The sequence below is a fragment of the Callithrix jacchus genome, chromosome 3 (genome assembly GCF_049354715.1).
Source record: "Callithrix jacchus isolate 240 chromosome 3, calJac240_pri, whole genome shotgun sequence".
Lineage (NCBI taxonomy): Eukaryota > Metazoa > Chordata > Mammalia > Primates > Cebidae > Callithrix > Callithrix jacchus.
In genome coordinates, this window is record NC_133504.1 from 188,838,762 (window position 1) to 188,908,404 (window position 69,643).

Sequence of the window (69,643 nt, forward strand, 5' to 3'; positions counted from 1 at the left end):
GATCACAGGCACGAGCCACTGCACCTGGCAGCTCATGCCTCCTAATCCTCATACCAACCCTGTGGGGAAGCTCCTGTGTTCCCATGCTGTAGATGTGGAAACTGGGGCTCAGAGGGGCTGAGGCCGTACTGTGCAGAAGAGCAGGTGCAGAATCCGAACCCAGGCCGGAACGGCTCCTTGGTTCCCAGGAAGGAACCCACCCTTCCTAGCGCTGGAGAGTTCTTCCAGGAATAAGGAGACACTCTCACCCTGGCTGCAGAATTTTTCCATCCTCATGTGCTCCATCTGGCTGAGGCTCCAGCCTCCCTCCTCAGCCTCCTGTGGCAGGATGGGCCACCCCTGTGGCCATAGCAGCCCAAGGGGCCTGGGTGTCTCCCTGCACTGGGGCTGCCTCTGGGAACAGCTTTTCAGAGCTGCAGGTGCTTCAGGGGGAGAGGAGGTGGGGTGGGGGCAACCCGGAATCACGCCCTGGTTTCAGGTTGTCTCTGAGGATGAATAGAGCTGGTACGGGTGGTCAGGGAGGCAGGGCTCCGGGCTGCTTTGTGACCTTCAGCTGAGCCTCTAGGACCCCCTCACCCCCACCCTTCCTCCTCTGGAGGGTTCTTCACACAGGGTGGGGCCCGTGCTGAGCTGGGCCTTCCCAGCTAAGAGCTGCTGAGCAGCAGGAGGTCAGGCTGCACTGACCAAGACCCCGAAGGCCTCCAGGGCTGCCAGACTGAAGATCAGCACACAGTCCCTGCCAGGAGCCTTTGCTGACCTTCTACAGCCTCTGGGACAAATCCCCACTCACTTAGCCTGACATTCCAGGTTTTTCAAGGGCTGCCCTGGTCCTAGTCCACGACCTTGAATTTCGCTTCCTGCCGGCCCCGTCCTCCTCCTTACCATCTAATTATCGCTTATTCCTCCATTCTTGGTCAAACTCTGCTGTCCTTCAAAATTCCCAAATTTCCCTTCAAAATTCTCCCTCTGGGGAGACCGAGGCTGGGTCGGGTACCACCCCAGGGTCCCCCAGAGCCCGGAGCTTCCCTCTGCCCCAGCCTCAGTTATACCTGGGGGAGTCCTGTGGGGTTTCTGGCCTGCCCTTGGCCTCTGGCCCGTGAGCTCCCCGAAGACAGGGACAGATCTGACGTGCCCTGTAGTTGCAGGTCCCGGCTCCACTGCACTGAGGGACTGTTCTGCGCTGCACTGAGGAATGAGCGGGACTGTGTTGCTGCTGAGGGCATATGTGATCTCTAAGTGTGTGGATAACACTCTCCCCCGTCTCTGCTATTCTAAGGAACTCGTGCACGTGATTGCTCTCTCTCTCTCTCCTTTTCTCTCTCTCTCTTTTTCCCCTCCACTGTTCCTCCCTCTTCCTGGGAAGATAATTTCCAACAGGATCTTACAAAACTAAGAAGCTCCAAGGCAGGAAAACAAAATTCAATCCCGTCATGATGGTGAGGCCTCCAGGATGGAGCGCTGGGCCCAGGCTCTTCTTCCTGAGTGGTTTTCTGACTTTCCAAGCATTTCACGCTTTCACAGAAAATATACAAGTGACAGGAAAGTGTAAAGACACAGAAAAACAACCCAGCACTCCTGACTCTACCAGCTGCTGGTGACCACGGCAGCCTCCGGTCCTTCCACGCCTTGTTCAGAGGGTCAAGGGCACAGTGTTTTCAGGGGTTCCCACTAAACAATCCACAGTGGGACTTGTTCTCGAGCACCTGGTTTTTATTTTATTTATTTATATATATTTTTTGAGACAGCGTCATTCTGTTGCCCAGGCCAGAATACAGTGGCACAATCTCAGTTCACTGCAACCTCCGCCTCCTGGGTTCAAGTGATTCTCCTGCCTCAGCCTCCTGAGTAGCTGGGATTATAGGTGTGCGCCACCATGTCTGGCTAATTTTTTGTGTTTTTAGTAGAGATGGGGTTTCATCATATTGGCCAGGCTGGTCTCGAACTCCTGATCTCATGATCCTCCTGTGTCTGCCTCCCAAAGTGCTGGGATTACAGGCATGAGTCACTATGCCAGGCCTATTTATTTATTTATTTTAGATGGAGTCTCACTTTGTTGCCCAGGCTGGAGTACAGTGGTGCCATCTCATCTCACTGCAATCTCTGCCTCCCAGGTTCAACTGATTCTCCTGTCTCAGCCTCCTGCGTAGCTGGGAATACAGGTGCACACCACCACACCTGGCTAATTTTTGTATATATGTGTTTAATAGAGACGGAGTTTCACCATATTGGTGAGGATGGTCTCGACCTCCTGACCTCAGGTGATCCACCTGCCTTGGCCTCCCAAAGTGCTGGGATTACAGGCATGAGCCTCCACGCCTGGCGGACACCTGCTTTTTAATGGCTGCACAGCACTCTGCTGTAGGGGAATAGAATCACGCACTTGCCGTCTTCCTGATGTTGGGAGTTTCATTCATTTCTGTTTCTTTCCACCTTCCTCCTTTCCCTCTTCTGCCTGTGTGTGAGCAATCATCTCTGCTAACATGCCAGGTCATTCCTTCCAGAAGCTTTCGTGCAGTGGGGCTTGATGGCATTGGTCTCCCCTAGCCCCTCCAAGCCTCAAGTGACCATGTGTGTGCAGCTCTGGGGCGTGGTGGAGGCATCAAGTGGCTTCACAAGGAGACTTTGGTGTAGCCACTCACAGCGGCCCCTGTCACCTCTCAATGACTCCACGGGGAGATGATTCTACTCGCAGGGGAGCAGGGAGCATCTCTTCTGAGACATGAGTGCAGGGAAGCTTCACCAGCCAGCATGACAGAAAGGCGGGCCATTCACTCATCTGCAAGGATATATTGGGCACCCAGCACGTCCAAGAGAATGTGCTGGACACCGCACATGAGGCTTGATTCCTTCACTTTGTTGAGCAGAGAGAAGATGTGGACAAAATGAGATCTGATCAGCACCGCCTCCTGGGCTCCCCAGGAGAAGTAGTGAGCTGATTTTTTGAGGCAAGTGAATAGTATCAATTACATCATCCTGAAGTGCTGTCAGTAGTGACTGGTGCATTTCCACAGACACTGACAGCTTGTTACATGCAGATGGGAGGAAAGTGAGAAGAGAGGGGAAGAATGATGGTTGGCCGAGCACATTTGATTTTAGTTAAATGTATTTTGTTACTAAGCTTATTTATTTTAGACTAATTGAATGCAACCTTATTTAATTCCCACCCCAGCCCTCAGAGATGGGTTTCCTGCCCCTGTTTTTCATATGAGGAAACAAGTAAGCCATTCACTTTGATTAGGTAGCTGAGGCATCATCGTTCCAGACCAGCACTTCTGCTGGGGCTGAGATGACAGTCTTGGCAGGTGCCCGGAGGAGGTGACTCTCCCTGGCTGACAGACAGCTGGAGGCTTGGCAGAGCTTTGTGTTAGAGGATTGAGTACTGACTGAGAAGGAACGAGCAGAGGGGCCATTCAGGCCAAGTCAGCAACAGACAAAGAAGGGACGTGTGGGTTAAGTGCACGGGTGGGGAGTAAGGGAGATATGGCTAAATGGGGTGCGTGTGTGTGCGTGCGTGCATGCATGTGTGTATGTGCGCATGTGTGTGCGTGTGTGTGCATGTGTGTGCCTGTGTGCCCGTGTATATGCACATGTGTGTGCATGTGTACGTGTGTGCATGTGTGCCTATGTGCCTGTGTGTGCATGTGTGTATGTGCACGTGTGTGACTGTGCACATGTGTGTGCATGTGTGTATGCACGTGTGTGCATGTGTACGCGTGTGCATGTGTGCCTATGTGCCTGTGTGTGCATGTGTGTGTGCACGTGTGTGACTGTGCACATGTGTGTGCATGTGTGTATCCACGTGTGTGTGCATGTGTACGTGTGTGCATGTGTGCCTATGTGCCTGTGTGTGCATGTGTGTATGTGCATGTGTGTGACTGTGTGCACATGTGTGTGCATGTGTGTATGCACATGTGTGTGCACGCATGTGTCTGTGCCTGTGTGTGTGTGTGCATGTGTGTGAGTGACAGCAACAGCAAAGGGGCCAGCATGAGTGGCTAAGACCCAATTTAGGTAGGCTTGGAGGGGCCACTAAGGGATTTCCTGGGCGATGGGGAATCGTGATCTAGGCAGGGGAGGGGCCTGGGGAGCCAACCCGGAACTGTGCTGTTGCAGTGCAGCCTCCACAGGAATGAGCAGGATATTAGGAGTACTGCCTTACTTTTCAAAGAAGTGGTGAAAATATTTAATATTTTAATATACTTTTTCTTTTTGGAAGATAAATGGATTAGGCCCAGGATTTCACCCTAGAGAGGATTTCGTCGGGAATAAGATTTGAGTGTAAGAAGATTAAATGACGTTATTCTGATAAGACCACAGAGTTTAAAGCCATCCCCTACAACCCAGGGAAGGGGGCGGCCAGGCTGGCAAGATCTGAGGCCAGAAGTGCTGGGGCTTCAGGGAGATTAGCAAGCAGAATGGAGCTAGATCTATCAAGGTGCCCCTTCAGGGCACAGCCATCTCACCACACACATTCTGTCATACATGCCCGTGCCGGGTACATCCTTGCAGGTGAGCTAATGCCTTTCATAATACAGGCTGGTGCGCTATCCCCATGCTCATGTCTCAGAAGAGATGCTCTCTGCTCCCCTGCAAGGGGAATCCTCTCCACTTGGAGTTGTTAAGAGGCGACAGGGGCTGCTGTGAGAGGCTAGACCAAAGTCTCCCTGTGAAGCTGCCTGATGCCTCTACTACTCCCAGAGCTGCACACAGCCACTCAGAAGCCTCAGGGGTGGGGGCTGGGGGAGCCCGCTGCTATCAAGCCTCCACTGCCACAGTGTCTTTGTCCAAGCTATTCCCCTGTGACCTTGCTTGACCTGCAGAAGCTGCAGAGTGGCCCACTCTTCCTGGGCATGTCAGGAAAACTTTGACATGGCTGCTCTGTTTCAGGCAAGGTCTAATTTGGTGAAAATTTGAAAGCAGGTCAGTGGGGGTGCCAGGGAGAAATGGGGGGAGAGAAAGACGCTGCATTTGATGGATGGCAATGGTTTGGAGCTGGTGTGGTGGCCTCTCTGGATGACAGGACATTGCAGTTAGACCCAGAGGATGGAGGTATGAATCCTGGCATTCCTGGTTTGTAGTTATGGGGCCTTGGCACAGACACTGGAATGAAACTTCCTTTGCCCAGCTATAAGACGGGCCCCTAATAAAGGCTGACTTTGCTCTGATCCTTCGCTGCCTGCTGGGATGGTCTCAGCATTTTGTGCACCTTGGCCAATTTAACCCTAACAGCAACCACAGAGGCAGGGGCTGTTGCTGGCTGTTAGTATTCCCATGTCACAGATGAGAATGTGAGGCCTAAGGGGGTAAAGCCGGGGTGCCGCAGCAGGCCAGGTTGTGCTTCTGTGGCTTTTCCCCTGGCCACTTTGCAGCACTGGCACAAGAGAGACCCACGGGGTGAACTCCCACCCCATTAGCCACCCTTTATCCCTCAAAGAGGGCTGGCAGAGCCTGCAGGTCAGGGTGGGTGTGGGGAGGGGTGGGCAATGGTCTGCCCTTCATTTCTATCAGGTTGTGGCTGCCACTGGGGAGAAAATGCCAAAAAGCTTCCTGGAAGAAGCAGCTTCCAGAAGGCTTCACCGTATCTTTGTCCTGCCAAGTGGCCACGAATGGATCGGAAGATTCCCACTGGGTGAGAAGACTCAGAAACCACCAGAGGGGATGGCAGAGTGGGGAGAGACATGTATCTCTCACGTGGGGCTCTAGGAGTCAGGTGAAGGCAGTTGGGGCCCCACAGGCATTTGAATAAGGCGCCCCACTCTGGGTATGTCCTCCTAAGAGGCCCCCTTATTTCTCTCTCCCTCTGTTGCTTTTCTCTCCTCCTCCCTTTTTACTTTTTCTTCTTCCCCTCTCTCCTTCCCCCATTCCTCTCTCAACCTTGTTTCCACTTCTTGCTGCCCTTCTTGCTTCAACAAAGGTTGATGTAGTCCCAGTTCCTGGGCGGAGGCTGGGGGATGGGAGTGAAGTCCTGAGGGCAGGCATTGCTGTGTCTCTCCAGCTCCCGCCCCAGCCAGGTCACTCCCTCTGCCCCGCCTGCACAGATTCTCACCACTTCATTCCTGCCCCCACCGCCCCTACCGCCCCTATAGGCCACCAGGTCACTCCAGTTTGGTACCAGTGCCTGGAGGGAGAGGCACGGCGAGGGCCCTGCAGCCTAGGATCCACCGATTGGCTCTTGCTGGTGTCTCAACTCCGCACGAACCAGCGCTGGGAGGCTCGGCTACAGGTGTGACCAGGGCAAGGACTGACCTGACCCAGAGCAGAAGCGCGCAGAGTCCCATCCTGCCACGCCACAAGGAGGGAAGAAGGAAAGACACAGTGGCAGCAAAGAGCCCTCCCTCACCCCTGCGCCCCGCGCCCGCGCCCGCGCCCCTTGCTTCAGCCTCAGGACGGTGCCACCAGGGCAGAGTGGGTTCAGCACCCTGGACAGCACCAAGGTTGCGCTGCCTTTTGGGGGCCCCCCTGGCTGCTCCAGCTCTGAAGGGCAGCGCCCTCCGCCCGGGCGCCCCGGACCCCGCACTTGCCTCCGCTTTCCTCTCTGGACGTCCCAGAAGCCGTGGCGCGCCGCTCCGCCGCCGCGCTTTCCCAGGTCCGCGCCCGAAGCAGAGCCATGAGCACCGCAGGGTGCCAGGAGAGCCGCTAGCGCCATGGGCACCGGCGAGGCGCTACTGGTGGGGCTGCTGGTGCTGGTGCTGGCCGTGGCGCTGCTATCCAACGCGCTGGTGCTGCTCTGTTGCGCCTGCAGAGCCGAGCTCCGTGCGCGCGCCTCGGGCGTCCTCCTGGTGAACCTGTCTGTGGGACACCTGCTGCTGGCGGCGCTGGACATGCCCTTCACGCTGCTCGGAGTGCTGCACGGGCGGCCACCATCGATGCCTGGCACGTGCCAAGCCATCGGCTTCCTGGACACCTTCCTGGCGTCCAACGCGGCGCTGAGCGTGGCGGCGCTGAGCGCGGACCAGTGGCTGGCTGTGGGCTTCCCGCTGCGCTGCGCCCGACTCCTGCGACCACGCAATGCTGGCTTGCTGCTGGCCTGTGCCTGGGGACAGTCACTGGCCTTTGCTGTCGCTGCCCTCGGCTGCTCCTGGCTTGGATACAGCAGCACCTTCGCATCCTGCTCGCTGCGCCTGCCGCCCGAGCCGGAGCACCTGCGCTTCGCAGCCTTCACCGCTGCGTTCCATGCCGTGGGCTTTGCGCTGCCACTGGCAGTGCTCTGCCTCACCTCGCTCGGGGTGCTCCGGGTAGCGCGCAGCCACTGCCGGCGCATGGACACCGTCACCAAGAAGGCGCTCGTGCTGCTCACCGACCTGCCCAGGTAGTTAGCCAGTGCGTGCCGACCGGCCCAGGCCAGGGACTCGGGTGCCTGTGGGCATCATCACCGTTACTCGCCTAGAGCTCACTGCCGTGGGGCTGCCACTGCATGCTGCTCACGGCTGTTTCCCGTTGATTTATTGGTGCAGACACCGCGGGGGCTTCTGTTTCCTGGAATATGTGCTCACAGTGCACAGGGAGCTTTGTGCAGAGCGGTGGGGTGTGCACCTCCATGAGGGGTTCCCCGGGTCCTGCTGTGGGGACCTGGCCCCACCCCTCCTGTGAGTGGCCTGGGACTGAGGCATCTGCTCATTTCTGCCCACTGCTGACCCAGTGCCCTTGCATGGCCTTGGGCTGTAAGTCTTGGGCAGGGCCCAGTCCCCCATGCTTTCTGCGCATGACTTGGCAGGATTTCTCCCCGGATTCTCTAGCTGGTGTTGCCATGGTTCCAAGTTACCTCTGTAGGGTGTTCACCCTTGGGCCCCCCCCTCCACAGAACCCCCAGGAGGCTCTCCTGCTGGTGGGGAGGGACCGGCCGAGGTGGCTTCTCCCTCCCTGAGAATCCTAGCTTTGCCCCTCCATCAGCAGGCCTGCTTCAGTTCCCTCTGTGTGGAGAAGGATGAGCCGGAGGGAAAGGAGGAGGAGCTGGCCCTTTTTTCCAGGCCTCCTTTATTTCACCTACAAAAAAGCAAGCCCACCTCTTTCCATTGTTCTTCCCCTCTCTGCCATCCCTCTGTCCTCCTCTGGTTCCAGGCTAAACATCCTCCTGAAACCCTCCCGGCTGCCCTCACTCCAGCCCCGGGGCTCTGGGCCTGGGCTCTGTCCCTGCCCTTCCATCATCCTGACCACTGTCCTTTGTCCCCACAGTGTGCGGCAGCGCTGCCTCATCCAGCAGAAGCAGCGCCACCACCGTGCCACCAGGAAGATTGGTGTCTCTATCGTGACCTTCCTCATCTGCTTTGCCCCATACGTGGTGACAAGGTGAGTCCTCCTGTCGTGGGAAACTCTGTGTGGGCTTGGCCTCAGTTGGGCAGGCCTCTGAGTTCTCCCAGCCGGGAGGGCGGCCACCATCACAGGACCCTCCTCTACACCTGACGGACTGTGGGCCCTGCAGTAGCTCCGGGGAAAGACCCTGGGAGGGAGGTGGCACTGGCCCCCATCCTGTCCTCTAAATGAGGAGACTCTCCTGGGTACAGGTGGAGATGGGTTCAGTGAATCAGCACCTGGCTCTTTAAACCCAGGAAGCTTTCGGTGTCAGGGGACCTGGGACCAATCCAGACCTTAAACTCCACATCTCCTGGGCGTGGAGTCAGGAATCTGGGTGGAAGGTCGGGCTGGAGCCTCGGGGCAGTGACACCGCCAGGTGAGTGCTGTCTTTGCTCCTCTTTCCTGGAGTCCTTGGCCTGAGTGTTTGTTGAGTCAGAATTACCTGGAGCCACAGGTAATTGGGAAAGATTGCGTGTAAAGAGCTGCTGGTGCCATTGTCACAGTGCGGTGCTGAGGGTCAGGGGAGTCTGCAGTTTTTGCCTCTGGGGTTCTTGGGTCACCTACTCGGCCACTTGGCCAGTACCTTAGCTCCACTCAAGGAAATGTGTGCACCCTGCCTTGCTGGATGGCACCATGGTTAGACAGAGGCATGTTTATTGGAGATGCTGACTGCTTGCTGTCATGTCTCGCCTTTCTTGGAAGCCCATGGAATTTTTGGCCAGGCCCTTGCAGTACCCAGGCTCTTTGGGAGGTCTCCACCTTGTGTGTTGTGCCACTCAGGAGGACCCTCTGAAGGAAGAAGCTCCTAGGAGGGGTCCATGGCCCTCATCCTCAAGGAACCCAGGTTCCTGCCCCAGGGGAGGGAGCCGGTGGGAGTAGGGTACCAGGATCCTGGTTCTGTTTGTGTAGGGTCCTCCTGGGGTTGCTATCCAGTGCAACCTTGTAGGGTCTGCCAGCCTCTCCAGATGTCTGCCTGTGTTCCCAGGTCACTGGGTTTCTTAGGTGTTGTGTGGGGGCAACAACTGTGTCCCAGGAACCCGGGAGACCCCTGAATGCTCATGCAGAGTGGCGCGGGCTCTCTCCTGCCTGCCAGGCTCCCTCTGAACTCTTCAGAATCAGCACTTGGGACATGAGCTCTTGGCCACTGATCCAATCTGGCTTAGGGACAGGGAGCCGGGTTTCTTGTGGATCACAGGTACCCTCCTTTCTCACATGTGTGTGTTGTGAGGGCACATGCACATGCATGTGTGTGTTCATACACACACATGCATGTATGTACATGTGTGTAGAAGGTGGGTGCTGGAATTTCAAGAGCTCCAGTATTTAGTTTTGAAATTTTAAATGAATGAGGAGTGAGACTGGCTCGCTCAGCCATGCTGTCGTGTTGATCCATGTTTGTAACTGTTATTTTCATGTGTGTGGACAAGGCTCCAAGCATGTGTGTGAGCATGCATAACTATGAGCACACACATGAGTGTAAGAGGGAGAATCCCACACAAAGCCATTAAGCCTGCCTCTCAACGTTGTTTCTCCATGGCTCCAGCTCTGGGATCTGGGCAGCTCAGTCTCCCTTCTCTGTGAAAAATGTGGATACAATATAGCATTAATGAGGTTCTATATTCCTTCATGCACTCACTAAGCTTCTCACGAACTCCTACTCTGTGCTAGGCTATGCCTGCTCCTGCAGTTACAAAAGCAAATGGAACACAGGCTCCTCTTGGTTCTGATGGCGGGAGATGCAGGTCAGCAAGACTAGGCAGGTGTTTCAGCAAGGTAGGGGCCTTGAGGGATGGCGCTGGGAGCAGCACAGCTGGGTCAGAGTTTGGACAGACCCGCCTGACCGGCGCCTCTCATGTCACAGGAGGGAACCGACACAGAACCTCGCTCCCGAATGCATGCACGAGGTTCTAATGTGGTCGGTGGCTTAACGCATAGAAGTCAGAGGCCCAGGAGTGCGCGGTTCCTGCTGCCCCTTAGAAGGTAGTGCGCTCATTCCAATCATTCTTCAATTGCTAAAAATATTTCAGAGTGCCTCTCCTGGGACTTGTTTTCAGAACTGGATGCACTGTTAGGCTCTTCTGTGGACATCTCGAAGGTGAATTTAACCTGGTTAGAAATAGCTCAGAGTCGCCTTGAGCCAGCTCACTTGGGTAAAGTGGGTAAGAGCGCTGGGGACATGGGGACATGGCATTGTCCTTTGATTTCTTGTTTGTCACCCTTGAGTTTTATTGACTTAATTAATGGTGTGGATTAAGTCCCAGAGGTGTGCAGCACCGAGACCAGGAGGGCGGGGATACAGAGCCTCCCTTGTAGAGTCTGTGGTCTACTCGGGGACGGCAGATGGACACTCACCAGGGGCTGAGCATCAGTGGACACATGAGTGAGCCCCCTTCTCCACAGCGTTGTGGCCGGTTGGAATCCTGGTAGTTGACACATGACTTCTGCTTCCAGCGTGGCTCTAGACACAGCCTCAGCTCAGTGTTTCTGATGACTTCCACCTGCACTGTGGCTTAACCAGGGGACGTGTACATGCTGGCATGCCTGTGGCTTTCTTACTCAACCGCAGCTCAGTCCCCTAGTGGCTGAAAGAAATGCCATGCTTCTCAGAACTGTTGATATGACCCTCCTTCCCACTTGCCTGATGGCTGGTTGTGACCAGTCTCCAGTCCATGCTTGATGGTGGGCTCCCTGGAGGTGGGGGGTGACAGTGTACCTGAAGTGAATGTGCTGGCCAGTGGCAAAGCCCTTTCTGGACTATCACTTACTGTAATTGGACCCTCACTGCAGCCTAGGGTGGGCGGTTAGTGCCATGACGGCCTTGGACCTGTGTCCCTGCCCTGGTTTTTGGCTTCTGGATGCCTCTCCTCTGGCCCTGCCCCTTGCCTTCTCCCTGTCCTCACACTCTGGCCCTGCCCTTCAGCTTCTCCGTGTCCTCACACTCTGGCCCTGCCCCTTGCCTTCTCCCTGTCCTCACACTCTGGCCCTGCCCCTCCCCTTCTCCCTGTCCTCACACTCTGGCCCTGCCCCTCCCCTTCTCCCTGTCCTCACACTCTGGCCCTGCCCCTCCCCTTCTCCCTGTCCTCACACTCTGGCCCTGCCCCTCCCCTTCTCCCTGTCCTCACACTCTGGCCCTGCCCCTCGCCTTCTCCCTGTCCTCACACTCTGGCCCTTCCCCTCCCCTTCTCCCTGTCCTCACACTCTGGCCCTGCCCCTCCCCTTCTCCCTGTCCTCACACTCTGGCCCTGCCCCTCGCCTTCTCCCTGTCCTCACACTCTGGCCCTGCCCCTCGCCTTCTCCCTGTCCTCACAGCCCCTCAGCTTGGCTGCCTGCCTCCCCACCCCCATCCTGCTGGACTGGCCTCCTTGTAAGGGAGGGAGTCAGTCTGATCTGTGGCTGCACCCCAGCAGCTGCTATGTTTGTGGGTGGTCAGCAGGTGGTCTCCAAGCTAACAAGTGACCCAGCCAACCTTGTAAGTCACAGGCATGCAGTCCTTCTGAGTAGGGGTGGGACATCCTGGGACAGAAATTCACTGCCTAGGGGGTCATCAGACTGATAGGGAAGGCCCTGGCCTTTGGGCCAGGAATTGGGAGGTGAAACAGCTGCCACTGGTCAGCAAGTACGCTGGTGACAGTTGTTAGAAGCTTTGTCCTACTCCAGTCTCTACCCCAGGCTGTGCTGAAAGCAGAGGGGTCTGTCAGAGTCCCCAGAGGCCCACCCCCTGCTGCGTTCCCGTACGGGGAGCCCAGCCCCTTCCACTCTGAGTTCTAAGCTGGTTTCAGATTAGAAATCAGGGATGCCCTTGAGCCTCTCTGAGTGATGCTTCGAGATGGTGGGTAGGGAAGTACCCTGTGTGTTGTGCGGTGCCCCTGGGCACCCGGAGAGCAACTGCTGTTCCTGTGGGTGAGGTGCTCACACTTGCTCAGGGTCTGTTCTGCAGCCCAGGTTGACACCTGTTCCTCCAACGTGGTTAGTAGCCTTGTTCCGATTTGTTCTCAGCATTGCCCGGGTTTGGGAGATAAATGCCAGGGGGAGTCTGGTTGGGGCTCCCAGAGCTCACATCCGGAGTGTCTTGGTCTGCAGCATGGAAGTGGGAGTGGCCCCCTCGGTAGCTGGTTCTGTGGGCAGGTGTCTGTGGCAGGTGTGCGGGCAGGTGGGTGGACTGAGCAGGAGTGTGTCTTGTCACCCCATTTTAGGAAGAGGATCCCGAGGCTCAGGGTGCTGGTGCAGAGCCCCCTCACTAGTGAGCGTCAGGGCTGTGGCGTGTACTCAAGTGTGGTTCTAGCGCCTTCCCCCTCACAGTGTGAGTGCGTGGCGGGTGCTGTCACTGGGGCTGAGTCAGCTGCTCCTCTCCAACAGGCTGGTGGAGCTCATGCCTTCCGTCACCGTGAACCCCCACTGGGGCGTCCTCAGCAAGTGCCTGACCTACAGCAAGGCAGCGGCCGACCCGTTCGTGTGCTTCCTGCTCTGCCGGCCGTTCCGCCAAGTCCTGGCTGGCATGGCGCAGCAGCTGCTGAAGAGGTCCCCGCCCCCAGCGTCTGCCCACCACAGCTCTCTGGACGCAGAGAATGATTCCTGCCTGCAGCAGTCACGCTGAGGGCCTGGCAGTGCATCGGTGCTCCCCGCCCCCCACCCCCATCTAAAGAGCCCTGTGGAAGGGGCACTGTCCCTGCCACAGAAACACTGCTGGGGACCCACAGACACTGGCAGCTTGACTTTGGGCTGAGGCTGAAGCGCAGGAGGGGGGAAGGAGAGGGGCGGATGTGGGTGTGGGCAGTAGGAGCGAGGGAAGAGAGCTCCAGGCTTGGCCCCCTGGCCGCTGGGTGGCCCTGGGACAGTGACTTTTCCTCTCTGAGCCTCAGCTTCCTCACCCTTGTTCTGGGGTTGTGATGCTTCGAGATGGTGGGTAGAGAAGTGCCCTGCGTGGCGTGTGGTGCCCATGGGCGCCTGGTGATGACTGCTGTTCGTGTGGGTGAGGTGCTCACGCTTGCTCAGGGTCTGTGCTGCCGCCCAGGTTGACAACTGTTCCTCCAGCCTGGTTAGTAGCCTTGTTCTGATTTGTTCTCAGCATTGTGCAGGTTTGGGCGATAAATGCCAGGGGGAGTCTGGTTGGGGCTCCCAGCACTGACAGCTGATAGTCTGTGGACAGGGACCAGCAGGCACGGGCAGCCCCTGGGACACGCCATCTCTGGAAGGCTGCAGGTCCCCAGCTCCGTGCCTGTCCGCTGTGACTGCCCGAGCGGGCACACAGATGGAGCCTCCCTCCAGCCTTTCCGTGGTTTGCCAGGGGGTTGGCATCTTGACTGGGGAGGACGTGAAGACTCTGTGCTCTGACCCTCTTCTGGTGAAGATATCATCGGAGCACATGACCTCTGCTTCCTTCCCCCGAAGGCCACTGCTGGGCCTCTGGATCCTAGATATGAGACAGTCAAGAGATAGAAGTAATGGCCAGGTCCCAGGTGTCTGGAGAGTGTGGCAGGATGGGGAGAGCCTCGCTCCTCAATGGCAGTGCTGGGGGAGCAAAGAGAAGCTGGAGTGCCCCTCAGTAGCAGTGTGCATCTCCCCCAGGTTTGTAATCACAGGACGCCATTGCCAGGTGGGGGCACCAGCCATCAGTGTCATCGGATGTCCCCATGGTACAATATTGAGGACTTGTGTGCACATCTGTCCTATTTCACAGCTCAGGGAAAGAATGATGTGCAGTGCATACGGGCCTCGGTGGAGAGGTGTGTGCGTGAATGAGTGAGCGAGTGAATGAATGGACACAGTTCTTTCTCCAGCCCCTGGCATTGCTGTTTTTTTTAAGGCCCAGGGCCCTCCCCTGCAGAAGTAGGAGGGCTGCAAGACCTCCACTCATGGGACTCTCTGATGGGCCTCGCCCACGGGCTCTTGCAGGTGTGCAGCCTGTGTCACAACACCCTACACCAAAGGTCGGCAGTGCAGGGAGAGCGTGGACATCAAGTTCTTTCCTTCCAGGGGTGGAGTTCTGCGGAGACGCGGCACATGCAGCTGCCACTGGCTCTTGGTATTAACAGTGGACAACCCAGCTGAGGCAGCTTCACGGATTCTTCTCCAAAAAATCCAGGTGTTTTTTTTTTGTTTTTTTTTAAAAAAAAAGCTTTTTGAGACAGGATCTGTCTCTATTGCCTAGGCTAGAGTGCAGTGGTTCAATCTAAGCTCACTGCAACCTCCGCCTCCCATGCTCAAGCCGTCCTCCCACCTCAGCCTCCTGAGTAGCTGGGACCCTATGCAGTGCCACCACACCTGGCTAAGTTTGTATCTGTAGAGATGAGGTGTCACTTTTATTGCCCAGGCTGGTCTTGAGTTCCTGAGCATAAGTGATCCACCCACCTCAGCCCCCCAAAGTGCTGGGATTCCAGGCTTGAGCCACCGCGTCTGGCCAAAACCAGGTGTTATTTGCTGACTCACCAATGCCTCCCCAAAAAGCGTGCAGTTTTAAGAGAGTTTGTCAATCATGAGACATAATTCAAACAAAAGCAATTACTGTTTGGAATAATAGCAACTATAGGTATGCGGTCAGGAAACAGTTAAATCATGCGCGCACGCACGCACACAAGCAGATCTGGTCAGTTGCATCCAACCCAGCACTCCAGCCTGGGGGTCCAGGCAGGAGGTGGGGATGCAGGTGTCACGGCATGGTTCATGGAGGGCGCGTGAACTTGAGACCCTGCTGCACCCTAGTGCCCCTGTGCTTGCAAAGGAGAGTGCCTGCACAGAGAAGCAGCTTGGTCCCCGTTGTTTAAAGCTCCAGAGCCCAGGCTGTGAGCTCCTTGACCGAGCCCTCTCCTGTCCCAGGGAGCTCCCCATGTGGGAGGAGCCTGCCAGCCAGCAGGGCTACACTCTGTGTTACTGGGTCTCTGCCAGGCTAAAGCCCGTGGTCACTATTTTAATCCTACTCAAGGAAGTGCGTGCTCCCTGCCCTGCTGAAAGGCACCATGGTTAGAGAGAGGCGCGACGCTTATCAGAGACAGTGACTGCTGGCTCTCACAGTCGCCTTCCTCGGAAGCTCCATGGAATTTTCTAGAGCAGGCATCTTAAGCCATTCCCTCCGCGCTTGTCCACCAACGCGTCTGGCTCCCGCGCTGTCGCTGTCTTTGGCCTTAGGCTTGTGGCCTTTTTTTTTTTTTTCTTTCTAAATTTGAAAAATACTTTTCACTTGCACTTAACCGTGTTGCAAAATGATGTTGGGTCTCAAGAACGTCTCGAATCAATCAACGTTTTATTCCGAGGGTGTCTCATTTCCATGGACAGGGAAAATTCTGCCTTGTATTCACCACAGTTCAATTACCAGGAGAGCAGAGCTTTCTAGAAGTCTGGGCTTGCATGCAGTCCCCTGCCAGGCTTCTAAGACCTCCAGGCTGGGCCCTACACCCTGTGTATGGGGAGCCTTCTCCCATCGTTTTTACGGTAGAGCTGCAAGCTTGGGAGGCTTTCCCCTGGTGGGCGGGAAGCACAGAGCTGGGGGGCTGTGAGGCTGGCAGGGAGCTTGCAGGACATAACTGCTCATTTATTTTTGGGGGGACCAAGGGATTTTTATCGATTCCATCTGTCACAGGGCTGCAGCAGCCCATGATGGGTGGGGCAGAGGGAGGCCCTGTGGGAGCCCAGAGTGACAGGCCTCTTGGCTTGCCTTCTTGTCCTTTCGAGACCACGATCTGGTTCTCTCGAGCCTCCCTCCTGCTCACATGGGCTGAAAACCCAGGCCAGATGTGGTTCTGAGCCAGGATCCCTCTCTTCATCCCCTCTGCGCTTGCTGACTCTGGCCCTCCTCCTGCCTCATGTGGCACCCATCCATGGCCAAGCTTCTGGAGCCTTTCCTGGGCCCTGGTGAACTGGCCCTTCCCTGCACCCACCCTCCATCAAGCAGAGCAGGCTCCTGGAAATGTAGCCGAGAGCAAGTTGTGCTCCTACCAGAAGCCCTGAGGAGTCCCGGGGCTGTGGTCTCTGCTCCTGAGCCTGGCATTGCTGGCCCTTTCTGTCCTCTGCCCCCACTGCTCCCCACTCCCATCCACATGGCCTCAGACTAAAGTGCTGGGTGCCCTGGTCTACTGGCCCCTCCTGGGGGCTGCATCCTTTCTGGACCTTCTCTTAGTTCTTCCTCCTCCTCTGCTTAGCCGAGTCCCTCCACCTGACCGAGGCAGACACAACCCTCCCTCTTCAGCTCTCACAGCCCCAGCGCCCCTCTCAAGAGTCCAGCCATAGGGCGGGTAGGAGTGGGGTCAGACCCATTTTTATCCCCAGAACCTGCTGTGCAGCAAGTGCTGGTGACGGCTGCATGCACACATCATGTCTTGCTGGGGCGCAGGCTTCCATACACTGATGGGCTCCTCCGGTCTGCCACGCTGCCCCACCCCATCCCCACAAGCCCCGAGGTGGGCACTATGTAATTTCTCAGTGGAGAGCCCCAGGCTCAAGGGGCCAGGCCACTGGCTCAAGACCCTTTGAGCGGTGAGTCTGTGCTCTTTTTTTTTTGAGAGGGAGTTTCGCTCTTGTTACCCAGACTGGAGTGCAATGGCGCGATCTTGGCTCACGGCAACCTCTGCCTCCTGGGTTCAAGCAATTCTCCTGCCTCAGCCTCCCAAGTAGCTGGGATTACAGGCACGCGCCACCATGCCCAGCTAATTTTTTTGTATTTTTAGTAGAGATGGGGTTTCACCATGTTGACCAGGATGGTCTCAATCTCTTGACCTCGTGATCCACCCACCTTGGCCTCCCAGAGTGCTGGGATTACAGGCATGAGCCACTGCGCCCGGCCGAGTCTGTGCTCTTTTGATGACACAAGGTGGTTTCTCTCCTAGAAGCTTGTCCTGCAGCCCACCACCCCCCTGACCGTGGGCCTACCCACCTGGCAGCACCGTGGGGGCTGTGCTGTCTGACCACACCTGCTGCTTCACTGACTGCCCAGGCATGGCTGCATCCTGGCCCCATGGCCCACTGCCCGCTGGGCTGGCTGGACAGTGTCTGGGATTTGTGGGAAGGGGAGGACTTGTTTTCCTCTTCACTCCCGGGCATGATTAACCCCGTCCTGTGATTTGCCCCTGAAGAACCATTTAATTGTAGAGGAGAGAAGCTGGTTCCAGGAAAGATGACCAAATTCTTCTCCCCGAGTCTTAAAAAGTGACATGAGCTAGCACTCACTCAATTTCCTCAAATCTCAAATGCCATTGATTTGAAGCTGTCTCACTGTTTTAGGGACTGCTGGGAAGGAAGAACCCGAAGTTAGGGCCGTGCTGGGAGATGCCCTCACAGGTGGGCCACTCGTGGCTGGACTAAACCTGCCATAGCAGGGGACAACAGGGAGGCGCTGTGCCCCACCCCAGCGCTCAGGGAGGAGGAGAAAACCCTCCCCACCGGACTGCATACTGCCAGCTGGGGCTCTCGAAAGTATGAGTCTGAATTTGCCCTCAGACTTGGGCTGGAAAGCTCAGACAGGGAAGCCAAAGGACCATGGCCCCGGGGGCTGGCTGGGGCGGTCAGAGGCGCTTCCAGAGGACCCCGCTGTGTCCAGGCAGAGAGGGTAGCGCTGGACGCCAGATGCCCCAGATCCCAGGGGTGTGGAAATGGGCATCCTGGAGCAGATGACCTCAAGGAAGCAGTACACACTGGGTGCCAGTGATGAGTTGGGGCCACAGTGGGTACTGTCTCCATCATCCCAACCTCTGGGCCAAGAGGCTTTTCCTGAGTTTCAGGGCTGAGGGGAAGCTGGCTCTGGTGCCTGGTGCTGGTGCGCTGGTACAGCCGGTAGAGGAAGCCACGAGGCATATGGCTCCTAAAGGTTCAGCCGCCCAGCAAAGCCCCCTCCCCTCATCCACAAGGGGGACAAGGGTAGGAAGGCAGGGAAAGGCCTTCGCTTTCCTCACTGGACAGGCCCTGGGCAGGAGGACTTGGCCTGGCTCATGGCCAGCTGGGGTCAGCACTGTGGCCAGAGCCCCCTCCCCCCACAGACACAGCCTGTGCAGGACTGAGTTTTAGGATCACCAGGGAATCAGTAGATGAGCCCCACAGGGTGGCAGATGGGGAAACTGAGGCCCAAGGAGGGGCTGGGGTAGGGGGGGCCCTTCGGAAGGGGCGGAGCCCTCCGCCCGGAGCAGACAGGGATGTTGATCTGCTGTCCTCACCCCTCCCCCAGCGGCATCCTTTCTCTAGCTTCTGGCGCTGCCCACTGTAACCCGACTCCTGCATTTGCGTTTGGGGCGCCCTCCCTGCGCCGGGGGCGGGAGCCCAGTGAGCGCAGAGCCCCGGCCCGTGCAGCCTGAGTGCCACATCACTGCGCCCGCGGCCCGCCGCCCCACCATGCCGCCCCCGCCGCCGCTGCTGCTCCTCGCCGTCCTGGTCGCCGCCGCTGCCCGGCCGGGGTGCGAGTTTGATGGGAGCCTTGCCGGTAAGGCCGCCCCCTGCCCCCACCCTCCACCCTGCAACTTCCGGGGAGAGTGACCCGTTGCTTCCCAGGGGCCCACGAGCTTTCTCCCCGTAGGTCATCTGCCCATGACCCCGGGGAGAATGTCTCCAAAGTGGGCACCATGTGGCCTGAGACTGGTAGGGTGACCTCGCTCCTGGACGGGGACACCAGGCACGCTCTGTATGGCATCCAGGTGGGGGCCCCAGGCTGCAGAGGGACACCGTGCTTGGGCCAGGGGTGAGGTCCCTCTCCTGTCGGGCACAAGAGCTGGGTGCCCTGCAGGTGGGTCTGAGGGAGCAGGTGCCAGGACTTTGTGAGAGGCCATCCAAGGTCCCGGAGTCCTTCCAGGAACGGGGCGGTCTTTCTGGGCTGTGGCAAACTCTTGACCCCTCCCTTCCAGCTGGGGCTGTGAGGTGGACCACAAGTCTCCGGAAGTGGCCCTGAGGGCTGTGTGGGCTCCCTGGAGGGATCTGGGGCCAGGAGAGGGAAGGGGCACAACGACCGTCTGGGACCTCACCCAAGGTGTGTGCAGCGGCTGTGGGGAGCAGACAGAGGCTGGGGGCTGGATCCTGGGCTCCCACCTGGCCTCACAGCCTCTCCAGGTGTAGGAGTACATCTGGCCAACTGTGCTCAGGGCTGTCATCAGGAGCAGACATCTGGGCTCCTGCAAGGGCGGGGCCCCATGTGGGTCCCAGGGTGCAGGGTGTCAGGTTCAGGATCGCTCGCTCTCAGGGGTTTGTGGATACCTGAGAACCGCCTGTGCCCGGCAAGAGGCTGTGCTAGGAGCGATGCCTCTCCCCCGTCCTATTGATGCCTGGATTTCCCCTCTTGCTCCTTGCCTTATGTCTGACCTCTTCTCCCCACTGTGTGGGCGCACAGGCAGGGGGGTGTGTGTGTGTGTGCACATGCAAGTGTGTGTGTGTAGGCACACATGCAGGTGTATGTGTGTGTGTGGGTGTGTGGATGTGTGCGCACATGCAGGTGTGGGCGCACATGAAATATGAGTGTGGGTGTGGGTGCACATGCAGGTGTGTGTGGGTGTGTGGACACACATGAAGTGTGTGTATGGGTGCACATGTAGGTGTGTGTGGGTGTGTGTGGGTGTATAGGTGTGTGGGTGCACATGTAGGTGTGTGTGGGTGTGTATGGGTGTGTGGGCACACATGAAGTGTGTGTGTGGGTGTGTGGGTGCTGCTGGAGCTTGTGCAGAGTTGTGGATGGGCCTCCCCTCCACTCCTGAAAGCCCAAACAATATCTAGAATCAGACTTGTTGGAGACCACAGCCCCCTCCTCCAGGAAGCTCTCCTGACCTGCCCTTTCCCAGGGAGAGGTGTAGCCTCCTCCTCTGCACGCAGGCAGCACAGACCACCCTGTCCTCACCCAGCTGGATTTGGTGGGGGGCTGGTCTCTGTCCCTGGCAGGTTCTGAGCACAGCTGTGGCCTCAGCAAGTGTTTCTAGGGTAAATCACTCATCCTCCAGTACAGTCTCTCCTCTTACGGGCGAGGGTGGAAGTCAAGGACCTTTCCGGTCCACAGGCAGAAGTGGGCAGAGCCAGGCAGCTGCAGTGTGGGCCGCCCACCCCGGGCTGCTAGCTGCCGTGTCCCTGTCTTGCCATCTGGGGCTCACTCGGAGCAAGCCTGGAGCTCTCCCGCTCTGCCTCTCCCTTTCCCGATAGAGGATTCCCTGTCCTCACCAGACCCTGGGGACTTTCATGTTCTAGGCCTGGGATTCAGATTCTGACTCCTCAGCTCCTCTGTGTGACACTGGGTAGATGGCCTGACCTCTCTGACCTCATGCAGGTCTCATCCCTGACCTGGGCACAACCAGTGGTCAGTTTAGGAGTGGGAGGACTGACTCGATCTCACTCCCCCGTTGAAGAAATGCTGCCACCTCGTGGTTAAGAGGCTTAGAACCATTTCAAAAGCAGCTTTCGGACCAGCGCCGTCCAACAGAAACCTTTGCCAGCCACACACAGAAGTTTACATGTTCTAGCAGCCACACGAAAGAGGTATCAGACACAGATGAAATCGATTTTAATAACGAATTCTATTTAACCCAATATGTCCAAAATATTCCAGTATTTTTACATTAACATAAAAATTATTAATGAAATATTTACACTGTGTTTAGCACTGTCTGAAATTTGGTGTGCATTTTACACGTCACACACGTTGGTTTGAACTTGACACTTGTGAGGGGCTCTGTAGCCACGTGGCTCGTGGCTGCTGTACTGGAGAGCGGGGCTTGAGAGCCTTCTATGGGCACAAGCTTTCATCCCGCTGTGCATTTGCAAGTCTGCAGGGGGATGTGGGGATGTCTGTGTCCCACGGTGGGTGGGGTGGGGAAGTGATGGTGAACAGACCAGCCACCCACGGTTGCCCTGGTTTGCTCTGTGGCTGCCAGCGCAGGTGTGGCCTGGGATAGGCAGACCGTGGGCTTTGGGTCAGTGGGCCCACCCCTGTGTGGTGAGGGGCAAAACCAGAGGCCTCTGGAGGCTGAGCCCGCTGGTGAAGGTCCAGCCACATCATGGAACTGGCCATGTGGCCTTGGGGCAGTTGAAGCCCCTGTGGGCCCCTCCCAGGCCATCCTGCCTCTCCTGTGGCCACAGCACCCCTGGGGCTTGCTGATTGTTGGGGGTAGAAATGTGTCTTCCAGAAAAGACACACCGATGACATCACCCCGGTACCTGTGAATGGAAACTTACTTGGAGATAGGGCCTTCGCAGATGAAATCTGATTACCATGAGGCCACACGGGATTGGGGCAGACCCTAAGCCCAGTGACTGGCATCCCTGGAAGAAGAGGGAGATTTGGATAGAGACAGGCCCAGGGACAGAGTTCACACATGACAACAGAGGCAGGGACCGGGGTGCTGTGGCCACAAGCCAAGGAGCACCTGGTGCTACCAGGAGCTGGAAGGGGCAGGAGGGGTCTTCCCTTAGAGCCTTCGGAGGGAGTGCCGCCCCGCAGATGCCCTGATTGCAGCTTCCGGCCTCCAGGACGCCGAGCTGTTGCTGCTTTAACCCATGCATGGTGGGCACTTTGCTAGGGCAGCCCTGGCGAACAAACCCACCCCCTCTGTGCCTTGTACATGGCGGCCAGTGGAAGGGGAGTGACCGAGCCCAAAGACAGTCTTCTGGCCCTTTGGGAAACCCCGATGAAGCTGCACAGCTGGTTGGGGGTCGGACGGACAGTTCTGCTCCTGCGTACGGTGCACCCCGAGCCTCTGTTGAGCGCTCACTGGGCACCTCGCCCTGCTGTCGTATTAGTCTCGATGGGTCCTCCGACAGCCCTGTGAGATAGGGGTGACCGTTATCCCGATTCACACATGAGGAAACTGAGGCACAGGGAGTGGTTCATCCTGGACCCTTAGTGCCCTCATTGGTGAATAGGGAAGACTCAAAGGCACAGGAAGCCGGGAGGGCTCACCTGTCCAGGCCCTGTGTGATGGTCCAGTCACTCATATGGGTGCTCAGTGGCTTTGGAGGAGCAGGTGCAGGAATGGACACCTCACCTTGCAGCTCCCCAAGGCTAGCAGAGGCCCCGGGGTCAAGCTCAGTGCAGGATGGGACAGCGAGTCAGCTGATTGCAAAGCCTGGTGCGGGCCTGGCCCCATTGGTGGCCAGCTCTTCACACTGGTGCCCACTGGGGCTCCGCGTGGGATGGGTGCTCACATGGGTCTGTGTGTGGATCAAACCTTTTATCTGTTCTTCCCAACATCACCCAGTTGTCTTTAGCCACACAGACTGCAGGTGAGAGCACACCGTTTCAGGCAGAATCCCGGATCAGCTTGTTTTTCATTCCCTTTTCCCTAAAGTGTGGGTTCAAGCTGTCATGCCTCCTTTATGCTGCAGATGGGTGGAGTCTGGGGACGCTCTGGACCCTGAAGGCCTGAGAGTCACTGAGGGTGCCCGGAGAGCCCCACGCCCACAGGCCTATGACAGCCGTCATGGGGACTCAAGCTCCCTGTGCTCACCCCAGAGCACATTGTAGGCACCCGTGGGCATGGATGGGCGGCCACAGGTGGGCAGGCACACTACAGCCCCCTCCCTCAGGTGAGGCCGGCAGCCCCACTCTCAGATGCTCCAGGAAAGCAGTCCCCTTCGCTGTTACTCTCCCCTGCCTGGCACAGCATGGGCTCCTGCAGCTGGTCTATGTGTTGTCCTGAAATTGTCCCAGTAAAGACATGCACTGTGACTCTGAAGCCTCTAACCCGTGCCAAATCCTGGGCTGGGCCCAGGTCTCATCTCTGTATTTCTGCAAAATGATAATCGTGAACCCACGTGAAATGGGGGAGACGGAGACCCGAAAGAGCCACGTGTCAGGGCCCCTGCTGTGATGCAGGGTCTGCACCTGGGCCCGGTGGTCTGGGGCTGGGCATCTTTCCTGCCCTCCACGGCCCCCGTGGCCCATGGTCCATGTTCCCTACCATCTTGGACAGGGAGGGAGAGTGAGCCCAAGTGCCACTGAGCCTTCCCCAGGGCCACCTGCACACACCCCGTTCCCCACCTGGGAGCTCTGTGCCGACCCCTTTGGTCGTCCGTTATGGGTGTGGAAACCGGATGTCTCCTAGGAGCGCCTAGTGGTGGACAGGGCCCTAAACGTTGCCATCCCACCAGAGCTTTGTGAGCCGATTGGTGTGGGGATCCGAGACTGTGGTTGCCCAGCCCACGGTGGGGAAACCGAGTCCCAGGAGGTTCCCAAGAGTGGGAGCTGCCTGGCCGCAGAGCAGCCCAGGTCTCTGTGACCATTAGGGCTGTTGGCCTGTTTGCTTCCTGACATGTGCTCAGCCAAGTTTTCACAGCCCCCAGATCCCAGGCTGAGCGCGGAAAAACGGCCGGAATCTCTCAGCTCCAGGCTCTGGGTTTCGGCTGGAGGTGCAGGGTCACAGCCAGGCCTTTTCCTCCATTCCAGCCTGCTTGCCGCCTCCCCCTGGCCTTTCCACCCACTCCACATGACCCTCGGGTCACGTCCCCTCTCCGGGTTCCTGCTGCTCCCACCACCCAGCCTGTGACCCCTCTGGCCGGGTGGACTCCGGCATGGGCCGGTCCCAGCATTAGTTGGGCTTTAAACCTGACACCAGGTTCCCTGACTCGGAGGCGTTCTCCTGCTTGATGCACACAGAGCCTTGAGCTCTGCTTCATCCGGGGCCCCTAGCAGCTCGCATTGCTCAGGGTGGCTGTGTTTGGCCTTCCCAGGGGTCTTACTATTGGGGTCTGTGTCGGGGCTTCGGAAAGGGCCCTCAAAACCCCCGGAATGCGAGGAGAGTTTTGTGCGTTGACCCTTCTTTCTTGGAAGAGGGCCCCTGACTCAGGAAACAGGGAGAGGCCACACCCTGGTGGTGGCCTTGGGGGTCCGGAGCCTGTGTGGCTGACTCTGGGAGCGTCTGGGTCCATGGTGCAGCGGTGCCTGCTGGTGAGGGCTCTGGGGGCTGACTGGTAACGCTTCTGGAATCTTCTGAGGACTCAGCAGCTTACTGGGGGAAGCTTGAGATTGGCCACGGGGGAGGTGCTTGCATCACAGCCCTCACAGACCCCACATCAGGGCTCTTCTGTCCCGGACAGCAGGCTGTGGGCACCGCTGCTCAGCCCCGGGCTTTGAGCTAGATGCCACTGCCCCCACTGCTGCCCCCACTCACTGCTGTGAGTGGGTGTCTGACCTTAAGCAGGTCGTGTGAGTTCTCAGACAGCCTTGGCACCTGGGAAGTGGGGGTGACTGCTGCGAAGGCTCCATGCGATGGCACTGGCAGAGGGTGGCCCAGGCTGGTCCCCGCCTGTGCTCAGGGGCCCTGGGTGTGTGTCGCCTGGTGAGTGAGGTGGGCGAGGCAGGCCCCTAACGGTGCTGTGTGTCTCTTTCCAGGTGAATGCCACAGGCCGCCAGCTGCAGACAGCGGTACAGTACCGGGACCTCCCTGGCTTCTGTTCTGTAGGAGGGCTGCAGCCCCCACACTGTCAGAGCACTTTAGGCCGCTGAACACGTGATGGCAGAAGTGGGTAATGGATAACACAGCCCGATCATCAAACCAGAACCCCCTCGTAAACAGCCAGAGAAAAATTAGACACAACAGAAAAAACATCAGCCAGGAAAAGGTTCCCCGGCTTCCCACCAGGCTACGCCCAGCCTAGTCCCTGCAGGGACATCCTCTCCATCCGTCCCCGCGCCTGCCTGCTCCCGTCCCGGCTCCAGGGGTCAGCTCTAGGTGGGCTGGGCCAGGCCTCGCAGGCACACATGCTGCGTTTGGCCCTTGTCCACGTGCATTTCGTGGTCTCTGGCTCTGTGCTGGGCCCCTGCTGAGTCTGGGATGTGGGTGAGTCCCCTCCCCTGCCGGGCCCCGATTTCCTCCTTTGTGAAGTGAGGAGGGCTGGACGGACCTTGTGAGATAGTTTCAGAAGTGGTGTGAGATCCAGCCAATGTCAGGTGCTGAGGTTGGGGCTTAGGACAGGGCTTTTTCCCTGAAAGGGGCAAACATTTTATGGTGGCCTCCTGACAGATTTGAGCATCTGATATGTTCTAAGTGGAGGAACTAGGCTTTTAAAAAATCAGAAAAAAGTTTTCCCGGTACAAAATCAACGACATCTGTAAAATGTCTGTTCTATTGTATTTTTTATTTATTTCATTTTTGTTTTTAGAGATGGGAGTCTTGCTATGTTACCCAGGCTGGTCTCAAACTCCTGGCCTCAAGCGATCCTCCCATCTCGGCCTCCCAAAGTGCTGGGATTACAGGTGTGAGCCATCACACCCGCTGTAAAGTGTGGGAAGCAGGGCAACGTGAGGCAGAAAGAATCCTTTCCTGGCCAGGTGTGGAGGCTCACGCCTGTAATCCCAGCGCTTTGGGAGGCTGAGGTGGGCAGATCATGAGATCAAGAGATTGAGACCATCCTGGCCAACATGGTAAAACCCCGTCTCTACTAAAAATACAAAAATTAGCTGGGCGTGGTGGCGTGCATCTGTAGTCCCAGTGACTCAGGAGGGTGAGGCAGGAGAATCACTTGAACCCAGGAGGCAGAGGTTGCAGTGAGCCAAGATGGCGCCATTGCCCACTGCACTCCAGCCTGGCGACAGAGCAAGACTCCATCTCAAAAAATAAAAAATTAAAAAAATCCCATCCTTTCTAGACTTTGACATGAGAAGTGGCAAAATGTCATGAGAAGTGGCAAAATGTCATGAGTTGTCCCATGCAATGCCACATCTGGAAAGTGTAATTGAAGAAAAGAGAAGGCCGCCTGGAGGTGCGGGCATGGAGCCAGCGGCTGTGTGGACACAGTCTGCTCCCAAGGGGGCTGCTAGGCCAACGAGGGCCTTAGAGATGGGGCATCTGGAGCTGGACTAACAGCTGTGATGAGGAAACAGGAAGGGGCCCAGGGGCAGTAAGGACCTGCCTCCTGCCCGGGCTTAAGGCGTCCGTGTGAGCTGCGGAGCAGAGATGAGCCCGGCTGAGCTGTATCTGCCATTACCTGCTTCTCATCCCAGTCCTGAGCCCCACCTGACCCTTTAGGGTCCCCCAGAGACACGAGACACCCAAAGCAGGGTGTGTCTTTGGGACACCTTTGCACTGCGCTGTGGCTCCCAGGTGGGTTTTGCCTGTCCAGCCTAACTCAGTGTCGGCTGGCCGCCTTCATGGGCCCTTGCGCAGGGGGAGACGCTGAGACTCAGGGCAGCCTGCTGCAGCGTGCTCGCCAGTGGGTAGTTGAGTCTGGTTGGTCTCAGGCGCCTTCTCTGGTCTCCCACAGGCTCTGATTCCTGCACAGGATCTGCTGTCCTGGTCCTCCCCTGCCAGACTGTGGGTGCCCCTCCTTGCAGGCCCTGGCCCTACGTGGGGTCCCCTTTGTAAATGTCTGACGCGTGACGGTCAGGGCCACTGCAGGAGGGACTGACCTGCCGATCCTGCCTCCCTAGCCACCTGCGTGGACCTGCAGCTGAGGACCTGCAGTGACGCCGCCTACAACCACACCACCTTCCCCACCCCGCTGCAGCACCGGTCTCGGGAGGCGGTGGAGGCCAGCTCCGAGTACATCCTGCTGAGTGTCCTGCACCAGCTCCTGGAGGGCCAGTGCAACCCGGACCTGCGGCTGCTGGGCTGTGCTGTGCTGGCCCCTCGGTGTGAGGGCGGCCGGGTGCGCAGACCCTGCCGGCACGTCTGTGAGGGACTGCGTGAGGCCTGCCAGCCGGCCTTCGATGCCATCGACATGGCCTGGCCCTACTTCCTCGACTGCCACCGATACTTCAAGCGTGAGGACGAGGGCTGCTACGACCCGCTGGAGAAGCTTCGGGGTAAGGGAAGGTGGTGGGGCCGTCCGCATGGTCACGGGGTCCAGGTGGTCACGGAGGACCTAGAGCCACACTAGAAGAAGTGCGAGGCCTTTTCCATCGGCGGCGGTGCTGCAGGCATTGGCGGAGGGCAGGGCTGCTCCCCAGGTTAGCATGTTCCCCACAGAACAGTGGCAGGCAGGGCTGGGGGCTTAGTGCAGATGGGGAATCCTCTTGCTACCCAGGGGCCCCCAGCAGAAGGCTCCAGTCCCTTAGGGGCAGGCTGGGGTGGAAGGTGCTGAGTCTGATTGGGGGCAGTGCCCCTGCCCAGGGTACGATGAGGAGGCCTCCTGTGGGGGAGCCTGGGCTCAGAGGGCAGGGCTGGCCCCGGGGGTCCAGTCCTTGGCGACAGACCCTCCAGCTGCAGCGCTTGCACTGGACAAGGGTGGGCAGACTATTTACTCTCCCCAGGAAGCCTGGCGGGCAAAGCTTTACGACTGCCTGTTGCTGGGCCTGGAAGATCACACAGAGGCTTTGGCCTGAAGTGAACAGTGGGGTCTGCACTGCCCCGTGGGCTCAGGGAGGGAGAGGGGCTGTGGAAAAGCCTTCGGGATCTTGTGTGGATAAACCAGTGGAGGGGGAGTGGGCAAACCTGGGCCACAATGGGCCACTTGTCTCCGAGGTGAGCAAAGAGGTCCCAGAGGGCCGGTTGGCAGTGGGGCTAGTGGGTCCCACGAGTCGGTGTCCGCCAGAGACCCTGCGTGACCTGCAGCAGCCCTGGCCTGTTAGACTGTCCTGTGGGAAAGAAATGTTCTATTCTGCGCTGTCCAAGACAGTCATACCTGCTGCATGTGGCCGCCGAGGCTGGGCTGCGACTCCTGCCCCTGAGGCCTGGCTGTGGGCATCTCATCGCCTCTGAATGAGTCTGAACCTGCCTTTGAACAGCCTAGGGCCAGCATTGTCCACGCTCACCTGTGCAGGGCAGCGTCCGCTTGTGGTTGGGTTCAGAGGACCTGACTGTGGGCGCCACACATGCTAGCTCACGTGAGTCTCACCACAGCCTTGCTCCGTGGAAGAGGAAGCAGCGTCTCGGGAAGGGTGACAGCACTGGGGTCTTTAGCTGGAGTGACCCAGGCCCATCACGGGTGGAGGGGTGAATCGGCCATTCATCAAACAGCGACCGAGTGCCTGCTGTACATGTGGCTCTGTGCTGGGGCGTTGAGGGGGGCAGGAGAGGGGACGCAGACACCCTGGGCTGGGCTCCGTGAGCTCTGGGTTCCAGGCTGTGTCAGGAGCTCAGGGTTGGTCCTGGCACGTCTCGGAACCTCTGGCTCCCAATCTGAGAAGGGCGGACCCTATCTGCCCCGGGTTCCCAGGCAGATGCAGCAGCAGGGGGTTGCCCTTTGCCAGCAGGTGGGAGCCAGCTGCCGGCTGAGCTCAGTCCCTCAGAGGCAGTGGAGGTGCCTGGGGGAGGCCAGGGAGACGAGGACGGGCGCCAAGCCCACAGCCTGGGAAAGCCCAAGGACATGGCTTGAGGTTATTTTGGGCATCTCCTATGCCAAATTGCTGGCTTCCTCTGCTGTCTTTCCTCCGGAGAATCGTTTTGAGCAGAAGCAAAACCACAGGGTGAGGAGAAGCTTAGAGAAACACGTTAACCCTCTGTGGCCCCAGGAACAGCCTGCGGGCACCTGTGTCATGTTCCTGTGGGCCTGGCTGTGCCACCCCCGGCGAGGTGGAGGGAGCTGGGGGTCACAGGTCGGTCGTTAGGGCTCCTCTGTTCTAGTGGAGGAAGGATGGCAGGGAAGCCGGCGCATATGTGGCAAGGGACATCCGTTTTCTAAAGCCAGAACCCTCCATCTGCCCCCCAGTCCTTCCCAGAACCCCTCTTTCAGTTTCTTCCCTGGTGCAGGCGCTCACTGCTGTGCTAGTGAGGTGGTAACAGAAACACTGGTGGCCTTACAGCAGCCGGGTGGGGGGCGGGGGACACAGCTAGGGGCCTTCCCGTGACACCATTCTTCACGCAAACGGAGCAGAATCCTGACCTGATGACCTGTGTGAGCGTCACACCGCCATGGAAAACGCAGCCAGGAAAAGCCCCTCTGCACACCTAGCCCGGGTTTACCTGGGGTCCAGGACCCCACCAAGCTCTGTTCTTTTCTGTGGTCCTGCTCTGTATTTTAGGAACTTCCTGAAGTGGCCACAGAGTACATGCATTCACAGTCACATTAGGAGCCACGGCGCTGTGCAGTGAACACGTCTTGGGTGCCATTTGGCTTAGATACTGCTGTAGGCACTACAGGGAGAATCTGAATTGGAGATAGAGCTGTCCAGGCCCTGCTGTCGTGTAGAGGGGGCTGAGGGGGCTGTGCGTGGTAGATAGAGCTGTCCAGGCCCTGTTGTGTAGAGGGGGCTGAGGGGGCTGTGTGTGGTAGATAGAGCTGTCCAGGCCCTGCTGTCGTGTAGAGGGGGCTGAGGGGGCTGTGCGTGGTCAGTGTTCCCAGGCCGTGGTAGGAAGCCTCGGGGTCTGACACTGACTGAGCCCCCCTGCTGCTCCCACAGGAGGCCTGGAGGCCGACGAGGTGCTGCCGTCGGGGCTGCCACCCACCTTCATCCGCTTCAGCCACCACTCCTATGCCCAGATGGCACGTGTGCTGAGGCGGACGGCCGCCCGCTGCGCCCATGTGGCCAGAACCTATAGCATCGGGCGCAGCTTTGACGGCAGGGACCTGCTGGTCATCGAGTTCTCCAGCCGCCCCGGCCAGCACGAGCTGAGTGAGTGCTCTTGGGAGGCCTGGCCTGGCCCTGCTTCAGGAAAGGGCTCGGGCTGTTCTGCCTTGGGGTGCACAAGTTGGTGGGGTGTTTGGGATCCTGGGCATGGCTGAATGTGTTAGGGCGTTGCTGGGGGAAGGCTGCACCCCACTGGGCATGTGCAACCCCATATGTAAAAAGGAGACTTTTGGGCCGGGCGTGGTGGTTCAAGCCTGTAATCCCAGCACTTTGGGAGGCCGAGGCAGGTGGATCACGAGGTCAAGAGATCGAGACCATCCTGGTCAACAAAGTGAAACCCCGTCTCTATACAAAAATACAAAAATTAGCTGGGCATGGTGGTGCGTGCCTGTAATCCCAGCTACTCAGGAGGCTGAGGCAGGAGAATTGCCTGAACCCAGGAGGTGGAGGTTGTGGTGAGCCGAGATTGTGCCATTGCACTCCAGCCTGGGTAACAAGAGCGAAACTCCATCTCAAAAAAAAAAAAAAAAAAAAAGGAGACTTTCCCCAGACATCCGTCTCGCTTCAGAATTTAGGGAGGCAGGCTATGTTATTTCATAATTATGGAGACCTTGATCTAGTGGCTGAAAAGACATAAAACAAACAGCCGCTCTTGTCGCCCAGGCTGGAGTGCAGAGGCGTGATCTCAGCTCACCGCGACCTCCGCCTCCCAGGCTCAAGCAGTTGTGCCTCAGCCTCCTGAGTAGCTGGGACGACAGGTGCGCGCCACCACACCCGGCTAATTTTTGTAGTTTTAGTAGAAAGGGGTTTCACCACGTTGGCCAGGCTGGTCTTGAACTCTTGACCTCAGGTGATCCTCCCACCTCGGCCACCCAAAGTGCTGGGATTACAGGTGTGAGCCACTGCGCCTGGCCAACAAGAAATTTTAGACGGAAAAGATGGTGCGGGGCTGAGACTGTCTGGGAGTCGCCTGGCAGGCTGGAGGGAGGAGGGGACCGTCCCTGCAGGTCACAGGCATAAGTCAGGGAGGAGCAAAACAAAGGCTGCAGGAGTCCAGGCCCTTCTGCACCTGGAAGGAGTGAGTGGCCGCGTGCTGTGCGTTTTCTCCGTCTGAAGATCTTGTTGGTGCAGCTCTTGTTCCTGGGCACCCGACCGCTCCTTTTCCAAACTGCTCCGGGGGTGTGGCACCGCAGAGTGCTATAAAGAAAGAGGTTTTCTATTTTTAAAAGTCCGTTTTCATTCACATCAGGCTTTGGATCCTGCTTTGCGGTGGGAGCGGGCAGTACGGAAGCTGCCAGGCGCTGCTGTTCCTTCAGAGCATCTTCCTACAGGGCATGTTAGGAAATCAAATTTTATCGCTGTCATAATTTGCTGCCCTAGGTTGCAAAGAGCCACTCAGGCTGGTAGTGTCTAAGAATCTAGATGTTCTAGCAAACACCCAGACCTTCTGGATGGGCGGCCTCTGCTTCCCATGTTGGGGAGGTCCCCCTCCCCCAGGGCACTGAGGGCATTCAGGGTTGGAGTCCAGGGTTTCCTGGGGGTCAGCGAGTCCGAGTCCGAGTCCTGCCTGGGCCTCAGCCCCCAGCCCACGTGTCCCATGAGCACATTAGTCAAGCAGAATCAATCAGTCTAGAAGCAGCCTCCATTTGACTCTTGATCCTCACCAGTCACTGAAAAATGCTCCTGTTCTTGGGCTATGGACTCTGACCTTTTCAGGGCTGGTAGCCTCAGCCAGTCTTCATCCTTTTGGCCCGGGCAGCACAGACACCATGAGCCCAAAGGCCCTTTCTCTTACCAAGGGGCCAGAGGCCACCTGGCCACACCCCGGCCCCCAAGGCCCACCATGCTTCCCTCCAACTGTGACATGCTCTGGGCAGGAGGCAGAGGCTCTCCTTATAGGACTGGAATTTGAGGGCAAGGGGTGCCCCTGTGCAGAAGGCCAAGGGAGGTGACCGGCGCAGAAAGCCTTCTGGGTAATTTACACCCTGGGATGTGGCATCTGAGGAACACGGGCATTTACCCTCACCCCTGGAGGTTCCTAGGCCACACACAGCTGGGGAGGGAGATACTATTTTCCAGGTGAGCACCGTGAGGCTTAGAGAGGAGGGGCGACTTGCCTGTGGTCACACAGCTAGTGAGGCCACGGGGCCTGGTCCACTCTTCTTCCTGTAGTCCACTCATTTATCCATCCATCCATCCATTTATGCGTGTAGGCATCCATCTGTCCATCATCATTTATGCATGCATAATTTATTCAGCCATTACACATCCATCCATCTATTCATTCATGTATCAATTTATCCATTATTTCATCCAGCCATTATCCATCCATCCATCATTGATCTATCCATCTGTCCATTCACCCATCATTGATATATCTATCCATCCACCCATCCATCCATCATCTATTCATCCATCCAGCCATTATCCATCCATCTATTCATCTATCCATCCATCATCAATCTATCCATCCATCCATCACTGATCCACCATTCATCTGTCCATCCGTCTTCGACATATCCATCCATCCACTCACCCATCTGTTCACCCACTGAAGGGCCAGCCGCCTTCCCAGCCCAGCACCAATGTGCCCCTTGGCCTACTGCACAAACGTGAGGAGTGACCATCAGTGGAATCTGCGTGGATCAATGATAACATGTTATTAACATTCTGGAGTTATGCTAAATAATCATTCTGGCTGAACATAAAAACTGAGCTCAACGGAAGTGATGACCTTGATGAGACCTCATTATATACAGAGATTCTTGAGTCAAAACAAGTATGAGTCGGTCCCAGCCCATCTGGTCTCCCTTGCTGAGTGGAAGGGCCTCATGCCTCTGGGGACCCCAGGCTTTGAGATGATGCCCCAAGTCTCTGTATTTGCCCCCAGTGGAGCCCGAGGTGAAGCTCATTGGCAACATCCATGGAAACGAGGTGGCGGGCCGGGAGATGCTCATCTACCTGACCCAGTACCTGTGCTCCGAGTACCTGCTGGGCAACCCCCGCATCCAGCGCCTGCTCAACACCACTCGCATCCACCTGCTGCCCTCCATGAACCCCGACGGCTACGAGGTGGCAGCCGCCGAGGTGAGCGCCCAGATGCCTGGGTCCAGTGGGCCACCACCCGCACCACCCCTCATTCATTCCCTCATTCATGACTAGTTCATGCTAGTGGTGCTGGTGCTTCGCATTCAGCAGGTGGGCACTGGCAAAGCCCTGCCTCGGGCTTGGTGAGAGGAAAGGCACGGAGAATGCGAGGTCTATTAAGAAGGTGGTGCCTGTGCTAGAGGAAAGTGATGGAAAGGGAGTTGACAGTGCCCATGTGTGTCAGGGGTGTCAGAGAGCTCTCGGGGAGGTGGGCAACGAGCAGAGCAGGTTACTGTCAGGGCACCCCACTCAGGGAGCAGCCAGGGATGGTCCTGAGGCTGTGGCATCAGCACAGATCCCCGGGAAGGGAGTGCCGGGGTGGAGAGGAGGCCAAGGGTGCCACTCATGCTCCCAAACTCATCACATAAAGCTGGGGAAAACCGAAGCCCCCGGCCCTGACCCTCAGCCCAGTGTGAGACCCATCTGGAAGGAGGAAGGTGGGGTAAGCTGACTGCAGTCGGGGGCTGGCTGTGTTTTCAGGGTGCCGGTTATAACGGGTGGACGAGCGGGAGGCAGAACGCGCAGAACCTGGATCTGAACCGAAACTTTCCAGACCTGACTTCCGAATACTACCGGCTGGCGGGGACCCGCAGCGTGCGCAGTGACCATATCCCCATCCCTGAGCACTACTGGTGGGGTAAGGTAGGAGCCTCTGCTGCCCACGCTGTCACCACCGAGGCATCCAGGGGCCCCTGGTTATTCCAGGCCTCTCCGGTGCTGTCCTTCCCCAGGGGCAGGACAGCCTCAGAGCTCCTGCCTCAGTTACCTGTCTGTGAAATGGGGACAGCTCCTTGCTGGGCTACTGGTGAGATTCAGAGATTAATGTTGGAAACACCTAGATCCCTGCAGAAGCCCAGTGATGGGGGCTGAGTCCAGCTGGTGCATTGATGTAGAGACTGTCAGTGGCTTTCTAGGATGTTCTAGCAAACACTCAGACCTTCTGGATGGGCGGCCTCTGCTTCCCATGTTGGGGAGGTCCCCCTCCCCCAGGGCACTGAGGGCATTCAGGGTTGGAGTCCAGGGCTTCCTTGGGGTCAGTGAGTCCGAGTCCTGCCTGGGCCTCAGCCCCCAGCCCACGTGTCCCATGAGCACATTAGTCAAGCAGAATCGATCAGTCTAGAAGCAGCCTCCATTTGACTCTTGATCCTCACCAGTTGGACCCAGAGGGCTGTGGAAGCCCGGGGCATGGCTGGGGGCCGGCGGGAAGCCCAGCCCTGAGGGCGGCCTCCTCTGTCCTGGGCAGGTGGCCCCGGAGACGAAGGCAATAATGAAGTGGATGCAGACCATCCCCTTCGTGCTCTCAGCCAGCCTTCACGGGGGCGACCTGGTGGTGTCCTACCCCTTCGACTTTTCCAAGCACCCACAGGAGGAGAAGATGTTTTCTCCCACACCTGATGAGAAGGTAAGAGGGCCACGGGGTGCGTGCAGGAAAGGGAGACTGTGTGGATGGTTCCCTTGGAGCTGGTGCACTTCCGGTCCTGGTTCTGAGCTCCATGAAGACAAAGCTCCCAGGAGCCTCTGCTCAGATCCTGCCAGCATCACCTCCTCCAGGCCCAGCTCTGCAGAGGAGCCTCCTCCTCCTGGAAGTCTGCAGCCTCAGGATCCCTCGCTCCCCTAATCTCTCTGAGGCTGGCTGCACTGCCTTTCCCAAGTCCCCATTTGGGAGCTTCTGGGGTGGGGACCCTGGCTCGCCCACCTGCTGTTCCTCTGAGCGCCACCCTGCACCTGGCAGGGTCCCCAGTGCTTCCCACCGAAGGGGAGTGAGGTTCCAGGAGGCGCCGGCAGAGGGCAGTGCTGCAGCGTGCATGGCACCTGCCCATCCTGCTTCCCAGGGATCCTTCGTGTTTCTCACCTGGGCCCCTCCGGAGTTAGTGGGTACAGGCTCAGAGGGAAGGCGTTCTGGCTCCACCATGCACCTGGGCCCTTAGGTGAGGCCCCTCGCCTTTCCAGACCTCAGTTTCTCCTACCGTTTGCAGAGCAGCCAGCAATGAGACTAGTAATGATGCTGGGGCTCCCCCAACCCACTGTGACCTTGGGAAGACCTGCTGGGGGAACGGTGTGGAGTTGGTCACTTGCCACCCTGTGGCTGAGAAAGTGGAGGCTGAGGGAGGGGTTGTGATCAGAGATGGGCCCCAGCTCCCAGGCCCCAGCCCCCAGCTTGTGGATCCTGGAGCTTAGCTGCCTGAACTGCCCCTGGAAGTCCCCACCACACCGGAGGCCAGGCTGCCCTCCACCTGGCCCCTGGATGGCCCCCAGTCACTCCCCAGGCCTTGTGGAGAGCCAGGCCTGCCCTCCGCCTCCCTCCCTGCACTTTCCCTTGGTGTTTGGGGGAAGGGGCAGGGAGAGAGGGACTGGCCCTGTGTGGGCAAGTGCCAGGTGCCAAGCCCCTGATAGTGGCATTCACACGTCATTTGTTCTCCTCTCTGAGGCCACCCAGCCAGGCACACAGCTGGGCCCCCATTGGCACTCAGATATCAACCCTGCCTCACTGAGCCCCTCCTTGTCCTGGGGCTACCACTGTGAATGCAAACGGGACTAGTCCCTGTGCTGAGGGTCCTCAGTGTAGGGTGGGAGATGGGGCCAGAAACTGGCAAGGAGATGGCCAGAGCTACACCAGGGCTGCAAGTGCACGTGTGTGCAAGGGTGCCTGTGTGTGCATGCATGGGTGCCTGTGTGTGTGTGCATGCCTGCGTGTGCATGGATGCCAGTGTGTGTGTGTATGGGTGCCTGTGTGTGTATGCATGCTTGTGTGTGCATGGATGCCAGTGTGTGTGTGCATGGGTGCCTGTGTGTGCATGCATGGGTGCCTGTGTGTGTGTGTGCATGCCTGTGTGTGCATGGATGCCAGTGTGTGTGTGCATGGGTGCCTGTATGTGCATGCATGGGTGCTTGTGTGTGCGTGCATGGGTGCCTTTGTGTGCATGCATAGGTGCCTGTGTGTGTGTGTATGCCTGCGTGTGCATGGATGCCAGTGTGTGTGTGTGCATGGGTGCCTGTGTGTGCATGGATGCCAGTGTGTGTGTGCATGGATGCCTGTGTGTGCATGCATGGGTGCTTGTGTGTGTGTGCATGCCTGCGTGTGCATGGATGCCAGTGTGTGTGTGTGCATGGGTGCCTGTGTGTGCATGCATGAGTGCTTGTGTGTGCGTGCATGGGTGACTGTGTGTGTGCATGCCTGTGTGTGCATGGATGCCAGTGTGTGTGTGCATGGATGCCTGTGTGTGCATGCATGGGTGCTTGTGTGTGTGTGTATGCCTACGTGTGCATGGATGCCAGTGTGTGTGTGTGCATGGGTGCCTGTGTGTGCATGCATGGGTGCTTGTGTGTGCATGGGTGCCTGTGTGTGTGTGCATGCCTGTGTGTGCATGGATGCCAGTGTGTGTATGCCTGTGTGTACATGGATGCCTGTGTGCATGTGCATGCCTGTGTGTGCACGGGTGCCTGTGTGTGCATGTGCATGCCTGTGTGTGCATGGGTGCGTCTATATGTGTGTGCATGGGTGCCTGTGAGCACATGTGCATGCATGAAAATACGTGCATGTGTCAGGGGTGAAGCCCCAGCCTGGTCTGGGACTGAGAGAGGGCTTCCATGAGGTGGCAGTTTCCCAAAGGGAGCCCATGGATGAGGTGGAGATTTCCAGCCGTGGGGCAGGGTGGGGCACTAGAGGCACAGGCCACCTAGTGCGGAGACCCAGAGGAGCCCCAGGGAGCCTGGTGCAGGGGCCCATGCTGAGTGCTGTGGCCCAGCAGGAGTAGGGAGAACAGGCTGAGCACCCTGTAGACCAGGGGTGGAGTCAGCAACACCCAGGCCACTGGTGCTTTTGCCCTGCATTCATTCATTCTCCCACCTGTTCACTCCTTTAGATGTTCATCACTCACTAACTCACTCCCTCACTCATTCACTCACTAACTCACTAATTCACTCGCCCACCCACTCACTCACTCACTCATTCACTCACTCACTCACTAATTCACTCACCCACCCACTCACTCACTCACTCATTCACTCACTCACTAATTCACTCACCCACCCACTCACTCACTCACTCACTCACTAATTCACTCACCCACTCACTCACTCACTCACTTAACTCACTAATTCACTTGCCCATTCACTCCCTCCCTCCCTCCCTCCCTCACTCATTCACTCACCCTTTCACTCACTCCCTCATTCATTCACTCACTCATTCTCATTCACTTACTCACTCCCTCACTCATTCACTCACCCATTCAGTCACTCACTCACTCACTAACTCACTAATTCACTTGCCCATTCACTCACTCCCTCCCTCCCTCCCTCACTCACTCATTTACTCACTCACTCCCTCACTCATTCTCTCATTCATTCACTCATTCACTTACCCATTCACTCACTCCCTCACTCATTCACTCACCCATTCACTCACTCACTCACTCACTCACTCACTCACTCACTAACTCACTAATTCACTTGCCCATTCACTCACTCACTCCCTCCCTCCCTCACTCACTCATTTACTCACTCACTCCCTCACTCATTCTCTCATTCATTCACTCATTCACTTACCCATTCACTCACTCCCTCACTCATTTACTCACTCCCTCACTCATTCACTCACCCTTTCACTCACTCCCTCATTCATTCACTCACTCATTCTCTCATTCATTCACTCACTCCCTCACTCATTTACTCACTCCCTCACTCATTCACTCACCCATTCACTCACCCACTCATTTACTCACTCCCTCACTCATTCACTCACCCTTTCACTCACTCCCTCATTTACTCACTCCCTCACTCATTCACTTACCCTTTCACTCACTCCCTCATTCATTCACTCACTCATTCTCTCACTCACTCACTCACTCCCTCACTCATTTACTCACTCCCTCATTCACTCACTCACCCTTTCACTCACTCCCTCATTCATTCACTCACTCACTCATCCTCTCACTCCCTCATTCACTCACTCACTCATCCTCTCACTTACTCATTCACATACTCATTCACTCACCCATTCACTCACTCACTCACTCATTTACTCACTCCCTCACTCATTCACTCACCCTTTCACTCACTCCCTCATTCATTCATTCACTCACTCACTCATCCTCTCACTTACTCATTCACTTACTCATTCACTCACCCATTCACTCACTTACTCACTCATTTACTCACTCCCTCACTCATTCACTCACCCTTTCACTCACTCCCTCATTCATTCATTCACTCATTCTCTCATTCACTCACTCACTCACTCATCCTCTCACTTACTCATTCACTTACTCATTCACTCACCCATTCACTCACTCACTCACTCATTTACTCACTCCCTCACTCATTCACTCACCCTTTCACTCACTCCCTCATTCATTCACTCACTCATTCTCTCATTCACTCCCTCACTCACTCATCCTCTCACTTACTCATTCACTTACTCATTCACTCACCCATTCACTCACTCACTCACCCATTCACTCACTCCCTCACTCATTCACTCACCCTTTCACTCACTCCCTTATTCATTCACTCACTCATTCTCTCATTCACTCACTCACTCACTCATCCTCTCACTTACGCATTCACTTACTCATTCACTCACTCTTATTCTTTCACTCATTTACTCCCACAGTCCCTCCTTCCCTCCCTCATTCATTCATTGACTCTTGCAGGCGGTCAATGCACGACGGGTGCAAGGGGGTGAGGTGTCTGGTTCGCTGCTCAGACCTTTGTGAGTGCCGCAGGGGTGACTGGGTGGCCTTCACTGTTGGCCTGGCCTTGCGCCCCTGTGCTCTTGGGGGCAATGGTGGCTGGGTATGGCAGGTGTCCACCTCTGCAGAGGCCCAGTGTCTCTCAGCTTCAGAGCCAGATGTGAGATATCCCCAGGGGGGATGTTCATCTTGGGTCACACATCAGAGCCAGAGAAAATGAGACTGTTCCCAAGCCATCAATCATCAGGCTGTGGTGCAGCCCTCTGGCCAGCAGTGATCTCTGGAAGCCAGAGACCCAGGAGGGGCCTGGGGTTGGTGGGGGAGCATGAGAGGGGTGGGCTGGCTGGGTGTGCCAGGGTTCCTTTCGCCAAACTTCTGTGGTGCTCTACAGAGAGAGCCGGCACATGGGGGCAGTGATTAAGGCCGCCTCTCACTGCTCCATGTCTGCCCCTCTGCCCAAACAGTGCTCACGCTCTGGCTTTTCCCACACTCACTTGGGAATCAGCATAGCCAGTTTCCCAAGGGCTTCCTGGGGCAGGAGCTGGGAAGGCTGGGTTTCCCACAGTCCTCAGTCTGGGTCCATTTTCAGTCCAGCTTCCCTGCTCCTGCCTGGTTTCATTTACCTGTGTCTCTCCCTTGCCCACGTGCACCCGGCCTCTGGACCGACAGTTCCTCTGACATCCTTGTCCTGCACCTGCCCTCCCAGGTCAGGCCTGTCTGAGCCAGGCCTGGGCTCCTGCACCCCAGGATTTTGGGGATTGGTGGTCGGCAGCCACCTTCCATGCCTTAGCCCTAGAGACTGTCCAGGGTCAGCCTGGGACTTACAGATGGCCGAGAACCCCCAGAAAGGAGGACCTGTGGACTCTGCCTGGGGGACGGGCACAGTGGGGGAAGCTCTGGGCTGGGGAGGGAGGGAGGCCCGTGAGGAGGGGCCTATGATCCCAGCCATACATCCAAACATGCCAGGGGTGGCATGACCCGTGGGCTGTGTCCTGTCCCTCTGTCAACTGCAGTGGAAGCTGGAAGGTGGGGCAGTCAGGGCTGGAAGGTGGGGCAGTCAGGGCTGGAAAGTGGGGCTTCCCTCAGGCTGAATCCCAGCCTCTGATGGTGCTCGGGCGGGGAGTGAAGCGGTGATGATTCACAGAAGAAGCTGGCTTTGGAGATGAAGTCGGTAAAAATGCAGCCCACCCCTTCTGTTGCTCCACCCATTGCTGTTGGAGCAATGTGCCTTCATTGCTCCAACAGCCCCAGCTTTATAAACTGCCAAGCCAACCTACACGCAGACACATCAGTGTGCACCCTCAGGAGAGAAAGCCCATACTCCCGGCCAGGTGCAGAGGCTCAGTGATCACCCCAGGTACCCACGCACCTGGCCTCCAGACTGACTGTGACCCACCTCCGGTCTTCCCACACACTGTCCTTTGCAGGACAGCATTCCCTCTCCCCCTGCAGACACTGTTCCCCTATCCCCCTGCAGACACCGTTCCCTCTCCCCCTGCAGACACCGTTCCCCTATCCCCCCTGCAGACACCGTTCCCCTCTCCCCCTGCAGACACCGTTCCCCTATCCCCCTGCAGACACTGTTCCCTCTCCCCCCTGCAGACACGTTCCCTCCCCCCTGCAGACACCGTTCCCCTCTCCCCCTGCAGACACCGTTCCCCTCTCCCCCTGCAGACACTGTTCCCCTATCCCCCTGCAGACACCATTCCCCTCTCCCCCTGCAGACACTGTTCCCCTATCCCCCCGCAGACACCGTTCCTCTCTCCCCCTGCAGACACTGTTCCCCTATCCCCCCGCAGACACCGTTCCTCTCTCCCCCTGCAGACACCGTTCCCTCTCCCCCTGCAGACACTGTTCCCCTATCCTCCTGCAGACACCGTTCCCCTCTCCCCCTGCAGACACTGTTCCCTCTCCCCACTGCAGACACCGTTCCCTCTCCCCCTGCAGACACTGTTCCCCTATCCCCCCGCAGACACCGTTCCTCTCTCCCCCTGCAGACACCGTTCCCTCTCCCCCTGCAGACACCGTTCCTCTCTCCCCCTGCAGACACCGTTCCCTCTCCCCCTGCAGACACCGTTCCCTCTCCCCCTGCAGACACCGTTCCCCTCTCCCCCTGCAGACACCGTTCCCCTATCCCCCTGCAGACACTGTTCCCCTATCCCCCTGCAGACACTGTTCCCCTATCCCCCCGCAGACACCGTTCCTCTCTCCCCCTGCAGACACCGTTCCCTCTCCCCCTGCAGACACCGTTCCTCTCTCCCCCTGCAGACACCGTTCCCTCTCCCCCTGCAGACACTGTTCCCCTATCCTCCTGCAGACACCGTTCCTCTCTCCCCCTGCAGACACTGTTCCCCTATCCCCCCGCAGACACCGTTCCTCTCTCCCCCTGCAGACACTGTTCCCCTATCCCCCCGCAGACACCGTTCCTCTCTCCCCCTGCAGACACCGTTCCCTCTCCCCCTGCAGACACCGTTCCCTCTCCCCCTGCAGACACCGTTCCCCTCTCCCCCTGCAGACACCGTTCCCCTATCCCCCTGCAGACACTGTTCCCCTCTCCCCCTGCAGACACTGTTCCCCTATCCCCCTGCAGACACTGTTCCCCTATCCCCCTGCAGACACTGTTCCCCTATCCCCCTGCAGACACTGTTCCCCTCTCCCCCTGCAGACACTGTTCCTCTATCCCCCTGCAGACACTGTTCCCCTATCCCCCTGCAGACACCGTTCCCCTATCCCCCTGCAGACACCGTTCCCTCTCCCCCTGCAGACACCGTTCCCCTATCCCCCCTGCAGACACCGTTCCCCTCTCCCCCTGCAGACACTGTTCCCCTATCCCCCTGCAGACACCGTTCCCCTCTCCCCCTGCAGACACCGTTCCCCTCTCCCCCTGCAGACACCGTTCCCCTATCCCCCCTGCAGACACCGTTCCCCTCTCCCCCCTGCAGACACCGTTCCCCTCTCCCCCTGCAGACACCGTTCCCCTCTCCCCCTGCAGCCCCCTGCAGACACTGTTCCCCTATCCCCCTGCAGACACTGTTCCCTCTCCCCCTGCAGACACCGTTCCCCTATCCCCCCTGCAGACACCGTTCCTCTCTCCCCCTGCAGACACCGTTCCCCTCTCCCCCCTGCAGACACCGTTCCCCTCTCCCCCTGCAGCCCCCTGCAGACACTGTTCCTCTCTCCCCGCTGCAGACACCATTCCCATCTCCCCCGTCTCCTACTTGCACTGCAGGTGTTTGCACTGGCTCCTCCCCTCGTGACCCCAGCTCTCAGGGCATCCTGCAGGGGACCCTTTCCTGATCTGAGCCATGTCTCTTTTCCAGACGTTCAAGCTGCTGTCCAGAGCCTACGCTGAGGTCCACCCCATGATGATGGACAGGTCGGAGAACAGGTGTGGGGGCAACTTCCTGAAGAGGGGAAGCATCATCAACGGGGCTGACTGGTACAGCTTCACGGGAGGTGCGGTCCCTGCAGGGAGGGGCTGGGGCGGGGGGGGGTGCAGAGGCTGGGTGGGGTGGGGCTGGGAGGGTGAGCAGGCTGGGTGGGGTGGTGCTGGGAGAGACTAGAGGGACGGGGACTATGGCCTCACTGGGGTCTGAGCAGGGACTGTCAACAGCACCTGCAGGCTCTGCAGCTCAGGAGCTCTGAACATTGGAAGGTCATGGGCTCCTTGAAACCCTCAACATAGCCACCCTGTGGGTGCTGTCACCCTAGGCCTGCCTTGGAGAAGGTCATGGCTTTTGCTGAGCAAGAAACTCCAAGAGCAGATGGCACAGAGGCCAGAAGCGGGTGTGGGCAGGGTCGGTCCATCTTGCTCCGAGGCCCTCTCTGCTGGCCAGGTGGCTGATTGTCCCTAGCCCAGACCCGTGGTCTCCCTGGGAGATGGAGCTAATGGGACCCTCCTAGGCTTTCATCACGACAGCATCCGAGTAATGGACATTGTTGCCATGTGGCCAGAAGCTGGGACGCCAGGGGCTTGTGTGGCTGCCCCGTGCTGTGAGCCTTTCCATTAGAAACGGATTCATCCCTAACCTCACCAGAGACAGCAGGGGGTGGGGAAGCCTGTGGACTTTGCCACAAGCCACGTGGGCTCAAGGTGCAGCTCTGCCCTTTCCCGGGGTAGGACCCTTAAATGCCTCATGCCTCCATCTGCACGTCTAAGAAGTGGGGACCGTCCCGCCTGCCTCACCATTGTTCAGCCCATCAGCCCTGGGAGGTGTTGCTGAGCACACGCTGCGCTCGCCTGCCTGCTGGGTGCTCCGCCGGCACCCCTGACATCCTGGTCATCTCTGCCACAGGCATGTCCGACTTCAATTACCTACACACCAACTGCTTTGAGATCACGGTGGAGCTGGGCTGCGTGAAATTCCCCCCCGAGGAGGCCCTGTACACGATCTGGCAGCACAACAAGGAGTCTCTGCTGAATTTTGTGGAGACAGTGAGTTCTCGGAGGGGCTTGGGGCTCCAGCCCAGCGGGGCCCTGGGAGGGCTGGGTTGGATTCGGCCCCCAGGGCGGCCCCCGCAGCCTCGCTGCGCCACACACGCTCGCTCCTCTCACTGCCACTTGTTTCGGGTGGGGTGAACTGTCCATCCACGCGCGATGTGAGATGCAGCAGCCGGCTCTCCTCTGCGTGCCCTGTGGGGGGCCGGGGCGGCAAGGCCGTGTGAGCAAGGATGTCATGGCCTAACGTAGCACAATTGAGCAAGGGGGCACAGGGCCTGGGCAGCCTGGTGAGGCGACAGACCCAGCCTGGAGGCCAGGGGGTGTCCTGGAGGAGTCAGGCACTGGGCTTCATCTCGAAGAAGGGTAGGAAAAATGAAACCACAGGACAGAGAGAGTTCCCAGCAGAGGGGAGGATGCTGGAACCCCATGGGGCCTTCGAGACCCTTGAGAGGCGCTGAGGCTGTGGTGAGGACTCAAGCCATGGGATGGGGCGGGTGCTGGGCTCCAGGAGGCATGGGAGTGAGGGCTCTGGGCAGCGGGGTAGCCTTGTGGCTCAGGCAGGGCTTTGGGGCCTCAGAGGGGAGGGCACAGGCAGGAAATGGCTGGCAGAGACTGGGTGGGGTGGCCGGGTGGCCTGACTGAAGTGGGAGGTGAGTGAGGATGACTGAGAATGTGTCTAAAATGACCCCCTTGCTGCCCCAGAGAGCCAAGGTCTCCCTAGCACTCATTGTCAGCATGGGGACTCTGTGCCTGTGTCTGCTCCCCTTCCAGCATGGCTCACACCGAGGGTGCTGAGGCCCTCAAGAAGGGCCCAGGATGTCACATGGAAGAGCCTGGTTTCTGAAGAAGCTTCTGCTATTTTTTTCCCCAAGCATTTTCAAGAAACATGCAAATTACATATGAGTACAGATGCCCCGTGTGACACAGGCCTTGGAAGGTGTGTGCTGTGGCAAGGAGGGCTGAGGGCACAGCACCCACAGCACCATACACAGGCCTCGGAAGGAGTGTGCTGTGGCAAGGAGGGCTGAGGGCACAGCACCCACAGCACCATACACAGTCCTTGGAAGGTGTGTGCTGTGGCAGCCAGGAGGGCTGAGGGCACAGCACCCACAGCACCATACACAGTCCTCGGAAGGTGTGTGCTGTGGCAGCCAGGAGGGCTGAGGGCACAGCACCCACAGCACCATACACAGGCCTCGGAAGGAGTGTGCTATGGCAAGGAGGGCTGAGGGCACAGCACCCACAGCACCATACACAGTCCTCGGAAGGTGTGTGCTGTGGCAGCCAGGAGGGCTGAGGGCACAGCACCCACAGCACCATACACAGTCCTCGGAAGGAGTGTGCTGTGGCAGCCAGGAGGGCTGAGGGCACAGCACCCACAGCACTGTACAGCTGGTGCCCACCCACGCAGGGTACCCCATCCTGAAACCAGGCTGGGTGGTAGACAGGGCTGCCTCATTTTATAGATGGAGCTGAGGGGATGGTTGGGGCTGGCCTCGGGTCTCCAGGCCACACATGGGCTCGTGCTCCGGGCTCCCAGTGTCTGTGAGACAGCTGGAGTAAATGACAGAGGGTTAGAGAGTGACATGGCCTGTCTGGTGTGCCCAGATCTGCTTGTTCCGAAGCTATCTGCCCATGAGCACCTTCCTTTCTAGAAAAATCAGGAACCTTCCTCCAGGTAAGAATCAAGCGAGCTCCCTAGGGCAGCAGCCACCGAGGTCAGAAAGAAACAAAGCCCCAAAGTCATAATGGAGCATTCGGCCGCTGGAGTTTCCTTCTGACGGCCGTGCCGCAGGCCGCGCCACCTGCACCGAGTCTCATTCTTCCAGGAGGTCTCGTGCCAGGTCTGTGCACTGTCTGGTGAACAAGAGGTTGAAGGAGCCATGAATGCGGCTGGCATCGCTCCCGCATATTACACGTGAAGTCTTCGGATATGAAGATTTACGGCGAGCATGGACCTTGCAAGGCCGGGCGGCTCGCTGGCCGGCTCTCAAGACAGACGTCTTGGAGGAAAGCCGAGCGCAGCCTCCTGATAAGGATCAAGCCTGTCGTGGCCAATTGAGGCTTTTTTCATAGTGATCCTGGCCAGACCTCGGGTGGGAGTCTGTATCACCCGGCGAGGGGAGGGGTGGTGTGGCAGCTCTCCATCCCTGCCAGAGAACCCCATGTACCCTGGCCTTCATGAAGGTGACCCTTGGGCCAAAGAACAGGGGCAGAACAAATCCATCCAGTTCAGGCCGATGTTGAGTGAGGGCCATCTGTAAGAGACCCTCCTGGGAGAGCCCCCAAGTGGGGCTAGGGGAGGCAGAAGTGAGAGCAGGGCTGGCAGAGAGGAAGCCTGGGAATGTGGGACCCTGGTGTAGAGCCCCCAGCATGGCTGGTCATCAGGGAGAGCTTCCTGGAGGAGGAGGAGGATTGTGAGCTGTGTCTTGAAGGGAGAGAAGGAATTTTCCCAGTGAGGGGCTGGTGAGGGTATTCTAAGCAGAGAGGGCTTGGGTGCCATCTGGGGGTGAGGAGGAGCCACAGGCTGGCTTCTGAAGGCATCCGGTTTCTCTATCACCTCTCATGCAGGAAAGCCTTACTTTTTTTTTTTCTTTTTTGAGTTGGAGTCTCGCTCTGTCTCCCAGCCTGGAGTGCAGTGGTATAATGTCAGCTCACTGTAACCTCTGCCTCCTGGGTTCTAGTGATTCTCCTGCCTCAGCCTCCCAAGTAGCTGGGACTACAGGCACATGCCACCATGCCCAGCTAATTTTGGTATTTTTAGTAGAGATGGGGTTTCACCATATTGGCCAGGCTGGTCTTGAATTCCTGACCTTGTGGTCCACCCGCCTTGGCCTCCCAAAGTGCTGGGATTACAGCCCACCACACCCAGCTAAAAGCCTTACTTTTCAAGCTCTACCTCCCTCCCCATAAATTCGAGTCCACAGCCATTTTTTCAGGAGCGCAATTCCATTAAGCCATGAAGTGTGGACAAGAGCATCCAGGTGAGGGTCAGAGCCCCAACCTGGGCAGTGGGCACTGGCCATCACTCCGACTCCACCTCATCAGCAGGGCTGGGACCCCGTGATGTGCTCAGCACGGCTGGGACCCCGTGATGTGCTCAGCACGGATTCCACATGCTCTGGCTTCCTGAATTTCCTTCAGCACTGGAGGCAGCGTGGCACAGAGATGGGCACTAGCATCTGCTTTGTGGAGCTAGATGGGGTGCCCAGCTCCTCTTCCAGCTACCTGCGGCACCAAATGCTAAGCGTGAGCGTGGAAAGACAGTCTGGAGCCTCGGGGCCTGAGCTTGCTAGCTGCCTGTGTCAGGGGTGTCGGTTTCTGCATCAGTAACGATGGGGGTCGGCCATGGTGGGATTAGAGCCCACGTTCTTGCTAAAATCATGGGTCCTGCAGAAGCCACAGCTGCTTCGGCCTCATGTACATTTTACAGCTGAGGAAACTGAGGCGCCCAGAAGCAAAGGTTTGTCTGAGGTGAGGATGGGGCAGAGCTGGTCCTCTGGCCCAGAGGAAAGGCAGCTCTTCTCGGGCTCATGTCCCTGGGCTGGGGAAGGAAATGATACTTTTACAACTGGACATGAAGATGAATACATAGGAAAACAGTCTCTCCAACCTAAAAGTTTTGCTTCGATCCTGTGATTTGAAGAGGAGCGAGGTCATTTTCATGGTCTCTGGAGGCACAGCAGGCCTGGTGGGAGCCCCTTCCCTGGAGGACCTGTTGCTGCAGAGCCCCGGACAGAGCCGGGCGGGGACCGCCCCGCTGGACCCACCACTCCCTCAGGCATCCTGGTGCCGCGTGGCATGACCTTTGGCATCCTTGCACCCACGCTGTGTTCTGCTGACTAGATCGGGGTCGTGGGGGTGATTTGTCATCAGTTGTTTTATATGAAATGTGACAGGATCAGGCAGCTCTTGGGAGGGGCTTTTTGGGTGAAATCGTTGGATCCTGGGCGTGCAGGGAGCTGTGTGCTCAGGACCAGTTTGTGCCAAGGCCAGGTGAGCAGTACCAAGGCAGGGCATGTTATCCTTCTGTACTGAATCCGTGCTGCTATAGCCAGGGTGCAAGCACTCAGTCCTCAGCCTCTCCAATGCCCAGGCTGCCTCAGTCCTCGTCCTCTCCGATGCCCACACTGCCTCAGTCCTCAGCCTCTCCAATGCCCACACTGCCTCAGTCCTCAGCCTCTCCAATGCCCACACTGCCTCAGTCCTCAGCCTCTCCGATGCCCACACTGCCTCAGTCCTCAGCCTCTCCGATGCCCACACTGCCTCAGTCCTCAGCCTCTCCGATGCCCACACTGCCTCAGTCCTCAGCCTCTCCGATGCCCACACTGCCTCAGTCCTCAGCCTCTCCGATGCCCACACTGCCTCAGTCCTCAGCCTCTCCAATGCCCAGGCTGCCTCAGTCCTCGTCCTCTCTGATGCCCACGCTGCACTGGGAGCCTCAGCTCAGAACCAGCGAGCCCTGCTGTGGCTGGGAAGGCAGGGAGGGATAGCCAATGAGTCGGGAGAGTGGCAGGAAAGGGTTCTCTGCTCAGTGCCTGTGGAGATGGAGTAAGAGGCAGGGGCATTCGAAAGCCTGGAACGTGCTCTGGTCAATTACCAGAGAGGAAACTGAGGCCCAGAGAGGGGAGTGACTGGCTTGTTAAAGATGGCGGAGCGAGGGCTGGCAGAGTGGGGCTCTGTGCAGTGGTTCCCCTGAGACCCAGAGCTCTGAGAAGCGTGTGGGGAACAATCGGGATGGCCTCCATGCTCGTCGGGAGGGCTCGCGCCATCTCCGTGGCCTCTCCCTGGTCTCTTCAGGTGCACCGGGGTATCAAAGGCGTGGTGATGGACAAATATGGCAAGCCGGTCAAAAACGCCCGGATCTTGGTCAAAGGCATTCGCCACGACATCACCACAGGTGAGCACATCCCCGGCTTCCCCTGGGGCCCTCATCTGCCAAGGGAACGCCACAGTGGCGGCCAGTGCCCTCAGGCACCCACCTGTGCCCCGCGCTCGGCAGGACAGCTCCACTCCTCCCCAGGCTGGCGGGGTCGGGGAGGATGGGCAGGAACTGGGGTCTGCATCGGCTGCAGGCTTCGCCTCTTGCGGCATTTGGTGAGGGAAGAACTTGCCTGGCCGTGGCTGCTGAGGGATGGTGGATGCGTGCTCTGTATTCCCAGGAAAACGCCTCCTTCTCCAAGATTGCTGGGGACAGCAATAAGCCCATTTGTTTCTATCCCAAAGTTCATACCCCACTGACAAGCTGGGGTGTCCAGCCCCGTGTGGGCTCTGGTCCCCCTTACAGGGATTTCACAGCTGATGAAAACTGACAGTACGCTGTGATGGGTGCTACCTGGCAGAGACGTGGTCCAGAAGAGACGGGGGGAATTCTGCTAACTGTGGGTTGGGCATGTGGGATGGGAGTGGTCATCGAAGGCTTCAGAGAAGAGGGGGTGCTTAAGCAGGGTTTTGAGGGATGAATAAGAGTTTGGCAGAGAAAAGAGGTGGGAAGGACATTCCAGGCCCATGCAGAGGCGCGTGCACATTTGGTGTCTGGCTCCCATGCTGCCCCCTCCCCACTCCCATCTACCACCCATCACCCTGTGGCTGGGTCCGCAGCCCTGGTGAAAATAATTCTTCATCTGTCCACAGCCCCAGATGGCGACTACTGGAGACTGCTGCCCCCTGGTACCCACATTGTCATCGCCCAAGCCCCTGGCTATGCCAGGCTCATCAAGAAAGTCATCATCCCCGCCCGGATGAAGAGGGCTGGCCGCGTGGACTTCATTCTGCAGCCTCTGGGGGTGGGACCCAAGAACTTTCTTCCTGGGCTGCGGAGGACTGGGCCCCACGACCCACTGGGAGGTGCCAGCCCTTTGGGCGAGGGCACGGAGCCCAACCCCGACCCGCTCCGGGCGCGCAGGCAGCCCTCTGCCGGCGGAAGCAAGCCCTGGTGGTGGTCCTACTTCACATCACTGAGTGCCCACAGGCCGCGGTGGCTGCTCAAGTACTAGCCCGGCCCGAGCGCCCGCCCGGAAATGGAGGCCCAGGCCCACCTCCGCGTCCCGGGCTCCTGGCTCTTGGTTTTGTCTGCCACAGACATCCCACAAAGCCGCTGCTGTGTCATTAAAATGTTTTTTATCCACTTTCCACTGTAATGAGAGGCTCTGTGTAAGGTGCCCTCCAGGGAGGGCTGAGGACTGACCTTGTTGGCGGAGGGCAGCTGTGGCCTGGGCCCCACAGGGCCACCCCGGACAGCTGTCCTGCTCCCACAAGTCCCAAATGCAGGCCCGAGACTCCAGCCCATCTGTGCTGGGCCAGGTGGACTGGCTGGCTTTTCCCAGATCACCAGACCTTGAACTGACTTCAGATGGGAAACAGGTGGGCCGGGCTGAGAGCCTCTGCAGGAGCTGAGCCCTGGATCCTGCAGCTGAAGCTCGTGTGTCCTGGAGTGCAGAGGAGAAGGGGGGCTGAATGGGAGGATGGGGGTGGGCATCAGGTGACTCCAAGGCACAGTCAAGAGCTCAAGGGGAGGAGAGCTGGCCAGAGCCTGGGGACCCACGGCATAGTTGGGGGGACCACACTCAGAGGCTCACAGGCTTCTGGGGGGGCCCGGCTTCACGGGGGTGGATATTCCTGGGCCCTCCCTCATCCTAATCATGCTACCTGGGTCCAGGGACCTCCTCTTGTCCCCTCTCTCAACATCAGGAAAGTCTGTCGGCTCTGGGACCTGCCAGGGGTGGGTCCCTTAGCCTGAGCAGAGAATGCAGCAGAGAAGGCACCCAGGCCAGCCAAGGGCTGCGTCACCAACCAGCAGAACCCGGTGCTTCCACAGCAGAGGTGCGTCCTCCCGCAGCCCCGGGCGCTGGCGGCAGAGTCCTGTCGGCAGGGCGGGCTCCTCCTGGCGTGTCGATCCCTGGCTCCTTGGCGGTCGTCTTTCCCCAGCTCTTCCCCTCACTGCCCCTACATGTGCCTCTGTCCACACCTCCTCTTCTTGTACTGGGCTAGGGCCTAACAGAAGACCCTAGTGACCCTCATTTTAATTTAGTGACCTCTAAAGATGCTACCTCCAAATAAGGTCACACTGAGGACCTGGGGCTGGGACTTCAGCAGATGAATTTTGCGGAAGGGACACGGGTCAGCCCATAGCAGAGGGCAGCATCTGCCATGCAGTAGCTCCTCACATGCTCCTGGCTGTGGCATCAGCCGCCCTGGTTTCTGGAGCTCCAGGCCTGAGCGAGGTCCCTCCGTGGAAATGGGGATCCATTCTGAGCTGTGCCTTGACCTTGGCTGAATGATGGCCTGGTCCTCACCGGCACCCCAAACCTCGTTCCACCGCCTCTTGGCAGCTGTGCCTGGACACGGAAGGCCTCGGGGCTCCCAGCTGAAGTCCAGAGGCGCAGGGGCGCTCCCAGGGTGGGTGGTGTGTTCTGGAGGAAAGCATGGGGAGGGCGCAGGCACCCAACAGCCCCTGAGACTTGGCCGGCACAGCGGGGTTGCCGAGCAAGGCAAGGATACTGATCTGGAGTGTCTGGGAAACGTCTCACAGCCTCCCAAGCCCTTGCCCCCTACAGTCACCCATGTGCCTAGTAGCCTGAAGGTCTGCATTTATTTGGCCCAACTGCATACAGGGCACTGTGCAGTGGTCCTCTGAAGCCCCCGGAGGCCTGTGGAGCAGAGCCCTGCTTCCTGCTTCTGGGTGTGGGTGTGGAGGCAGCTAGCAAAAGTGGCCCAGGACCTCAGGGGTGCAGGTGGCCGCTCAGTCCCCGCTCGGGCACTTGCAGGAGGCCTTCCCTGCTCTTTGCCCTGCCACCGCCTGTTCATGCTGTCTAGAGAAGAGCCTGCTGCAGTGGGTATAGGGGGTGGAAGAACGCATTCTGGTGCCCAGCTCATGTCAGGGGCCAAGGGCAGGGCCTGGTGTAGAAACTGGGATGGGGAGTCAGCCAGGGAGGCTTGGGGAAAGCTGTGCAGGGCAGGCTGTGGCAAGAATGGGGACTGGGGAGGAGGAGATGAGGACACAGCATTCTCTCCACACACCACCCCTGACCTGGCCAGTGGGGGGCCCTTCTGCACCCCTCCTTTTTTGACCAGGCCTCATTCTGTCACCCAGGCTGGAGTGCAGTGGTGTGATTGAACTCCGCCTCCTGGGTTCAATCGATGCTTGTGCCTCAGCTTCCCTGGTAGCTGGGATTACAGGTGCACACGAACACGCCTAGCTTATCTTTGTTTTTTAGTAGAGATAGGATTTCACCATGTTGGCTGGGCTGGTTCCTGACTTCAGGTGATCCACCCACCTCTCCTTCCAAAGTGCTGGGATTACAGGTGTGCACCATGGCGCCCGGCCCTGTGTCCTTTTTCTAGAACTTGCGCAGTCCTTGGTGACGTCCTGGACTCTGGCAGGACACGCTGGCTGGGCCCCGCTGTCCCTCTCTCTTTCCGCAGTCCCATGGTTCCACTGTCAGAATAAAAATGGAGGCACTCGTGTTAAACAAAACCAAACCCAGACAGACAGAGCTGGGAACAGCCCCGACGGCGTTCCTCATAGAACCATCACAGACAGAGCTGGGAACAGCCCCGATGGTGTTCCTCATAGAACCATCACAGACAGAGCTGGGAACAGCCCCCACGGTGTTCCTCATAGAACCATCACAGACAGAGCTGGGAACAGCCCCCACGGTGTCCCTCATAGAACCATCACAGACAGAGCTGGGAACAGCCCCGATGGCGTTCCTCATAGAACCATCACAGACAGAGCTGGGAACAGCCCCCACGGTGTTCCTCATAGAACCATCACAGACAGAGCTGGGAACAGCCCCGATGGTGTTCCTCATAGAACCATCACAGACAGAGCTGGGAACAGCCCCGATGGTGTTCCTCATAGAACCATCACAGACAGAGCTGGGAACAGCCCCGATGGTGTTCCTCATAGAACCATCACAGACAGAGCTGGGAACAGCCCCGATGGTATTCCTCATAGAACCATCACGGACAGAGCTGGGAACAGCCCCGACGGCGTTCCTCATAGAACCATCACAGACAGAGCTGGGAACAGCCCCGATGGTGTTCCTCATAGAACCATCACAGACAGAGCTGGGAACAGCCCCGATGGTATTCCTCATAGAACCATCACGGACAGAGCTGGGAACAGCCCCGACGGTGTTCCTCATAGAACCATCACGGACAGAGCTGGGAACAGCCCTGATGGTATTCCTCATAGAACCATCACAGACAGAGCTGGGAACAGCCCCGACGGTGTTCCTCATAGAACCATCACGGACAGAGCTGGGAACAGCCCCGACGGCGTCCCTCATAGAACCATCACAGACAGAGCTGGGAACAGCCCCGACGGCGTTCCTCATAGAACCATCACAGACAGAGCTGGGAACAGCCCCGATGTTGTTCCTCATAGAACCATCACAGACAGAGCTGGGAACAGCCCCGACGGCGTTCCTCATAGAACCATCACAGACAGAGCTGGGAACAGCCCCGACGGCATCCCTCATAGAACCATCACAGACAGAGCTGGGAACAGCCCCGATGTTGTTCCTCATAGAACCATCACAGACAGAGCTGGGAACAGCCCCGACGGCGTTCCTCATAGAACCATCACAGACAGAGCTGGGAACAGCCCCGATGGTGTTCCTCATAGAACCATCACAGACAGAGCTGGGAACAGCCCCCACGGTGTCCCTCATAGAACCATCACAGACAGAGCTGGGAACAGCCCCGATGTTGTTCCTCATAGAACCATCACGGACAGAGCTGGGAACAGCCCCGACGGCGTCCCTCATAGAACCATCACGGACAGAGCTGGGAACAGCCCCGACGGCGTCCCTCATAGAACCATCACAGACAGAGCTGGGAACAGCCCCGACGGCGTTCCTCATAGAACCATCACAGACAGAGCTGGGAACAGCCCCGATGGTATTCCTCATAGAACCATCACAGACAGAGCTGGGAACAGCCCCGACGGCATTCCTCATAGAACCATCACAGACAGAGCTGGGAACAGCCCCGACGGCGTTCCTCATAGAACCATCCCAGACAGAGCTGGGAACAGCCCCGATGGTATTCCTCATAGAACCATCACAGACAGAGCTGGGAACAGCCCCGATGGTGTTCCTCATAGAACCATCACAGACAGAGCTGGGAACAGCCCCGATGGTATTCCTCATAGAACCATCACAGACAGAGCTGGGAACAGCCCCCACGGTGTTCCTTATAGAACCATCACAGACAGAGCTGGGAACAGCCCCCACGGTGTTCCTCATAGAACCATCACAGACAGAGCTGGGAACAGCCCCGACGGCATTCCTCATAGAACCATCACAGACAGAGCTGGGAACAGCCCCGACGGCGTTCCTCATAGAACCATCACGGACAGAGCTGGGAAGAGCCCCGACGGCGTTCCTCATAGAACCATCACGGACAGAGCTGGGAAGAGCCCCGACGGCATTCCTCATAGAACCCTCACAAAAGACGGCAAATACTACCATCTCGAGCCGAGTCCATCACAACCTCACACAAAAAACACTTCTGCCAGGGCGCGTGCCCCGCCACTGCCTGCCCAACCTCAGACTGTTACCACAGTGTTGTTGATTCCTGTGGCAAGGACACTTATCTCAAAGCAATGATGTGATCCTCCTCACTGTCCTCACTGTCCTCCTCACTGTCCTCCTCACTGTCCTCCTCAGTGTCCTCCTCACTGTCCTCACTGTCCTCCTCACTGTCCTCCTCACTGTCCTCCTCACTGTCCTCACTGTCCTCACTGTCCTCCTCACTGTCCTCATTGTCCTCCTCACTGTCCTCACTGTCCTCATTGTCCTCCTCACTGTCCTCACTGTCCTCCTCACTGTCCTCCTCACTGTCCTCCTCACTGTCCTCCTCACTGTCCTCACTGTCCTCACTGTCCTCCTCACTGTCCTCCTCACTGTCCTCCTCACTGTCCTCCTCACTGTCCTCACTGTCCTCACTGTCCTCACTGTCCTCCTCACTGTCCTCCTCACTGTCCTCCTCACTGTCCTCCTCACTGTCCTCACTGTCCTCCTCACTGTCCTCACTGTCCTCACTGTCCTCCTCACGGTCCTCAGTGTCCTCCTCACTGTCCTCACTGTCCTCCTCACTGCCCTCCTCACTGTCCTCACTGTCCTCCTCACTGCCCTCCTCACTGTCCTCCTCACTGTCCTCCTCAGTGTCCTCCTCACTGTCCTCACTGTCCTCCTCACTGTCCTCCTCACTGTCCTCCTCACTGTCCTCACTGTCCTCACTGTCCTCCTCACTGTCCTCATTGTCCTCCTCACTGTCCTCACTGTCCTCACTGTCCTCATTGTCCTCCTCACTGTCCTCACTGTCCTCACTGTCCTCCTCACTGTCCTCCTCACTGTCCTCCTCACTGTCCTCACTGTCCTCCTCACTGTCCTCCTCACTGTCCTCACTGTCCTCCTCACTGTCCTCAGTGTCCTCCTCACTGTCCTCACTGTCCTCCTCACTGCCCTCCTCACTGTCCTCCTCACTGTCCTCACTGTCCTCACTGTCCTCACTGTCCTCATTGTCCTCCTCACTGTCCTCACTGTCCTCACTGTCCTCACTGTCCTCACTGTCCTCCTCACTGTCCTCACTGTCCTCCTCACTGTCCTCCTCACTGTCCTCACTGTCCTCCTCACTGTCCTCACTGTCCTCCTCACTGTCCTCCTCACTGTCCTCACTGTCCTCACTGTCCTCACTGTCCTCCTCACTGTCCTCACTGTCCTCCTCACTGTCCTCCTCACTGTCCTCCTCACTGTCCTCAGTGTCCTCCTCACTGTCCTCCTCACTGTCCTCCTCACTGTCCTCCTCACTGTCCTCACTGTCCTCCTCACTGTCCTCCTCACTGTCCTCCTCACTGTCCTCCTCACTGTCCTCACTGTCCTCACTGTCCTCCTCACTGTCCTCCTCACTGTCCTCCTCACTGTCCTCACTGTCCTCACTGTCCTCCTCACTGTCCTCACTGTCCTCACTGTCCTCACTGTCCTCCTCACTGTCCTCCTCACTGTCCTCACTGTCCTCCTCACTGTCCTCACTGTCCTCACTGTCCTCACTGTCCTCCTCACTGTCCTCACTGTCCTCACTGTCCTCACTGTCCTCACTGTCCTCACTGTCCTCCTCACTGTCCTCCTCACTGTCCTCACTGTCCTCCTCACTGTCCTCACTGTCCTCCTCACTGTCCTCCTCACTGTCCTCCTCACTGTCCTCACTGTCCTCCTCACTGTCCTCACTGTCCTCACTGTCCTCCTCACTGTCCTCCTCACTGTCCTCCTCACTGTCCTCCTCACTGTCCTCACTGTCCTCCTCACTGTCCTCACTGTCCTCCTCACTGTCCTCCTCACTGTCCTCCTCACTGTCCTCACTGTCCTCACTGTCCTCCTCACTGTCCTCCTGACTGTCCTCCTCACTGTCCTCACTGTCCTCCTCACTGTCCTCACTGTCCTCCTCACTGTCCTCCTCACTGTCCTCCTCACTGTCCTCCTCACTGTCCTCACTGTCCTCCTCACTGTCCTCCTCACTGTCCTCACTGTCCTCACTGTCCTCCTCACTGTCCTCACTGTCCTCCTCACTGTCCTCCTCACTGTCCTCCTCACTGTCCTCACTGTCCTCACTGTCCTCCTCACTGTCCTCCTCACTGTCCTCACTGTCCTCCTCACTGTCCTCACTGTCCTCCTCACTGTCCTCCTCACTGTCCTCCTCATTGTCCTCACTGTCCTCACTGTCCTCATTGTCCTCACTGTCCTCCTCACTGTCCTCCTCACTGTCCTCCTCACTGTCCTCCTCACCGTCCTCACTGTCCTCCTCACCGTCCTCACTGTCCTCCTCACTGTCCCATTAAGACTCCCTTGCTTCCCCGTCCCTGAATATGCATAGCGTACCTGGCGTAGGTATCTGCACTGCAGGGCCTACTCCCGAGCGAACCTCATGTTCATCTGGAGAGCCTCCCGTTAGTGGCTTGGGCGGATGCTAGCGTGGAAGAGGCATTGGGAAACGTTGCCCAGGCACCAGGCTGCCTGTAGCTCCAGGGGGCTCACTGATTCTACGCCCATCCGTGGACAGAACTGGGTATTGAATTTTTTTTTTTTTTTGAGACGGAGTTTTGCTCCTGTTACCCAGGCTGGAGAGCAATGGCGCGATCTCAGCTCACGGCAACCTCCATCTCCTGGGTTCAGGCAATTCTCCTGCCTCAGTCTCCTGAGTGGCTGAGATTACAGGCACACACCACCGTGCCCAGCTAATTTTTTGTATTTTTAGTAGGGACGGGGTTTCACCATGTTGACCAGGATGGTCTCAATCTCTTGACCTCATGATCCACCCACCTCGGCCTCCCAAAGTGCTGGGATTACAGGCTTGAGCCACTGCGCCTGGCCTTGAATTGTTTTTAAATGGAAAACACACAGCCGGGCGTGGTGGCTCACGCCTGTAATCCCAGCACTTTGGGAGGCCAAGGCAGGTGGATCACCTGAAGTCAGGAGTTCAGACCAGCCTGGCCAACATGGTGAAACCCCGTCTCTACTAATAATATATAGAAACTAGCTGGGCATGATGGAGCAGGCCTGCAATCCCTGGAGGTACTCAGGAGGCTGAGGCAGGAGAATCGCTTGAACCCGGAGGCGGAGGTCGCCATGAGCTGAGATCTCCCCTTGTACTACAGCCTGGGTGATGGAGCGAGACTCTGTCTCAAAAACAAAAGCAAGAAAAAAGGGAAAACACAGAGGGTTCATGTTGCTACTTCCAATTCCAAACCAGAATGGCCTATGCAGAGAACCCCAGATTTCAGGGCAGGGGAGGGGACGGATGGCGGGGAAAGTCACACCACCGTGCCTGCTTTACCTGAAGCACACAGGGCAGTCTCTGCCCAGTCCCGGCCCGCCACCCACAAGGCAATCACTGAAAACAGCTCTGGTTGTTTTCCAAGTTCCTTCTGTTCTGGGATATGACCCACGAGGGCTACATATGAGGTCTCATGATCGTCTGCTAATATTCCTGGCAGCTGAGAAAACCAAGGTGCGTGAAGAGAGCCATAGCCCCTCCAGAAACTGCCCGATCGGGCGGCCGTGTGGCCAGAGTTGAGATCTGCGGGGTGTGTTTCCAGGGCACTGGCCTCGGGGAGGTGCTACCTTTCAAAACACAGTGACAGATAGGTATCCACCTGAACAATTTGTGGAACTAGAAATGATTATTTGTAAACCAAAACCCGTTTACGGGTTGAATCGGAGGAGAGACTCGTGTGCCTCTGAGCTCTGAATTCATGTTGGGGAGTAACAAACGGAAGAATTACTTGAAATTACACGAAACAAAAATACCGCCCCGAGGAAGTTGAGGGAAAAGAGATTTCAGAATAGATCCAGCAGCTCCATATGCAAATGATAGGGAAAGAAATGGCATAGAAAAAAGGCCGGGCATGGTGACTCCCTGCCCTTTGGGAGGCCAAGTGGGGGGCACATCACTTGAGGTCAGGGGTCGAGACCAGCCTGCCCAACATGGTGAAACCCAGGCTCTATTAAAAGAAGTACAGAAAATTAGCTGGGTGTGGTGGCAAGTACTGTAGCCCCAACTACATTCAGGAGGCTTGAACCCAGGAGGCAGAGGCTGAAGTGAGCCGAGATGGTGCCACTGCACTCCAGCTTGGGTGACAGAGTGAGACCCTGCCTCCAAAATAAATAAATAAATAAAAGAAGATGCATTGATATCTACAAAGTGTTCAGAGGAAAGGGCTCTGCCCTGACACTCCCATGCCCTGATGCCCCCATGCCCCGATGCCCCCATGCCCCGACACCCCCATGCCCCGACACCCCTATGCCCTGATGCCCCCATGCCCTGACACCCCCATGCCCCGACACCCCTATGCCCTGATGCCCCCATGCCCTGGTGCCCCCATGCCCTAACACCTCGACACCCCCATGCCCTGATGCCCATGCCCCGACAGACACTCCCATGCCCCGACAGATGCCCCCATGCCCTGACAGACACTCCCATGCCCCCGCATAAATAATAATAATAAATGATATAATAGCTAATGCCTGTGCACTCTCTTCCCTACCCAGGCACAGCTTAAATGTTGTCTGAGCTTGTTTAATTTGTTTTCTGTCCCTAAGGAGAGACATATTAGATGATTCCCCATCTCACAGACACAGGCAGGTCAAGTGACTTGTGCACCATCACACAGCCGGGGTTCAAAACCAGGAAACCCGGCTTTGGGGTGGATCTGTGTTCTCAGCTACTCTCACCCTGAATTCAGATAGAATTCACAGGTCACAGAGAGAGAAAGACATGCCCAGATTGGCAAGGATGAAGGGAAGATGACCCCGGACCCACCTAGGAGCAGATGAGCATGGCCTCAGCGCAGGGCCACAGGAGGGAGAGGAGGCAGGGGCCACCCAGCTCTGGGAGGGATTCAAGGCCATGTGAGAGCCACGGGAAAGTGAGATTTGAATGTGGACTCAAGAGCATGCGATAGGGAGGCATCCCACGGCCGACCTCCCAGGCCTGGAGGTGCAAGCAGGTGGACGCCCCCGGGGGGCTCAGGCGTAGTGGGGAGACGGGGTTCCCAGTTCCTGGTGGAAAGCAGTGCAGGGCTGGGAGCCCGATGCCGAGGATGGAAGGGAACAGCGACGCCTGGTGGCACGGGAGCGCCAGGACCACGTGGGGACCCCCGAGCAGGAGGAGCGAGCTCCCTGTGTAAACTGGGAGAGAAGCCTGGGGCAGCTGCAAACCCAGGGAACCTCAGCAGAGCCACAGGAGGGAGAATGGGGAGGAGCAGGACCGGCAGAGCGGGAATCGGACGCGGGCTGCACTCCCGGTCTGAAGACCACCCGACTGGGCTGAAGACGCGTTGCATGCGTTTTAAAGAAGCATGACTATGCGTCGGTGATAAGGCTTCAGATGAAGCGGTGCCAAGCAGCCTCAGGCTGGGCAGCAAGGCACGCTTAGGTACAGGCGGGGCGAGGCGGAGGGCAGCGTGTAGAGTGTGAGAGAAAGACATTGTGAGCAGCCAGCGAGTAAGCAAAAAATAAATCCGTGTCGTACACGAATCAGTTTAGCAGCTCACTCTATAAAAGCCACGTTATTCAGAAATAGAAGAACTTAAGAAAAGCAGGTACCATCTTCAGAATCAGACCAATTTAGTGGATGATAAATAAATAAATTAGATTTTAGAGAATTGAGCCGCATAATCAGCAAAGCCGATTTAACAGCTGTGTAAAACGTCTCCTACTTCACATAGAGATGATACAGTTAGTCAAAGAGCCAGTGAGCATTTACAAACATTGATGATCTTTGTAGTTGCAAAGAAGACCTTAAGAAAATGGGAAAGGTCGACTTTTTTTCTAGTTGTATTCTAGAAAAATTAGAAATAATAAACTTTTGCTCCTCTTCCCCGAGAATGCCTCGCTACATGGAAAGTAAGCAATATACTCTTTTTTCTTTTCTTTCTTTCTTTTTTTTTTTTTTGAGACAGAGTCTCACTCTGTCACCCAGGCTGGAGTGCAGTGGCGTGATCTCAGCTCACTGCAACCTCCGCCTCCCAGCATCAAGTGATTCTCTTGCCGCAACCTCCTGAGTAGCTGGGACTACAGGCATGCACCATCACGCCTGGATAATTCTTGTATTTTTAGTAGAAACAGGGTTTTACCATGTTGGCCAGCCTGCTCTTGAACTCCTAACCTTGGGTGATCCACCCACCTCGGCCTTCCAAAGTGCAGGGATTACAGGCGTGAGCCACTGTGCCTGGCCGCAGTATACTCTTAAATTATACTTTTTGTCTTACAGACAGGTTTAGCTGCATGACTGAGAACCAACAGAGGAGTGTATCACCATGATGGACATAAAAATAATTTTTTCTGTTATTTCTAACACAAAAGTCTGGGGCTATGTGGTGGGCAGGAAGCTGGGTGCTCTCTGAGGACGTAGGCTTCTTCATGCTGCTGGTCCACCGTCTCGGGGTGCCCTCCTCTACACGGTCCTAGGTAGCTCACGACCACACTCGGACCCCAGCAGAAAGGCATGGAGAGCACCATCACTGCTGCTTATACCCAACTGGCCAGACATAGTCACATGGCTGCATCTGCCACAGGGGCTGCTGGGAGATGCAGCTTTTATCCTGGGTAGAAGTGGACCCAGTAAACACCAAGGGTGCTGTTTCTACAGGGAAAGGGGAGAGGACATTTGGGAAGGGAATCACTCTGTATGACATTCTTGGAATTAAAAGGAAACGAAAGCTGGAGTTAAGAACGAATCTGAGAGCCATGAAAAGAGAAGCTCCTCAGTGAGAAACGAAAAAGCCTTAAATACATTTGGGATTGAAGAAGAAAGACTACAAGAAAGGAACCGATCTATCACTTTAAGAATGCATTAGAGGCCAGGCAAGGTGGCTCACGCCTGTAATCCCAGCACTTTGGGAGGCTGAGGCGGGCAGATCACTTGCGGGTGGGAGTTCAAGACCAGCCTGGCCAACATGGTGAAGCTGTAACACTACTAAAAACACAATCAGCCAGGCATGGTGGCGGCACCTGTAATCCCAGCTACTCAGGAGGCTGAGGCAGGAGAGTAGCTTGAACCTGGGAGGTGGAGGTTGCGGTGAGCCAAGATCGTGCCACTGCACTGCAGCCTGGGTGACAGAGTGAGTCTCAGTCTCAATAAATAAATAAATAAGAAAGTAGGAAAAGAGATGGAAATGACAGCGATAAAAGATGAAATAAAACCAATAGAAAGCAAACAAAAATGGCAGAAAATATTCAGAAAGCCCCAAGCTGGTTCTTTAAAGACAACAAAATAGACACAGAAATAGACACGTCGCTCATAAACCTGACTAGGAACTAAAGACAGCGAAAGAGACACAGTGAAAACGAGAAAAGACATGTGACTGAAAGTTGGAAGAGATTTAAAATATTTTTTAAAAACTTCATAGAACTGTTTATAAAACTCTCAATAAGAGTTACACCAAGCACAGGAGATGGCTTCCTAGAAAAGAGTGAATGAAGTGTGTAACATACACGGAAATATGACGACTATCAGTGGGTAAAACCAACGTTAAACACACAGCTCATGTACCACAGCAGAGACGAGAACGCTGCCACCGGGGCTGGGGGATGCGTGGCCGCCGGGGCTGGGGGCTGGGGGCTGGGGGATGGGGCTGGGGGATGCGTGGCCGCAGGGGCTGTGGGATGGGGGATGGGGCTGGGGGATGGGGCTGGGGGATGTGTGGCCGCTGGGGCTGGGGGCTGGGGGATGGGGCTGGGGGATGGGGCTGGGGGATGTGTGGCCGCAGGGGCTGTGGGATGGGGGATGGGGCTGGGGGATGGGGCCGGGGGATGTGTGGCCGCTGGGGCTGGGGGCTGGGGGATGGGGCTGGGGGATGGGGCTGGGGGATGCGTGGCCGCAGGGGCTGTGGGATGGGGGATGGGGCTGGGGGATGGGGCTGGGGGATGTGTGGCCGCTGGGGCTGGGGGATGGGGGATGGGGCTGGGGGATGGGGCTGGGGAATGCTTGGCCGCCAGGGCTGGGGGATGGGAGATGGGGGATGGGGCTGGGGGATGCGTGGCTGTAGTGGGTACAGAGTCTTTTGGGGGTTGATGAAGAAGTTCTGCGGTTAGAGAGTGCTGATGGCTGTAGTCTGTGAATTACTAAAGCCCAAAGAATCGCACTTTGAAATGGCTGGAATAATGACTACTATGCCATGTGAACTTTATCTCGATTTGTCAAAAGGAGTCAGAGAGAAGCCTCTGTGGAAGAGACCAGGACGGGGCCTCCAGAGAGGAGGAAGTGAAACCAGGCCACAGTGTTGATGGGGGCGTCAAGGGTGAGGGGATTTGTGGAGAGCACGTGTTTCGGGTCTGGTGCACACCCAGGCCTTCCCAGCCGTGCTGCTCACCGGGTGCTCCGCTCAGCTCACCGAGTGCCCTTTCCCTATCTGGGGTCCCTGCTGACCTGTGAGCCTGTTCGGGAAGGAGCGGCGAGCTGTGTCTGACCCCCTCAGCATCCCAGGTCTGAGCAGAGAACTGGTCACCCTGATGCTTGCTGGGCAGAGAAGAGAAGGTGAATGAAATGATTGAACAAGAAAAAGGACAAAAACTGGAATCGGGCCCTTGATGCTGGTGGTGTGGATGTTACATAGACTGGTTGAAGGCGTCTCTGGGGTGTGGTGGAGGGTGGGCTGAGCTGCCCGTGAGGAAAGCAGGGCGCCGGTCCTCACTGGGGTGTGGAAGAAGTCCAAGGCATGGTGCTTATCCTCTGGAAGGGGGATCAAAACGATTCTAAGTCACAAGTGTCCTGAGCCCCCACTCTGAATTGGGAAAGGGAGGCGGGGGGGGGCTGGAGCAGCCAGAAAAAAGGCAAAATATGTGTGGCAGCTGGAGGCTGGGAAGTGGAGACCCTGACCCTGGCCTCGGTTTTCTCTGTGCAGTGGGAAAAGAGCTGTTCTCAGAGAGAGGGGAGGTGGGAGAATGAGGATGAGGGGAGCCACCCCTGGAAATGGGCAGGAGCTGAGCTAGACCTGGGAGCCTTGCAGGGTCAGGCTTCCCTGAGCCCTGTCCCGGGCCCCCCAGCTCACCCCCAGCATGGGCTAGGCACTCTCGAGATGCCTGGACTCTTGCTTTTGAAATGGCCTTGAAGGACACCTAGACACATCTGCACCAGCTTGATGTCCTTTCCAGCACCCCTGGGTGCCGCTCTCACCACCCTTGCCGGCTGCCTTCAGGGATGGGGTGAAATGGGTGATCAGCCCCTTGTGGGGAAGCCGCCGCTCCTGGATTTTTCTCGTTGTGAGAAGCCCTTCCTTACGTGGAACCCGTTTCTCCTTGAACCGCCCACGGAATGTGGCCCTCTGCCGCTGCACTGGCCACGTCCTCTCTTTCTCTTCCCTGTGAACAGCGTTTTGACCACAGGGCAGATCCTGTGGCCTTACAACTTTCCTCTCTGCTAAACGCCCCATTCCCTTCTCCCAGGTGGACGGGCACAGGGAGCTGAGAGAAGCCATGTAGGGCCTGGCCCCGTGTTCCACCCAGCATGACACCAAAAAGCACTCGCAAGTGATTTTATGAGAGTCATTTTTCCTCTTCCATTTTCGTATACAAATCTAATCTTTAGAGAACGCTCTCCCTTCTAACTCACATATTATGGGCTTTCATCAATAATAATATACGATCAATTACCCAAATGTAATTGATTAGTGGAGAGAACCGTATTTCCCCTGTTAGTTTGTGTCTGACTGGTTATAAAGCACAGCCATCGCTGTGGGTGGTGGCCCTGCCCTTTAGCCGTGGGCTATCTTTACCTTTTAGCGGAGATTCAATTTATATGCAATTTAAAACGTTAGCTTAAGAAAAATCCAAAAGGGCACTTTGCAGCCTGGCCCTGCAGAGGATACCAGCTCCGCTCCGCTAAGGGCCCGCGGCTGAAATCGTCTTCTGTGCTGGTTCTGAGCTTCCTCCATCTTTATTTGGCCACGTAGATAATTTTTTGTCATCAGAAAGCTGAGTTCCACAAATCCAATATCCTCCAATTCAATAAAAAGAATCAGATCCTGTTTTGACCAGTCTGTGTCTCTCTCAGCTGAAACAAACCTGGGGTGTTTTACCAACATGGCAGGGATGCCCAGACGGCGCCCAGCACAGCAACATGAGGAACAGCAGGCCCCCGCCCAGGACGCCGTGACCTCCCATGAGCAGGGGAGATGGGGGCCCAGGATGCCGTGGCCTCCCATGCTCAGGGGAGAGGGGGGCCCAGGACGCCGTGGCCTCCCATGCTCAGAGGAGAGGGGTGCCCAGGACGCCGTGGCCTCCCATGCTCAGGGGAGAGGGGGGCCCAGGACGCCGTGGCCTCCCATGCTCAGAGGAGAGGGGTGCCCAGGACGCCGTGGCCTCCCATGCTCAGAGGAGAGGGGTGCCCAGGACGCCGTGACCTCCCATGAGCAGGGGAGATGGGGGCCCAGGACGCCGTGGCCTCCCATGCTCGGGGAGAGGGTTGCCCAGGACGCTGTGGCCTCCCATGCTCAGAGGAGAGGGGTGCCCAGGACGCCGTGGCCTCCCATGCTCAGGGGAGAGGGGGGCCCAGGACGCCGTGGCCTCCCATGCTCAGAGGAGAGGGGTGCCCAGGACGCCGTGGCCTCCCATGCTCAGGGGAGAGGGGGGCCCAGGACGCTGTGGCCTCCCATGCGCAGGGAGAGGGGTGCCCAGGATGCCGTGGCCTTCCATGCAGCGGGGACAGCGGGTGCCCCCAGTACGTGAGCTTGTGCCTCTGTCCAATGCTGACCTGCCTGCCGGCCTCCACGTCCCCGTCTGGTGATGGGGTTGGCTCAGGACAGGCAGGCTCGTGTGGTACAGGACCTGAGCGGGAGGCCGGAGCTCAGCCCGTGTGGTGACGCTAACCGCCCTCTCCCGCTTCCTGGGAGAAAGGTGGGTGGCGGGCCCCGCACTGGGAGCTAAGGAGGTGTCTGCAGCCAGGTGGAGACTCCTGAAGAAACTGAGTAGAAACAGGGGCTCCTTTGAAGTCCCCCGTCCCTCAAGAGCCCACACAGATGCTCCCCCTGCACGTCAGCTTCGCCACTGCCCCGGCGAGGATTAATTTCTCCTTCCCCACCGATCCCACAGCACGGAGCTGACACTTCCCTTTAAGTCCTATCAGACAGGAAGAGACAAGGAGGAGGAAGAGAAAACGGTGAAAGCTGCCCCCGTCACCTCACAAAGCACTTCAGGGTCATTATCTTCGAAGAGCTTGGGGAGGCTGGCGGTGTCATCTCTCTGCCGTCCTCGCTCCTCCGTCCTCACCACACTCAAGGGCCAGGAAAGGATGGCTTCGATGGCTCCACTTTCTCACTGCCATGTGTCCCTGTCTGGGCTTTGGCCTCAGGACAAGCTAACAGCTGTCTGTCCAGCTTCATGGCTGCTGGCAGAAGACCTGAAGCTCCCGGGGCAGAGACAAAGAATTCCACTGCTCCAGCACAGCAAGCACAGGAGTGTCACCGCACCGTCCCTTTCCCTGGCCCCTGAGTCCCACAAGAGTGACTCAGAGGGTGACACTACGCACACAGCGGGTTTGCATTGCTGCAGAGGAATCCCGGGCTGGGGCATCTGCTACTCTTAGAGCAAGCCTGCGCTTTGTCCATGAGGGCGATATCGCCGCACGCTTTAAGGCTGCTGCTACAAAAGCAACTCTGAGAGATGGCGTGGGGACAGAGTGGTCAGGGTCTTCCTTCCGGGCACCCCAGCATGAATGCGCAGGACTGCCAGGGCCACGGTGGAGTGCCTCTCCCACGCCCTTTGGCCCCAGTCCCTGCGATCTGGCTTTCCCAGCACCCAGCGGCTTCTTCCCCAGCCACCCCACTCCTTGGCCCTCATCCTGCGGGCTCTTTATGTGTCGCCGCTGCCGGCCACGCCTCCCTCCTGGGATTGGGGTTCTGGGTCATCGTCCTCCCCACCCCGGCCCAGCTCTCTTGCTGCTTTTTCTTAGTCCCCTTCATGTTCAAGTGTTACCTGCCAGGGCTCCGGGGTGCCCCCTCTGCCTGGCCTACTACTCTCCCGTCTCCCTGGAGGAGAGCACCCTCTCCCTGGGCCACAATCACGTCAAGTTCTCCTGCCTGCTGGGAAGCCTTCATCACCCTCATGCCACTGTCAGCCGGACCTGCAGCCTCCCAGGCCGTTGCTGTGGCTGTGTGACCTTCTACTGGGCCACCCACATTTGCCTTCGCGTCTGCCACCCATCCCTGCCAGCCCAGACCAGCTCTCTGAAGCCGTTCTGAACAAAGACTGAAATAACATACACCCATGTGTGTGCACAGGTACACAGCCACACTCACACACACACACACACGCAGGCACACACAGGCACACATACACACACAGGTACACGCATACAGGTACACACACACAGGCACACACACAGAGGCACACACACATACATACACACACATACATACACACACAGAGGCACACATACACACACACATGCACACATACACAGACACAGGCACACACAGAGGCACACATACACACACAGGTACACGCATACAGGTACACACACACAGAGGCACACACACATACATACACACACACAGAGGCACACATACACAGACACAGGCACACACAGAGGCATACATACAGACACAGGTATACACGCAGGCACACCCCCCACATACATACACACACACAGGCACACACACACTCAGGCACACACACAGAGACACACACGCACACTCCAAGCTCCCTGAGGAAGGACTGCTTCTTCCCCCGAGGCCCCCTCAGCATTTAGTGCTGGGCACTCAGTGGCCCAGTCATTTCCGAATCACTGAATCAGCTCTTGAGTACCCGCCCCAGCCACTTGCTGTGAGATGGGAAGGGCTGAGCAGGAATGCTGCCTCCCTGGAGCCCCTACCCAGTAGCCAGCATTTCTAAAAGTGTTCTCAGGAGGTGAGACGTGTAGGTGCCTTCTCTCCTCGGGGTTCCTGCAAAGTCCCCTCAGAGAAGCTGGTGCCCCAGCACTCCCTGGAGACAGAATCAGAAAACCCACGCCTACGCTGCAAGGCACACTTCTAAGCTCCTGTCTGAAAAAGGCCCCCTCAGCCCTGTAAAGAGAAAGAGGAGAAATCACGAGCTCCTGTTTGCAGATGCTGAGACGATGTCACAGCCTGGGCGAGGGCCCCACCTGGGCTGCAGACGCCTCCTGGGCCCTCTGCGTGTCTGTGTGATGGACTTCACATCTGTGTCTCCCTGAGCCCCGGGGTGATGGTGTCTGGGGACCAGACCTCCACAGGGTGAGCGGGTTCAGATGAGGTCCTGAGGGTGGGTCCTCATGACAGGATCTCTGCCTGTCTAGAAGATATAAGCACTCCCTCTCCTCTCTCTCTCTCTCTCTCTCTCTCTCTTTCTTTGTCTCTCCCGTCTCTCTCTCCCCCAACAGGCACTAAGAAAGGCCTCAGGCTCAGGGAGAAGGCAGCTGTGCGCACTCTGGGAAGGGGCCTCACCAGGAACCGGACGCTGCTGGAACCTTGATGTTGGACTTCGTGGTCTCCAGGACTGTGAGGGTAACTGTCTGTCGCTTAACCCCCAGTCTGGCGTTTTGTGATAGCAGCCCCGAGCTGACTGAGAGGCCTGGATTCCCGAGGCTGACACGGCAAGGTGACCGCTGGGACGACGGCAAAGTGACCGCTGGGACGCGGTGCCCTCCCACCGCTGGCCACGCGGAGGGTGTCTGGTGCTGCAGTTCTCTGCAGGCTGAGGGCATCTGATGTCCCTCTGCAGGTGCCACCTGGAGGACCTGGGACGGGCGGTGGTAAATCCCGGCTTGACCGAGTGCTGACCCCGGTGAATGGCAGCAGCCTCCACCCTGGCTCTGCAGGGGAGGCCTCTGTGCAGCTGAAGGCGTCCTGAAGGGGCCGCCTGACCCCTGGCCTCACCCCCCGACGGGGCCACGGCTGGCTCATGAACAGGAGCGTTTCGGCCCTCGTTCCTCAGGGCCTTAGGCTGGAGTGCCAGGGAGAGTGGGCGAGGCTCCTGCCTTGCTGGATGCTGGCACTGAGAATCATGGTTTTTCCAAGCTGGAAAACAGAGACTTCGCTACCAGGACTTGGAAAGGGGCTTTCCAAGACTCAGGCCTGCATTGGATTCCTGCAGCTGCCATCACAAAGCCCCACGCACGAGGGCCTAAGACAGCAGAGATGTCTCCATCCCAGGCCAGGGGGCCGGCAGCGCCACATCACCAGGGCCAGGCTCCCGCCCGAGGCTCCCGGGCAGGCTCCTCGTGGCCCCGGCCTCCTCCTCCCGAGTCAGTCTGCGTGTCCCCCTCCCCTCTTCTTGCGAGGACGCCAGTTCCATGGGATCAGGGCCTGCCTTGCCCCAGCAGCACCTGCTCTTAACTAAGGACACCTGCAATGACCTGACTTCCAAAGGTCACAGGCCGGGGCGCGGTGGCTTAGGACTCCAGTGTCTTTCGCGGGGACCTAAGTGAAGAGCTTCTTTGGGGCAGCCCCCAGAGGCCCTGGAGCAGCCCTGCTGGGCCTCTCCCCTCACGTCTGCTTTTGTCCCCAGGGTTACTGGGCTTTCCTCCTGGCTCTTGTTGGGACATAGCCGAGGAATGCATCCCCACAGGGAGAGCAGGCGACGGCTCCCACCCTCCAGCCTGATCCTCGCTGACTCTGCACCAAGGGTGGGTGCTTACTGTCAGCTGCCTGAACCCCCAGAAGGAGGCAGGTTTCTGAGGACCCTGGCACACTGGAGCGGGGGCCCCCAGGGAAGCCGCCATGCAGATCGTGTTCTGGGCCACGCTGGCCGTGTTCGGGGCCAGCCTGGAGCCGCAGCTGCTTGAGTTCCGTCCAGTGGGGCATTAGAGGCCTCTGGGCCTTGGGGGCTCCCAGGTTCCCCTCAGGCTCTGGGGTGTGAATCCAGCTCCACTGCCTCCCAGCTGCCAGCCCTTGGGTGGGTACTCAGATGCTCTCCCTCTGCGACTCATCCAGAAAGCAGGACCATGATGCGACCGTCCTTCCGGGCTGCTACGGGGACCGGGAGGAAAGACTGGTGCAGCCCCATGGCTTCAGCCATGGGGGGAGGATGAGGGGCAGCTCCCCTCTGTGTGTGTGGGTGTGGGGATGTGGGGACAATAGGCCCCTATGCAGTGGTACTCACCATCCACAGGACCCCTCTGGATATCCTGGTGCTGGTGGGAGGCAAGGTGAGAGCCTTCACCGTGCTGGGTGGGGCCACCTGGGTGGAGATGGTGGGAGGCCTTGGAGATCCCTCATGCCATGGGAGGGAAGCTGAAGCCTGGGCTTGGAGATGCCACCATTCCACAGCTTGTTGGTGACCGGCTGGGTCCACAGCAGGCTCCAGGTAGGCCCTGAGACCGTGGCTCCTGCTGCAATGTGCCATGCTAGGAAGGAGTGCAGCATGGCTAGCAGGGTGGTGCTGTGTGCCAGAGGCAGCTCCTGGGCCGCAGTGTCACCCTTCCACACTGGTGACAGCCAGCCCCGAGCAGGATGCCACTGAGGACCGCTTGGCACAGATGTCCGAGTGGAATTTTGTGGTAGGAACCCTGACTCTGCCTGGCCGTGTGGTGTGGCCGGTGCTCCTGTGCTCAGCTCAGCACCTTGTCTGTAGGGGATGAGGCGACATCACACATCCCCTCCTGGTAGAGACCACAGGAGACAGGGCCGGCGCTCTGTGAGCCCCGGAAAAGAAAGCCCTTGTGGTTGATGAGGATGGCTGGAGCCTGCTGAGGGATGAGTGTGGTGTCCTCAAAAAGACAGGCTGAAGTCCAGCCCCGGGTGCCGTGGCCTTATTTGGAACTAGGGGCCATTGCAGATGTCGTGAAGTTACAAAGGTCACCTTGGATTTAGGGTGAGCCCTAACCAGGGACTGGTGCCATTATGGAAAGACAAGAGGAGATGCATGGATGCCTGGAGAAGGTGACAGCTGAGGCTGAGGCTGGAGGGAAAGGCCACAACCGAGGGACGTTCAGGCTGACCAGCGACGCGGGGTCTGTGAGATGCCGGGAAGGACCCGTAGTACGGTCCTGCCAGCACCTTGATTTCGGATCCTGGCCTCCAGGACTGTGTGAAAAAGTGTCTGCCATCGAGGGCACCCCATCTGTGGGACTTCCTCCAGCGGCCATGGAAGACACACATAAACCCTCCCAGGTGACGGCCGGGCCTCTGCACGCTTTGACCAAGGTGGATGGTTCCAGGAGAGA

The 69,643-nt window shown here is 57.7% G+C and overlaps 2 protein-coding genes across 2 annotated transcripts; both read left to right on the top strand.

Moving 5' to 3' along the window:
* The first annotated feature begins 6,644 nt into the window (after positions 1–6,644).
* Positions 6,645–12,932, top strand: GPR78 (G protein-coupled receptor 78). Its single transcript, XM_002746029.4, has 3 exons — positions 6,645–7,309; positions 8,173–8,286; positions 12,649–12,932. Exons 1-3 carry the CDS (start codon positions 6,645–6,647, stop codon positions 12,884–12,886), a joined length of 1,017 nt encoding a protein of 338 aa, XP_002746075.2. The 3' UTR covers positions 12,887–12,932.
* Positions 12,933–18,533: 5,601 nt separating this feature from the next.
* Positions 18,534–49,091, top strand: CPZ (carboxypeptidase Z). Its single transcript, XM_002806673.6, has 11 exons — positions 18,534–18,691; positions 24,569–24,601; positions 26,606–26,980; positions 29,516–29,728; positions 32,574–32,770; positions 33,311–33,472; positions 34,074–34,232; positions 41,841–41,976; positions 42,816–42,955; positions 47,762–47,861; positions 48,596–49,091. The coding sequence occupies exons 1-11, from the start codon at positions 18,604–18,606 to the stop codon at positions 48,955–48,957; spliced, it is 1,965 nt and encodes a 654-aa protein (XP_002806719.4). The 5' UTR covers positions 18,534–18,603; the 3' UTR covers positions 48,958–49,091.
* The last annotated feature ends 20,552 nt before the right edge of the window (positions 49,092–69,643 follow it).

Coding starts and splice junctions, on each gene's coding strand:
- CPZ (XM_002806673.6), top strand. CDS start 18,604: ATGCCGCCCCCGCCGCCGCTGCTGCTCCTCGCCGTCCTGGTCGCCGCC. Junction 26,981..29,515: donor CCCGCTGGAGAAGCTTCGGG/GTAAGGGAAGGT, acceptor CTGCTCCCACAG/GAGGCCTGGAGGCCGACGAG. Junction 47,862..48,595: donor TCGCCACGACATCACCACAG/GTGAGCACATCC, acceptor ATCTGTCCACAG/CCCCAGATGGCGACTACTGG.
- GPR78 (XM_002746029.4), top strand. CDS start 6,645: ATGGGCACCGGCGAGGCGCTACTGGTGGGGCTGCTGGTGCTGGTGCTG. Junction 7,310..8,172: donor CTGCTCACCGACCTGCCCAG/GTAGTTAGCCAG, acceptor TTGTCCCCACAG/TGTGCGGCAGCGCTGCCTCA. Junction 8,287..12,648: donor GCCCCATACGTGGTGACAAG/GTGAGTCCTCCT, acceptor CCTCTCCAACAG/GCTGGTGGAGCTCATGCCTT.